Consider the following 72,089-nt stretch of genomic DNA (forward strand, 5'->3'; position numbering starts at 1 on the left):
TGGTAAAGAACCTGCCTGCCAATGCAGGATATGTAAGAGACAAAGGTTCAGTCTCTGGGTTGGGAAGATACCTTAGAGAAGGAAATGGCAACTCACTACAGTATACTTGCTAGAGAATCCCATGGAGAGAGGAGCCTAGCATGCTACAGTCCATAGACTTGCACAGTATTGGACATGACTGAAGTGATTAAGAGCCCATATGGACCAAATGAGAGATCATTTAAAAATATTTGTAAAGTGTTTGATCATACCAAAGTATGATCAAAAGATGAAAGCAGTGCTCATCAATGGATGAATGAATGAAAAAAATGTGATATACACACAGTGTGATATTTATTCAACCTAATAAAGAGTGGAAATTCTGAAACATGCTGAAACATGGATGGACCAGTCACAAAATGACAAATACTGTATGATTCCATTTATATAAGTTTCCTGGAGTAGTCAAATTGATAGAGACAGAAAGTAGAATGGTGGTCACCACTAGCTTGGGGTAGGGAAATGGGGAATTATTGTGTAATGAATATAGAGTTTCAGTTTTGGAAGAAAAAATTATAGATTGAATGGTGGTAGTGGTTGCTCAACAATGTGAATGTATTTAATGCCACAGAACTGTACACTTAAAAAATTCATTGTAATGTCACATTATGTGTATCTTACCATAGTTAAAAATAACTTAAAAATGCAAGGCATACTACCAGTGTCAATTTTTCTGTATTTTATTATTATTGTTTCACATTTCCACTGTATACTTTTTCTGGCAGTCTCTGCAGCTGTAACCTTGTCTGGGTGTGCATTTTATTTTCATCCATGATGTTGCTGTTACAACTTTTTCTCAGTAGTAAAAGCTACAAAGGGTAGGATGCATGCATGCATGCTAAGTTGCCTCAGTCGTGTCCACCAGGCTCCTCTGTCCATGGGATTCTCCAGGCAAGAATACTGGAGTGGGTTACCATGCCCTCCTCCACAGGATCTTCCTGATCCAGGGACTGAACCCATTTTTTTATGTCTCCTGCATTGGCAGGAGGGTTCTTTACCACTAGTTCCACCTGGGAAGCCCGAAGGGTAGGCTATTCCCCTTGAAATCATGACTACTTCTCCACTCCCCAACTCCAACTGTGCTCTGTCCTCCAAGGTGCCCTTTTGTCATCAAAGAGCAAAACAAAAGGGCACCTTGGAGGACAGAGCAAGGAAGTCTCTTCTCTTCTTCCAAATGTAGATTTCCACCTCAGGAATTTCTTTCACCCTTTGTGCACATAATTGTTAGAAACTGCACTATCTGACCAGGAATAACTTTAAAGAAAGGAATAATTTTGGATATGAGGTAGATGTGTAAGGTCAAGTCCACTTGAGATGTGCAAACCCTTGACACCTGAAGGAATTTTCTCTGAGGCTGCCCAGTGTTACCCACTCTTCAGGTATACCAGGCAGAGCCTGTGCTGAATCTCAGAAATACTTCCTACCTGAGCCAACTGGATTCAACCTTCTCCACTGTTAGCCACAGTTTTGATGTGTATGAGTTCAAGGAGGAAGAGAGCACCTCCTCTGTTTCTATTCTCAGGACATATAAGGCTAAAGCAAAGCTGTCCAATAGAAATAGGTGGGCCACACATGCAAGTGACATGTATAGGGTACATTTTTCTAGTTACCACATTAAAAAGAAATAGTAAATTTAATTTTAATAATCTATTAGCCTAAAACATCATTTCAACATGTAGTCAATATAAAATTACTAGCCAGATATCTTGCATTCATTTTTTTTCATCCTGCAAACTGGGGTGAATTTTATATATATTAACAGCATATTTCAGCTTGGATTCACATTTTGGGTGCTCAGTAGCCACATGTAGCTACATGTAGCTAGTGATTACCATATTAGACAGTGTAGCTCTTGGCTTCCTGTGTCCTCCTTTGTAATGAGAGTGGGTGGAAGTTTGGTAAATTAAGATTAGGAGATTAAGAGCTTTCATAAGTAACTTTAGAAAAATGACTTACTGTGTTTTCTTTACTCTCTCTTCCTCTTCCTCTGAAGGAAGGCTGAAATACAAAGCATAGCTTTTAGAGAAGAGAGAGGGATAAAAACCTTAAAGTGGCAAAAGAGATAAGGAGGGGTGCCAGTGAAGTCAGGTCAGGGCCACTTTGAGAAAAATAGCACAGTGGAATTGTATTGATGTTTCCCACACTGATGGTTGTAGAAAGGGGTTGGTAGGGAAGGGGAAGAGGGTAACTTATTAGGAGATGACAGAGTTTGCAGCCCCCTCTTTAGTCTTGCTGATGGTGGTATATAGACCAGAGGATATGGCTTTTTATACGAAGAACTACGAGGCCTGAAAGGGCTTCTTAAACTTTTAATTGTGTTCTAAGTAGTACATTTGACATTGATGATGCATAGGTGAATATGATAGAATCCTTGTTCTGGAGGAACTCATGACTTATGGGGCCACAGATGTGTTAACAATTCCAAAAAAAACACAAAAAAACAAAAAACAATTGCTGAGAGAGAGGAATGCATAAGGTGCCAGAGCACAGAGCAGTATTGGACTAAGAGTACAGGTTTGGGGTGTGTAGGTGGGAAGTGCCAGAGAAGTGTTCTCAGAGAAGCTGATATTTCAGGTGAGTTTTGAATGAGAAGTTGGAAGTAAGGGAATGATGGTGGTTGGTGATGTTACAAACAGTAAAAGGAGCATGTAGAACATTCCTAATATATGACTGAATGCACAGTGAGTGTGGAGCTCCTCAAAGGAGATGAACTTAAACATGCAGGAACTTAGATATGCTAAAGATGTTGAACTTGATCCCGTAGGTGAGAAGGAAATATATAGGGATGGAAAGCAAGGAAGAGATGACAAGATTTTCATTTTAGAAAATCTGGCATCTTTAAATTTAGGTGGTGTTCTGTTTAATGCCATAATACAGCTCCTTCTCTCACCAAGTATGTCGTAAGCTATCAGATTAGCTTTGAGGAGAAGATGAATTCAAATTAATTTCATTATACCAATCTTTTGAGAATTTCACAATTCCCCTTAAAAATACTGCTGATGTCTCAGAGTGTTACTGAGTCAAGTTAGTAACAGGTCCAGTGAGTTCTGAAGGATCATATATCTCTCATGTGTGCACATTGAAATAGCATGAGAACTGCCTTGGTTCTATAATGGCTTGTGAATAGTTAATACAGTTCCCCAGGTCTTTATTTGGTGGGATCACTAGCTCTGTGTTCTTGAGGATCTAGAATGTTTGAAAGGTAGCCATTGGGTCACCTTGGATGAAAAGATAGACAAGGGCATGTTCCTGTTCTCTCAGTTGATGCTGACATATATCATCACACTGGAGACATGAAATAGTGTTGCTGCTGCTGCTGCTGCTAAGTCGCTTCAGTCGTGTCCGACTCTGTGCGACCCCATAGACGGTAGCCCACCAGGCTTCCCTGTCCCTGGGATTCTCCAAGGAAGAACACTGAAGTGGGTTGCCATTCTACACTTTATATTTATAAAGTCTGGTTTGAAGAACTAGGTTAGCAGCACAGTACACAGCTTTGGTGCTAAGAACAGAGGGAAAGGTAACATTAATGAAGAAAGTTGTGGAACTTTTTGGAGGGAAATGTGACCAAAATTTAAAATATATTCACTGTATGACTCAAAATTTTTGTTTTTCAGGATTTGTCCTTCCTATACAGTTTCCTTAATTTCTCCCTGTTATTTTAAATTAGAAGGAATGCAAACTAGTACAGCCACTATGGAGAACAGTGTGGAGATTCCTTAAAAAACTGGAAATAGAACTGCCTTATGATCCAGCAATCCCACTGCTGGGCATACACACTGAGGAAACCAGAAGGGAAAGAGACACGTGTACCCCAATGTTCATCGCAGCACTGTTTATAATAGCCAGGACATGGAAGCAACCTAGATGTCCATCAGCAGATGAATGGATAAGAAAGCTGTGGTACATATACACAATGGAGTATTACTCAGCCATTAAAAAGAATTCATTTGAATCAGTTCTAATGAGGTGGATGAAACTGGAGCCTATTATACAGAGTGAAGTAAGCCAGAAGGAAAAACACCAATACAGTATACTAACGCATATATATGGAATTTAGAAAGATGATAACAATAACCCTGTGTTCGAGACAGCAAAAGAGACACTGATGTATGGAACAGTCTTATGGACTCTGTGGGAGAGGGAGAGGGTGGGAAGATTTGGGAGAATGGCATTGAAACATGTAAAATATCATGTATGAAACGAGTTGCCAGTCCAGGTTCAATGCACGATACTGGATGCTTGGGGCTAGTGCACTGGGATGACCCAGAGGGATGGTATGGGGAGGGAGGAGGGAGGAGGGTTCAGGATGGGGAGCACATGTATACCTGTGATGGATTCATTTTGATATTTGGCAAAACTAATACAATTATGTAAAGTTTAAAAATAAAATAAAATTAAAAAAAAGAAATTAAAGGAAAAAAAATAAACTTCATAACAATGTTGTGGAATGTCAAAAAAAAAAAGAAAATAAAAATGTAATTAAAAAAAAAAAAAGAAAGTTGAATGGAATTATTCTGTACATATATACACTATGATATAGTTGTTGACTTAAAAAATATAGCCAAAACCTGAAAGTAGAGAGTTATTTTATTTGGTGGGAACATTTAGGACTCAGGCTCAGGAGACAGGCAGGAGGGGAACAAAGGGAGCAGGCAGTTTGAAAGCATTCTATGTATGGGAAGATGCAAGCCCCTGGGCTCACTGAATTCATTCCTTTCACATGCACCTCACCTACGCCTTCCTTGTTCACCTTGCTTCTTGCATTTCCCCTGCCCCCCAACCCCCCTACCCCCACCTCAGCAATCATTGTAAGGGTGGCAGCATTTGATGGATTACAGTTTTGGGAGCCCTTATTCACAGGGAGGCCTGGCATGCTGCAGTCCATGGAGTCACAGAGTCAGACACGACTGAGTGACGGAACTGAACTGATTCACACTTTGAGGCCAGAAATTGCTGATGGCTGTGACATTTCTTGTTTATTAACAGGGAAGGAGATATTTTCATTTCACATAGTCAACCATGGATTGTTTTCTTTATATATTTATCAAAATATAAATATTTGATTTAGTCAGTCACATTTTTGTTCTCCAAACAAAGTTCTTTTGTAGTGGGTTGCTTGAAAGGTGTTTGTTTACTACTCATTTAAATCCCAAATGGGTATTCCTACTCCACAGGAGATTGTTCTTCATGTGATGATTCTGGAACTTAGGTTTTTCCATCTTGGGCTTTGTCATCTTCAAAACTCAGCTTCTTGGGTCAACATGCTCAATTACATCAGAGATCATCAAGGACTGTGCATGGGTAAGGCCTGAAGTATTGCACATCAGCTTTAAATACATCACAACAAGTAGAACTCAGTCATATGAGCACACCTAGGCTGCAAGGAAGGCTTAGAAAAAAAACTTGAGTTGAAGAAGAGGAAATGGATTTGTTGCAGTCATACAATTAATGTCTCAAATTCTTGGTTGACCAATACCTATCTTGTTTGATCTATATGTGGAAATAAGGAGTTTTGTAAGGAATAGAGACAGCTCTGTGGAATAGGTTTGTGTGTGTGTGTGTGTATGTATGTGTAATTTCCTCAGTTCTGTCTCATCACAACAAAAATTTGAAGCGATGGACCAGCATTACAACCCTCAGATAGACCAGCATTACAGCCCTCAGATAGACTGTGTCACAGCTCTTGGGCAGATCAGTGTTACAGCTCAGTTTTATTTAGAAAATAAAGGAAAATACATCCTCGAGGCATAAGCGTATGCCTACCCAAAAGACATGAAGAGAAGAGAGAGAGACCCCCAGTCCTTTGGCTCCTCTTTTTATATGTTTTTCTCCTCCCTCTGGGCCTGCCCTATGTAAATTGAGCTAGCCAGGAGTGCTGTTTTTTTACCTGAGGTCCTCACTCTGGTCCTTGGACCTTCCTTTGTTTGGGGGACTTTCCCTTCTTTGTCTTTTAGCCACCACCCTTCTGGACTCCTTTCTCCTATTTTAACTACCTAACAGGCTCATTTTGGATTTAATGGATGAGATCTTTAAATTGCATTTGGACCACAGGAATGGGAAACTCTAGGTCTCACAAAGCTTGAAGGTAAGGGTACATATCATGTCAAAAAAACTTTGTTAGCTAAGAAGTAATTTATAAAGTTAGGAGACACAACTCTTGAGGGAGCAATAATGTGCGAGCCTAGAATATTTGTGTGTATGTGTTTGCATGTGAGTCTATACATGAGTGTGTGCACGTGCATGTGGTTTTTGTCTCCAATCTGATCATCACTGAAGATGAAACATCCTTGAGTCTGTATGATGCATATTAATTGCTTCCATTGCTCCTGGGGTTGAGATCTCCAGAGACAGGTTTCAGAGTCTGGAAGGAATAAATAATGAGAAATGGAGAGATTTGTGGCATATTCTATTCCCTGAATAAAACCTGAAAGGAATCTTTGTGAAGAAAGGTACCTAAAGGTGTTTTACAAAGGAGTTGACACCTTAGACTCCTGGGAAGCATTAGGATAAATGTATATGGGCATATGGAACAGTCACTTATTTCCTATGTCTTGATGTCCATTTCATTTTATATGTTATTATGAAAAAGGAGCATAAATTTTCATGATTGCTTTCATTTACAAATACTGTTCCTATTACAAAAATCTTAATAGACACGGAATTAGCAACATTTTTTTTTGTCAAGTTGTCATTTTGTTTTTTACAAGTTGTCTTCAAAAGAACTGTATTTTTAGCAGACAGGAAAATGGAAACTTTTTTCTTGACGACTTGGGCAATAATTTAGATGAGTCTCTTGTTTTCTGTTCTCTTTCACACAGATGACAACATAGCAAATCAACACCCAGTTTGTGTGGCTGGTGAGAGAAGAAAACTTTGTAAGTAGAAGCTAATTTATTTACTGAAATATGCAGATTCAAAAGAGTCAAAAGAAAATGGGACAGGGGAATCAAGTAGGATTCTTTACAGTCTGAGCCACCAGGGAAGCCCTCTGAGACATACCCAAAGGGAAAAACAGGAGTGACTGTTCAGTGTGTTGATCTATGGGAACTGAAGGGCCTTTGCTGCTGCTGCTGCTACTAAGTCGCTTCAGTCGTGTCTGATTCTGTGCGACCCCATAGACGGCAGCCCCCCAGGCTTCTCCGTCCCTGGGATTCTCCAGGCAAGAACACTGGAGTGGGTTGCCATTTCCTTCTCCAATGCATGAAAGTGGAAAGTGAAAGTGAAGTGGCTCAGTTGTGTCTGACTCTTAGCGACCCCATGGACTGCAGCCCACCAGGCTCCTCCATCCATGGGATTTTCCGGGCAACAGTACTGGAGTGGGGTGCCAGAAGGGCGCTTAAAATGTGTCTATTGTGAGGGTGGCTGTTTGCTCTGAGGCATCCCAGGTGAGAGGACAATTGGAAGACAGCTAAAGAATATTACTGTGGAAAGTGAAAAGTAAGATATCTCTTTTCTGTCTTCCTCCTGTGCTCCTTGAGCAGTATTTAATTATCTCTGCTTATTTTAAAGACCAGGAGATTAGGTTTCTACCACTGCCCATCTCTTGAAACCAACCCTGGTATCTTTTTGCACATTCATTACCCAAGGTCAGGTTCTTCACGCTTTCTCCTTGGATTATCAAAACAGCTTTCTAATAATTTCTTGTTAATTTCATCAGCCTATAATTGTCTGGTGAATTGTCTTGCAAATGCAGCTTCCAGAAACTTCTACTAGCCCAGCTCCAGATTTCCACTGACTAGCAAATTAAGCCTGAACAAGTCAGATTGGCAGTGAGTCCTCTGCTATGAGGCCCTATCTTTGTACCTAATATCTGTCTATACCTTTACAGATATTCTAACTTCCACTCTCTTGGATTGTTCTGTAAACATAATTTCTTGTATTCAAATCTTTTCATATTATATGCTATTGATATTCTGCCTCCATCATTGCTCTTGGAAATGTGTGTTTTGCCAAGGTCCATCACCCTCTCAAAAGCCTTTCCTTATGTTTTTTTTTTTTTTCAACTGAATATAATTGTCATGTCTCACATGATGCAGAAACCAGTACTTGAGAAACTGAACGCCACACTTGGAGAGTTGGAGAACTCATGTTTATTATGCCGGTGGGCCCAGAGGAGTTAACACTCCAGGCTCTGAGCCCCAAAGGGGTTACAGAATTTTTATATACTGACAGGCCTGATTTTGTTGATTTACAGGCTTGCGGGGGCTCGATGATTGCAAAGAACAGGACAAGGGTGAGTGACATAAGCTCCAGTTCCTAGTATTGTGAGTCCCCACTTTCTGAGATTGAAGTGATCCAGACTTTGCAAGGAGCAAGCTGAGTTACAGAGGCAGAAGAAGCAGGAAGTCATATAAAATTTTAACTTTTCCCTTCTTTCCCCTCTCTTGATGCTTCTATCACTCATTGAAGAAATCATCATCTCATGTTTTGTAGGACATTCAGAGCTCCCTGTCATTTAGGGGTCTATATTGAGCTATTACCATTTGTAACCTTATGGATTAAATTTGAGAGGTTATGAACTAGGTAATAGCATTGAGAATACAAGGGCCAAACAAGAGCACCACAAACAGTATGAAGAGAGGACCTGTTAAAGCAAGAAGCCATGATGCCCAGCTCCAGATCTTATTCCAATTACTCCAGGAATTAGTTAGTTTCTCTCTCCTCTTTATGATTTGTTCCCTTAGCTGTTGGGCCATGTCCCTGACTATTTCTGATTGGTTTACATAAAAGCAGCATTCTTCATTCAAAAAGAGGAAGAGTCCTTCCTTTTCAACTGTCAGTAGGTCTCAGTTTAGTTCAGTTCAGTTCAGTTGCTCAGTCGTGTCCGACTCTCTGCAACCCCATGAATCGCAGCACGCCAGGCCTCCCTGTCCATCACCATCGCCCAGAGTTCACTCAAACTCAAGTCCATAGAGTTGGTGATGCCATCCAGCCATCTCATCCTCTGTCACCCCCTTCTCCTCCTGCTCCCAATCCCTCCAAGCATCAGAGTCTTTTCCAATAAGTCAACTCTTCACATGAGGTGGCCAAAGTATTGGAGTTTCAGCTTTAGCATCATTCCTTCCAAAGAACACCCAGGGCTGATCTCCTTTAGAATGGACTGGTTGGATCTCCTTGCAGTCCAAGGGACTCTCAAGAGTCTTCTCCAACACCACAGTTCAAAAGCATCAGTTCTTCGGTGTTCAGCTTTCTTCACAGTCCAACTCTCACATCCATACATGACCACTGGAAAAATGCTAGCCTTGACTAGACGGACCTTTGTTGGCAAAGTAATGTCTCTGCTTTTCAATATGCTATCTAGATTGGTTATAACTTTTCTTCCAAGGACTATCCCTCTCGTATTCTGTAAAACCACCTCAGCCAGGGAATCTAGTTGGTCCTGTCATGAAGAGTACAGCAATAATACCAATTAGGGATAGAGGCTAGGGTTTACAATGAAAATCTATTGATATTTTGATAGCTGGATCCTCAAGCTTCTTCCGTGTGTTGACTGGCCAGCTGCTGGAGTGTGGCTGGAGTAAGGCTGAAGAATCCTCAAGCTTCTACTGTGCATTGAGTCGTCAGCTTCCCGAGTCATCAGAGAAGGGCTCAGCATCCTTCGTGGGTGAGGGCCGTTGTCTTTGGAACCAGACCTTTAGAAGGCTTTTGGGGTGCTGAACTGCTTTCCAGGTGTCCTCATCACAGGAAGTAGCTGTCTTCTTAACTCTGGTGTGGTGGATTCAAGGGATGACACCTATAACTTTAACAGCAGTAGGGGTTACCAGGATGACCGTGTAAGGGCCTGTCCAAACTGGCTGAAGTGTTTTTTTTTTTTTTTTCCTAATCTTTCTCATACCTCATCTCCTGGCTGATAGGATGAACCCAACTGTGCAAAGGAATGCATGTCCTTTCTATGGTTTCTCGGGCGATATGGCAGAAGACTTTTCCAGGGCCTGGAGGTGTCAGGACACCTCAGTTCAGCTAGTTGCTGGTGGTCTCCCTTGAGCTTTTTATCACTGGAGGTGGTCTCCCATATAATATCTCAAAGTGAGAATAGCATGAGGACCTTGAGGTACATTTACAGAGGGAGATGAGAGTTCACAGGATGATAAGGCAGCTTGTTCTAGCATTGTCGGATGGCTTAAAGCTCAACATTCAGAAAATGAAGATCATGGCATCTGGTCCCACCACTTCATGGGAAATAGATGGGGAAACAGTGGAAACAGTGTCAGACTTTATTTTTTTGGGCTCCAAAATCACTGCAGATGGTGACTGCAGCCATGAAATTAAAAGATGCTTACTCCTTGGAAGGAAAGTTATGACCAATCTAGATAGCATGTTCAAAAGCAGAGACATTACTTTGCCAACAAAGGTTCGTCTAGTCAAGGCTATGGTTTTTCCTGTGGTCATGTATGGATGTGAGAGTTGGACTGTGAAGAAGGCTGAGCACCGAAGAATTGATGCTTTTGAACTGTGGTGTTGGAGAAGACTCCTGAGAGTCCCTTGGACCAAGGAGATCCAACCAGTCCATTCTAAAGGAGATCAGCCCTGGGTGTTCTTTGGAAGGAATGATGCTAAAGCTGAAACTCCAGTACTCTGGCCACCTGATGCGAAGAGTTGACTCATTGGAAAAGACTCTGATGCTGGGAGGGATTGGGGCCAAGAGGAGAAGGGGACAACAGAGGATGAGATGGCTGGACGGCATCACTGACCTGATGGACGTGAGTCTGAGTGAACTCCGGGAGTTGGTGATGGACTGGGAGGCCTGGCCTGCTGCGATTCATGGGGTCGCAAAGAGTCAGACACAACTGAGTGACTGATCTGATCTGATCTGATCCATTTTTAGTTTCCTGATTTAGGAGCAGACTACTGCCATGTTTTAAGGACATCAAGATAGCAAAATCTAATTGTGACGGTTTTTTTTTTTTTTTGTAGAAGCAGAATGAGCTTTGTCTACATGTACCATAATCTTAAATATGTTTATTTACTTTACCAAAGTAACAAAAAGATTTTGAAAACAAATATAAATCACTTAAAGGCACAGAAATTCATAATCTGTTATCAAAAGCTGCATTCTAAGAAAATTTTGTTCTCTAAACAGAGAGAAGACCAAATTCCAGTCTGGTACCAGCTTACTGTTAATAACAAAATTTGTTTATCTGCTTAATCTTAGAAAGTCTTTTCCATAAATTTTGAAGAACTAGCAGTATTCTTCTAAAAGCATGAGAGTAAAACCATAGAAGGCATGTTTAAAATCTGATTCTGTTGCAATTGACAAAGAAACCTGGTCATAACACTTCATATGATAACTAGAATTATAATTGACTATATTTTAGCAAGGCATATCATATCTATATGAATTTCACATAATTTTAGGATATCTATATTAGTAACGTCAACCATACAGTATAACCTGAAAAGATTTATCACCTCTTCAACAGTATTTCTCATGTAATTTAACATGTTCAGTGAACCCAGGTAGCTTAATAGCTCTTTGGGATGTCTCAGGGGCCCTCTGAAGTATCCCAAAGTTAGCTAGAAGTCAAGTTATTTAGGAAGTTTTGTTGATAAATATCAAAAGGATTTATAACACTCAGTCAGGTAGGATCCTATAAGTCACTGTGAAATAATATTTACTTAGCCAAAGGTAGCAAAAGATTTCAAAGGTAAATATAGAACAGATCAATTAAGAGGTAAAGAAACTTAAATCTAGTATTAAAAGCAGTTCAACATCTGAAGAAAGTATGTTCTCTTAACAGAGAGAAAGGCTGAATTCAAGTTTTGCACCACCTTAAACTCATTTAGGTAAACTTAATTAAATTTATTTTAAACTTAGTCCTAACCATGCACAAAACTTTTTTTCAGGGTCCACTTTCTACCACCTTTTTTATCACTTTCTGTAACAGCCACCTGTTAAGTCAGACATACTTTCTCTTCCCTTTACAAAATATAATTTTATTTTTATACCTTCTTTATTAAAAACATATATCCTACTTTCCGTATTATATTAGCAAACAGACATTAATACTAGATATTTAATACTGAATATTTCCCAGTTCACATGAATCTGAAATTTATTTAGATTAATTTTTCTTGTATTTAGAATTGCTTGATTTGTAAGTGCTTACTTTTCTTTAGGCCAATTAAATTAGAACTCATTTACAACTTCAACAATACTATCAGAAAAAAATACACTGAAATAAACATAAATTCAGACAGACAGAGATTTTATAGTTTTCTGTTTGAGATAGAACTATCTCTTTGACCCTTTTTTTTTTTCTTTGTTTGAAGTTCTAATTTGCTCAAGGCTGAGGTCTCAGGCAAAGTTGGCTGTATATTTCAAGGACATGGAAAGTGTTAACTTCAAGCTTTTTCCTAGGCAGGCCTTTTAACAAGCTAGTTGTTTTTAATTGCATATGCAAAAAGAATTGGTTTTGCAGTTTCCAAAAAGAAAAATTTCTCTCACTCTGTTCAATCAGCAATCACGCACTCATAATCATTCAGAGGTTATCACAGTGCCTTCCTTCTCCTGCTGCTGCTGCTGCTGCTAAGTCGCTTCAGTCGTATCCGACTCTGTGAGACCCCATAGACGGCAGCCCACCAGGCTCCCCGTCCCTGGGATTCTCCAGGCAAGAGCACTGGAGTAGGTTGCCATTTCCTTCTCCCATGCATGAAAGTGAAAGGTGAAAGTGAAGTCGCCTAGTCGTGTCCGACTCCTAGTGACCCAATGGACTGCAGCCTACCAGGCCCCTCCGTCCATGGGATTTTCCAGGCAAGAGTATTGGAGTGGGTTGCCATTGCCTTCTCCTCCTTCTCCTGAGTCCCCAGGTTTCCTTAACTGTTGCTCCCTTCCTGGGAGCTCCAAGGAGGTTATGTCACAATGCATCCCTTCTCCAGAGTCCCCAGTTCTCCCTATCTGATATTCCCTTCCTGGGAGCTCCAAGGATTTGATCAGTCTCCTCTTTTACCAGTTGAGGTAGGACCTGACTGGGGACTGGCCCCGGCGCCTTACCTAATCCTGTGGCCATTCCTGGTGAGTTGGTCCGTACCTCCAATGAGTCCAGTCAGGGCTTGGCCATCCGGAGAGTCGGAACATCGGTCCGAAAGAGAACCTGGAATACTGTCAGGTGGCACATCTCCTCGTTCGTCTTGGGGTTCCTTTGCTCCAGCCCGGCCAGACCACCAGTCCTGTGGCTCAAGGGGCCGTTGTGGTTGGAAACTTGCTGAGGTCTCCAGAAATGATGCAGAAACCCAGTACTCAAGAAACCAAGCACCACACTTGGAGAGTTGGAGAACTCAGGTTTATTATGCCGGTGGGCCCAGAGGAGTTAACGCTCCAAGCTCTGAGCCTTAAGCAAAAGGGTTATAGAGCTTTTACACATGGACAGACATGATTAAGCGGGTTTGTGGGTTTGTGGGGGCTGGATGATTGCAAATAGTAGGACAAGGGTGAGTGAGATAACCTCCAGTTCCTAGTATTGTGAGTCTCCACTTTCTGAGACCTATGTGATCCAGATTTTTCAAGGACCAAGCTGAGTTACAGAGGCAGAAAGAGCAGGAGGGTATGTAAAATTTTAACTTTTCCTCTTCAACATGACAACAAAAACTTTCTTATGTCACATCACACTGTTAACTGTGTCAGTGGCAGCACTACAACATAGGTGGAGGGCTGCTAACATCCAGTCCATATTCCATATTAGCTCCCCATGAAACTACCACAAATAAACACACAATCTAAGCAAAAACAGTTTCCTTGCTGTGCAGATGAAGTTCCAAGGTAAATTCCCTTGCTGTTGTAGTGCGTGCATGCCCAGTTGTGTGAGACTCTGTGACCTCATGGACTGTAGCCTGCCAGGCTCCTCTGACCATAGGATTTTTCAGGCAAGAATACTGGAATAGGTTGCCATTTCCTCCTGCAGGGGATCTTCCCCACCCAGGGATTGAACGTGCATCTCCTGTGTCTTCTGCATTGGCAGGAGGATTCTTTACCCACTAAGCCACCTGGAAATTCCCTTAGACCTCTTCTACTCAGATTCAAACTCCCTCTATATGGAAATTCTAGAGCCCCTAATGTATTGTTTGAAGTTGTTTTGAGCATAAGATGTTTGACATAATCCGAAGACCAGGGACTCTGCTTTTTTGTTCATTGTCTTTCCCTACCTCCCAGAACAGTGCCTGGCAATAGTATGTGTAAAATAAAAGCTTATTAAATAAACAAGGAGGAAAAGGAGAAAAAGAGGAAAGAAAAACTCACTTTTCCAGAGGGAAGACAGAAATTCAAAAAACCCAAATTATGGGAAAAAAACATATCTCTTCATCAGGAATTGGAAAAAATATAGATATTTCTGTGTTTCTCATTGTCTCTGTCACTTCCACAGTTCAGATGAATGAGGACCTTGGAGACTAATACCTCTGGGTCTGTGAGTGTGTTCATTCTCCTGGGCTTCCCCTGCCGCAGGGAGATCCAGATCCTCCTCTTTGTGCTCTTCTCCATCATCTATTTCCTGATCCTCATGGGGAACGCAGCCATCATCTGTGCTGTGTGGTCAAGCTGGAAGCTCCATACACCCATGTACATCCTCCTGGCCAACTTCTCCTTCCTGGAGATCTGCTATGTCAGTTCCGATGTGCCCAAAATGCTGGCCAACATCATCTCCCAGACCAAGAGCATCTCCTACGCTGGCTGCCTGCTCCAGTTCTACTTCTTCTTCTCCATGTGTGCGGCTGAGTCTTTATTTCTGTCAGTGATGTCTTTTGATCGATTTCTTGCCATTTGTAGACCTTTGCATTATCCTATCATTATGACCCATCGCCTGTGTGTGTTGTTAGTGGTCTTCTGCTGGGTAGGTGGCTTTCTCTGGTTATTGACCCCTTTGATTCTAATACCTCAAGTGCCCTTCTGTGGTCCAAACACTGTTGACCATTTTCTCTGTGATCTGGCACCTTTGCTGGCACTGTCCTGTGCTCCAGTATCTGGAATTAGGCTGATTTGTGGTATCGTGAGCTCTCTAATCATCTTCCTCACCTTACTGTACATTCTTGGCACTTACTTTTATATCCTCAGTGTGGTGCTACAGATGTCCTCAGGCTCAGGAAGGCAGAAAGCTTTCTCTACTTGTGCCTCCCACCTTGCTGTGATATCCCTCTTCTATGGCTCAGTCATGGTGATGTATGTTAGCCCAGGTTCTGGCGAATATCCAGGGATACAGAAATTTGTGACCTTGTTCTATGCTTTGGCAACCCCTTTCTTTAATCCCCTGATCTACAACTTCAGGAACAAAGATATGGAAGAAGCACTACAAAAAATTTTGAGTGTTTTACTGAAGGAAATCTTTAAAGGCTCCAAAAGTCGAATTTAACATAATGCATAATTCATGTTTAGGAGGATGCAAGATCATGAGATGAATGAGATTATGTTTTTTTTCCTTTAATTTTATTTTCATATATTGGGAAGATGACTGAAAAATCCATTAGATCCATGATTTGAGTCTTAGGAAGTTATTATTCATGGTCCAGATATGTTTGTACCTTAAATATAGTTGTTTTGAACAATTTAATAATATTTTCACATATTTCTCTTTTGGTATACATTACATTTTGCTGACTTATCTCAACGTCCTCAAATTCTGCCTTTATCAAACCAGTTCTTTTTTTCAGTTCAGTTCAGTTCAGTTCAGTCGCTCAGTCATGTCCGACTCTTTGTGACCCCATGAATCGCAGCATGCCAGGCCTCCCTGTCCATCACCAACTCCCGGAGTTCACTCAGACTCACGTCCATCGAGTCAGTGATGCCATTCAGCTATCTCATCCTCTGTTGTCCCCTTCTCCTCCTGCCCCCAATCCCTCCTAGCATCAGAGTCTTTTCCAATGAGTCAACTCTTCGCATGAGGTGGCCAAAGTACTGGAGTTTCAGCTTTAGCATCATTCCTTCCAAAGAAATCCCAGGGCTGATCTCCTTCAGAATGGACTGGTTGGATCTCCTTGCAGTCCAAGGGACTCTCAGGTCTTCTCCAACACCACAGTTCAAAAGCATCAATTCTTTGGCATTCAGCTTTCTTCACAGTCCAACTCTCACATCCATATGTGACCACTGGTAAAACCATAGCCTTGACTAGACAGACCTTTGTTGGCAAAGTAATGTCTCTGCTTTTTAATATGCAAACTGTTCTTTTTTTAGAGCATAGCAAATGCTAATATATTGCAATCATATGAATATTTAGCCAGTAATCCTTCAGATAACCAGATTACCAGATTTTTAAACAAAATCCTCAATATCAGAGAAAATTTACCACAATTTCTTTTGTATATCCCATTATCCTAAGTATTGTTTTGGGCACCAACAATGGTCCTCAGTAAGATTATGTTGTCTTGATTGACTCTCCACATTTTGCCAGTACTATCACTTTAGGAGGCAGGTCCTCGTCTTCTATATGCAGATATGCGAAGATTAGTTCATATTCAGTGTAAGCCAAAGAGTTGTAGACTTTGTGGGATCACTACAATCCAGCCCAAAGGTGCACTTATTTTCTTTTTTTAAAATTTATTTTAAGTGGAGGTTAATTACTTTACAATATTGTGGTGGTTTTTGCTATACATTGACATGAATCAGCCATGAGTGTAATGTGTTCCCCATCCTGAACCCCCTCCCACCTCCCTCCCCATCTTATCCCTCAGGGTCATCCCAGTGCACCAGCCCTGAGCACCCTGTCTCATGCATCAAACCTGGATTGGTGATCTATTTCACATATGATAAAATACGTGTTTCAATGCTATTCTCTCAAATCATCCCACCCTCGCCTTCTCCCAGAGTCTAAAAGACTGTTCCTTACATCTGTGTTTCTTTTGCTGTCTCGTACACAGGGTTATCATTACCATCTTTCTAAATTCCATATATATGCATTAGTATACTATATTGGTGTTTTTATTTCTGACTTCATTCTGTATAATAGGCTCCAGTTTCATCCACCTCATTAGAACTGATTCAAATGCATTCTTTTTAATAGCTGAGTAATATTCCATTATGTATATGTATCACAGCTTTCTTATCCATTCATCTGCTAATGGACATCTAGGTTGCTTCCATGTCCTGGCTATTGTAAACAGTGCTGCGATGAACACTGGGGTACATGAGTCTCTTTCAATTCTGGTTTCCTTGGTGTGTATGCCCAGCAGTGGGATTGCTGGGTCATATGGCAGTTCTATTTCCAGTTTTTTAAGGAATCTCCACACTATGCTCCATAGTGGCTGTACTAGTTTGCATTCCCATCAACAGTGTAAGAGGGTTCCTTTTTCTCCACACCCTCTCCAGCATTTATTGTTTGTAGACTTTTTGATAGCAGCCATTCTGACTGGCATGAAATGGTACCTCATTGAGGTTTTGATTTGCATTTCTCTGATAATGAGTGATGTTGAGCATCTTTTCATGTGTTTGTTAGCCATCTGTGTGTCTTCTTTGGAGAAATGTCTGTTTAGTTCTTTGGCCCGTTTTTTGATTGGGTCGCTTATTTTTCTGGAATTGAGCTGCAGGAGTTGCTTGTATATTTTTGAGTTTAATTCTTTGTCATTTGCTTCGTTTGATGTTATTTTCTCCCATTCTGAAGGCTGTCTTTTCATCTTGCTTATAGCTTCCTTTGTTGCACAAAAGCTTTTAAGTTTAATTAGGTCCCATTTGTTCATTTTTGCTTTTATTTCCATGACTCTGGGAGGTGGGTCATAGAGAATTCTGCTATGATTTGCATTAGAGAGTGTTTTGCCTATGTTTTCCTCTAGGAATTTTATAGTTTCTGGTCTTACATTTGGATCTTTAATCCATTTTGAGTTTATTTTTGTGTATGGTGTTAGAAAGTGTTCTAGTTTCATTCTTTTACAAGTGGTTGACCAGTTTTCCCAGCACCACTTGTTAAAGAGATTGTCTTTTCTCCATTGTATATTTTTGCCTCCTTTGTCAAAGATAAGGTGTCCATAGGCGCGTGGATTTATCTCTGGGCTTTCTATTTTGTTCCAGTGATCTATGTTTCTGTCTTTGAGGTGCACTTATTTTTATGTAGTTCTCTATAAAATTCTTGGAGTCCCTCAGAGGTAATTTCTAGTCTTCTAATTTCTTGTTTTCTAAAATAGGAACTTAATTTATGATATTGCACTTCATGAGGAAACCTTAGGCTAAAATTTTGTTATGGAATAGCTTCGGCACTAACTTTGATTTCAAGCTTAGTCAAACATCAGAAAACTCCTGCTGGATATTTTTGCATGAAGATGGATTTCAAATTTAGATGTCTAATCCTAAAATTTTAATCTTTTAAATTAGCTATAGTCATACTTATTTGTCAATGGCTCCTCAGAGCTATAGCTTGAACTTAAAGTCTTGACATTTATTTTTTTTGAAATTGAAGTATAATTTTGTTACAATGTTGTGTTAGTTTCTGCTGTATAGGAAAGTGCATCAGCTGAGTGTATACATATATCCCCTTCCTCTTGGATCTCACAAAATTAAATAGTGTGATATTTACCAAGAATAACTGTAGACCAGTAGAGTATAATATATGACTTAAATATGTCTGATTATTAAAGAGATTTTAATATAAAATATAAATGTTTCTCATTTTGGTGAGAAAGTTCTGAAAAAAACCTTACAATCAACTGGGAATCTAGTTCTAGTTTTCTGTGAGTGTTATTTTTCAAAAGGCACCTCTAATTTAACCATCTTAACCCTAGGAATATATAAATACAGTCAGCCCTCTGTATTTGTAGTTTCTGAATCTGTGGATTCAAGGAACTGGGGATCAAAAATACTAAAAAAAAAAAAAAAAAAGAGCCAGAAATTTCCAAAAAGAAAGACTTGAATTTGTTGTGTACAAGCAAGTATTTTCATAACATATACATTGTGTTTATAACTACTTACATAACATCTACATTGTATTAGGTATTATAAGTAAACTAGAGATGGGTCCAAGTATACAGGTTGTGCTTAGGTTACATGCAAATACTATGCCATTTTATATAAGGAAATTGAACATTCTCAGGTTTTAGTATCTGTTGGGGTTCCTGATAGTCTTCCTCTTTCCTAATTTTCTCACAAATACAAATAAGAGTAAAGACATCACCTTAGGAGAGGATGAGTGAGTGGAGTACTTTGAGAATGCAGGGAGATATATCCTTGGAACATAAATAATCTTTGCCAGTATTAAGAAGAAAGTAGAATTGACAAGCCTGACAACTTATCTCAAAAAAAAGAGCTGACAATTTCTGTCCACTGCCCTATTTAATAAGTAGAAATCTTGCTCATGATTTTTACATGTCTCATATTTAAATTGTTCTCGTACTCAAAAGTTGGGCTTTTCTGCTGGCTCAGCAGTAAAGAATCTGCCTGCAATGCAGAAGACACAAGAAACGTGGATTCAATCCCTGAGTTGGGAAGATTCCCTGCAGTAGGACATGACAACCAGCTTCAGTATTCATGCTGAGAAAAGCCCATGTACAGAGAAGCCTGGCAGGTTATAGTCCATGGGGGCATAAAGTCTCAGACACAACTGGAGTGACTGAGCACAGCACATACACAAAATTTAGATTTAATTAGCAGTATCCAAATTTTCAGTGAAGGTAATTGCTTCCATGGGAAAACCTGGAATTAAAAATGTAATGATTTATGCATGTATGTATATATACCAGAAGAATCTACTTTATTGTGTCATGACAGAATAAGACTAACCTATATAAGAATTACATACATTAGCCAGAATTTCTCATATTATGTCAAGATAATGACTAAAGTAGTTTCACTGAAATAAAATATAAAAATATGCACTTAAAAATGGATGAACAAATATCCAAGTGGAGATTTATAAGTAGACAATTTTATATGCAAGTCCATAAGTATGAGTTGAGGTTGCAAGTGGAGGTAAAAACCTAGGAAGTATCAACATATGAAAGGCATTTTAAGCTATTAGATTCTTTGAGATCTGTCTAAACCAATGCTGAGATACAATGTGAACCACAAACAATGCATATGTAGTTTTTAATATTCTAACAGCCACATAAACAATAAGTGAAATTAATTTCATAATATATTTTAACTCAATTTATCCCAAAGAGTATCATTTAAGTTTATAATCAACTTAAACATTATTAATGAAACATTTACATTCTTTTATTATACTAAGTCTTCAAAACTGGTGTGTGATTTTACAATTATTACATTCTTCATTAGGACTAGTCACATTTCAAGTGGTCCATAGCCACATGTGGGTCATGGCTGTTGTACTGGACAGTGTAGGTATACATAGAGAAATCTGAGGTCTAATTAAGGAGCTCAAAAAGTTGTTGAGGTTAAACAAGTAAGTGAATCGTCATTTTTCAGAATACAGTTTCTTTGCTTAGAAAGAATAATTATCCTCTTATTTCACTGGTGTTCCTATTTTAAATCCTGATTTTGGTGGCACAAAAACCCACTGAGTACACTGTATTTTGGAAGTAGTTCTCTCACACATCCATGTACCACCTCCTTGAACAAAGTCTTTCCTGAAGAACTGTATCTTCAGCTTCATTGCCCTAATTTGTTCCAAACTGACAGAAGACTCTGCAAGAGCTGGATGAAAGTCCTCTCTTAGACATTGCTTTTTAGGGGAAAATCGGAAGTGATAGGGGAGTCAGTCATTTGTAGAGCAATACTTAGGTATAATCCAATTTATTGTTCTTGCTGTTCAGTCTCTCAGTCATGCCCAACTCTTTGCGACCTCATAGACTGCAGCATGCCAGGCTTCCCTGTCCATCACCAACTCCCAGAGCTTGCTCAGAGTCATGTCCATTGAGTCAGTGATGCCATCCAACCATCTCATCCTCTGTCACCCCCTTTTCCTGCCTTCAATCTTTCCCAGCATCAGGGACTTTCCCAATGAGTTGGGAAAGAGCCAAAGAGTTGGCTCTTCGCATCAGGTGGGCAAAGTATTGGAGTTTCTACTTCAGCATCAGTCCTTCCAATGAATATTCCAATTTATATATTCATTCAAAACCCATATTTTATATGTAAATGCACAGAAAAAATCTGGATGTATACCCACTAAACCGAACATATTCCTGTGGAGAGAAGTAGGTGTGTAGAGGTGTGGAACTATGAGGATTTTCATTATTTTGTTCTGTTTTGTTTTTTATGATGAAAATTGTTAACTATAAAATATATCATTTGTATAAATTTTTAGAATATAGAGAAAGTGGAATATAATTCATTCCAATGTAGCTAAATAAGCCCTGGTTATTGAAAATTCTATGTATCTAACATTTAGGGCAAAACCAAAGATATTTAATTTCATATATGAATATCTTTTTCAGACACCATGAAAACCTAGATATAAGGGAATATCTTAACTATTTAGTTAATTGTGGCCCATTAACCTTCAGGTTAAAATTTTTTGAGTCAAAGTGAAAGAGTAAATGAAGAATCTTCTTTATCCATTCCTTGCCAGTTCTAAGAAAGGCTTGTGCACAGCCTTAAATCTCACTGCAGTTAATAGAGACTTTCTCAGATGATGGACAATTTCCTTCCCTTTAGTTGAACTCTGTCTCTCAGAACTCCAGAGTGTAGTAATAACTTATAAACTTCATATTAAGTTCTAACAGCACTCATTGTGAGATAGACAAGCCCTCAACTACCCACAGTGAAGTTTATTTCCTCTTACTCATCCTGCTGTGAGTTCCCTGCTGTTACATAGGTGGATTATTTAGCTAAGTCCTACCCTGTGGAACTTCTAAAGGGAACATAACCCAGGCATATCATAGGGGAGTTGAAATGAATGTGTTGTTATAGTTGGTATTTTTCTTTTGTTTTTGTTGCCTAGTATCTCAGTAGAGACTTGGAGCTCTTTGTATCTTTGTATGACTGGAGTTTTTATTTATAGGTATTAGCTCCCCCAGCTCCCAGCCTCTGTTGCAGCTATAGTAGAGAGATGTACTCTTGGTTCCACCAAGCAGGTACAACTACCCCAGATTTTGAGTCAGGATAGTGACGCAGGAAGGAGAAATGGGACGGTAGGGGATAGCAATGTTGAAATATTAGGGAGAAAATAGCACTGAAGCAGTTAGCACACTTATTGCAGGAAAGACAAATCCCTAGTGCAGAATTGGCAGGATCTTAGTGCACTAACTGCAGGAGGATTCTTTACCATCTGAGGCATACTCAGATGGCAGCGCTGTGACATCTGGTGGCCCATGGCAGTAGGAATGGCTGTAGTGATAGTGATTTTTCCTCAGACCAGTTCCACAGGATGGTTTGCACATTCATCTTTGATTCTGAGCTTCAGCTCTGATTCTTTCACTTTCACTGATTCTGTGACATTTCTGATATCCCATCAATAAATCTTCCCCATTGTCATGCTTAATCAGCCAAAGTCAGCTTCTGTTGTATGCAAGTAAGAAACCTGTTATAATTACATCATAGTAGACTTGTCGTAGGACGGTGCAGTCTCAGTAATCTGCAGAGAGCAAGAAGAAACTAACCCTTCTGGATTGGTTGGTTGCCTGGAATTCTCCTCTGATTTTACGGTGATCCAGCAGCCTCACTACTTAGCATATTCTATTACAGAAAATATTCCCCAAAGTCAGAATAACTTGGAAGAGGGCTTTAAAGCCCTCTTTACTTGTTGTGTGCAAGTAAGAACCCTGTTTTCTAAGTAAAAACAGAAAACATGAATTGAGGTCTGTACAAAAAAATCTGGTTTGGATTGCACATTGTCAGTCAAATCATAAGCTTTTTCTTCACTATATAGGAGAAAATTTACAAACTAACCCCTCCCCCAGAAAAAGAAATTTTGTGCTACAGTTTAAAATATGATACATATTGTTGAACACATGAAACTTGCATAATGTTATAAACCAATGTTGCCTCAATAAAGTTTTTAATTAAAAAAATAAAATATGAACGTTTCAGAGTACAGGCAGATGATCAGGTCAAGCCAAAAATTTTATATTAAGTGCTGACTGCCTTGAAGTAGCTTATATTTAATTGGCAGAATCTGTTTTATGGTTTCTCATGCTTGTTTTCTGTTAACAGTAAATGTTCCTCTTCTTAAAGCTTGGAAGGTGCAGAAACTCAGTTTTGAGTAAGGAATACTTAATGATTTGGCACATGTGTGCTTGTCTTTGTACTCTCTTCAAAGTTGGACCAAGAATTTTCCCTAAGAAGAAACCTTATAAATTCCTATTTTAATTTGCTACATACTGTGCATAGCTCATCAGTGCTCGGTATTAAGGAAAACACAAGTGAAAAACACTACTGTTTCAGTGACAGATATTGAGTCCTTGATCTTATAAATTAAGCAATTGGCTTTTTTCATGAGCATAGTAAGTTGGTGATATTTCTCATTATAGACAACCTTATAATTGGAAAAAAAATAGTTGATAAATTTAAAGTGCATAAAACAGTATTAGGATAAAAGCCAAGATACAAGTTGGAAACATGAGCCTTAGTTTTGTATATACCAACTTGATTACATTAGTTTTAGGACTACAAAAAAATCTTTAAAACATAGAAATTGTATTAATACACTGGTAAATAAAAACTCTATGAAATTTTGCTGCAATAGACCTTTGGAACTGTGGGTATTTTCTTTTGAGATAGGATGAGAGTTTTTTGGTGTGTGTAATGAATCATACTTTTATGAGATTAAGAAGTCAAATACTCAGACATGACCAGAAAATAGTTTTTTTAAATGAGAGAAATTCTGAATTCTTGAGAGAATAATGATGCAAAAATGTTTATCATTTCTCTGTATTTTTAGAAATTTCTGATGCACAGAGGACTTTCTTCAATGCATCTTTCATATCTTTGTTCCGGAGGCTGTAGATCAGAGGATTAAAGAATGGGGTTGCCATGCAGTAAAACAGGGTCACAAATTTCTGTGTCCCAGGATGGCTCCTGGAGCCTGGACTCACATACATCACCATAACTGAGCCATAGAACAAGGAAACCACCAAGAAATGGGAGGCACACGTAGAAAAAGCTTTGTTCCTGCCTGAGCCAGCTGGGACCCGAAGTACAGCTCGCAAAACTAAGGTATAGGACCCAAGAATGTAGAGGAAGGTGATGAAAATGATAAGCGAGCTTACAGTGGCACAAGTTAGAGTAGTTTTGGGCACAGGGGCACAGGACAGTGCCAGCAATGGTCCCAGATCACAGAAAAAATGGTCAATGACATTAGGGCCACAGAAAGGCACCCGAGACATAAGAACTGCAGGCATCAGTATTGATAAAAAGCCACCTGCCCAGCAGAAAACCACTAATCGGGCGCAGAGTTGATAAGTCATGATGGTGGGATAATGCAGAGGTCGACAGATGGCAAGGAACCGATCAAAGGACATCGCAGATAGAAAGTAGCCCTCAGCCGCACACATGGAGAAGAAGAAGTAGAACTGGAGCAGGCAGCCAGCGTAGGAGATGCTCTTGGTCTGGGAGATGATGTTGGCCAGCATTTTGGGCACATCAGAACTGACATAGCAGATCTCCAGGAAGGAGAAGTTGGCCAGGAGGATGTACATGGGTGTATGGAGCTTCCGGCTTGACCACACGGCACAAATGATGGCTGCGTTCCCAAGGAGGGTCAGCAGGTAGATGAGGGAGAACATGACACAGAGGAGGATCTGGATCTCCCTGCGGGAGGGGAAGCCCAGGAGAATGAACTCACTCACAGACCCAGAGCTATTACTGGCTTCTGAGATGTGCATTCTTCTGATCTATGAAGGGAATGATCATTATATTAGCCATTTCTTTCTCTTAAAAGGTCATTTTTTATCTTCTGACTTCTATTTACTCCTTTAATGCACTTTTGTGAAAGGGCTCCATATGGTTCTGAATTTGACTCATTTCCCAATGATCTAGCTTAGTCCAATGAGAGCAGAGTTCTGAGAACCCAAGTCAATATGTTACTATATGCTCCTACAGCCCTCACTGTAAGTCTCCATTTTTTTCAGAGTATAAATTTCATTGACATTGTGTAGCATAGAGTCCAGATTGTTTTCTATGTTTGCATTTACCTTAATTCTTCTTTGATGTAAAGTTTCATAAGATACACCCTCATGCTGCTGCTGCTGCTAAGTCACTTCAGTCGTGTCCGACTCTGTGTGACCCCATAGACGGCAGCCACCAGGCTCCCCCATCCCTGGGATTCTCCAGGCAAGAACACTGGAGTGGGTTGCCATTTCCTTCTCCAATGCATGAAAGTGAAAAGTGAAAGTGAAGTCACTCAGTCGTGTCCGACTCCTAGCAACCCTATGGACTGCAGCCTACCAGGCCCCTCCATCCATGGGATTTTCCAGGCAAGAGTACTGGAGTGGGTTGCCATTGCCTTCTCCGATACACCCTCATACATACATCTAATTTCTTTTCTCCTTGTTGGAAAGAAATTTTTATTTAGAATTTTGGAAAATTCTAAGAAAAATCAAAGTTCAAATTAATATTGTAACAGATGGTAACTAGAGTTATTGTGGTGATCATTTTGTAGTGTATAAAAATGCTGAATCATGATCCTGTACACGTAAAACATATAATATTGCAAGTCAATTTGACTTCAATTTAAAAAAAATGGCCTAGCAATATTCATAGCAGAAAAGTGGAATTCAAGCCTTGTCTTCAACAAAACAAAGAAAATCATTTTATATGAATAAGAGGTAAAAGATGAATGAAGAAATATTAAAGCTTGTCATGTTGTAGAACAATTATAAATTACTATGAAGTTGAACTAAGTCAGTACAAAAAGAGTACCTTACTGTGTTGTCAGTTAACAATTTTTTAGGATATCTGTCCTCGATGGCTCTGTTTACTGAAGCAGGGTGATGAAGACATTGCCACAAATCCCATTTTAGACAGTATCTATTAGTTTCTTAGAGCTGGTGTTTAACTTCTACTTGCTGAGCCAACAGCTAAAATGATACAGAGAAAAAAGGACTTTTGTTGGCTTCTTTCTTTTATTAGGAGATCCTGGCTCTCAAATAGAAAAATAGCAAGAGACAGATGGAGAAAACTTGTCTCTTAGCTCAGATGGCTGCAAAAGTATATTGTGCATGTACTACAGCTTTTCCTCCTTGACCCAAATTCCTATTTATGGTAAAGAAGAGTTTTAACAAGGCTACTAACTAAAGCTGGAAATCACCATCTTTGACCTGCCCTGTGTCCTAATTTTTGGCACTTTTTATGAAAGTGAAAGTCACTCAGTCATGTCCAACTCTTTGTGACCCCATGGACTATAACATCCATGGAATTCTCCAGGCCAGAATACTGTAATGGGTACCCTTTCCCTTCTCCAGGGGATTCTTCCCAACCCAGGGATTGAACCCAGGTTTCCAGCATTGCAGATGGATTCTTTACCAGCTGAGCCACAAGGAAAGCCCAAGAATACTGGAGGGGGTAGCCTATCCCTTCCTCAGCGGATCTTCCTGACCCAGTAATCGAACTGGGGTCTCCTGCATTGCAGGCGGATTCTTTACCAACTGAGCTATCAGGGAAGCTCTCTGACTTGAAGCAATTTCTGAACATTAAAAAAAAAATTGACTTCTAAGGCAGTAAGCATAACAGCAAATGCTGTTATGTATGAAGCATTTATTGTGACCATCACTTAACATTCATTATCTCAATAAATTCTACTCCGTCTCCTTTCCAGTTCTAGAGCCTTAAGAAAAAACACCTTCATATTTCTAAATGTAGCGTTGAATTTTATTGTCACTCTGAGCATGTTGATTCTAAAATCCAACTTTTTTCCCTACACAGAAGTCAGCTATATATATTAGCTGCGTTTCCTTAATGTATTTTACTCAATTTGTTCATCTGCCACTTGCCTATATCAAATTTCCACTTGTGCATGTGGAGGACTAGCCTCAGGAAAGCTGTGCTAGTGACTGAGGTTATATACTATAGAAAAAGATTATTTACATATTTCTCACAGTCTCTCTCTATAGTATACATCAGGTATATCATTAAGATGGTGAGGCAGGTATCTTCCAAACTAGCAGCTTCCATCAAATGCCAAAGGGAGATCAAGTATAAAAAGAGTTTTGTGTTCATTCAGAAAGACCAACAGATGGGTGAGTTGAAATGAACTATAAGCTATACATCCCAGGTGGTGGGCTCATTGGAGAAGACTTTGACTGGAAATTCAGTGATTGGAAGGGATGATATGATGCTTCAAATCAGAACTATGCTATGCTATGCTATGCTAAGTCACTTCAGTCGTGTCTGACTCTGTGTGACCCCATAGACGGCAGCCTACCAGGCTCCCCTGTCCCTGGGATTCTCCAGGCAAGAACACTGGAGTGGGTTGCCATTTCCTTCTCCAATGCATGAAAGTGAAAAGTGAAAGTGAAGTCACTCAGTGGTGTCTGAATCTTAGCGACCCCATGGACTGCAGCCTACCAGGCTCCTCCGTCCATGGGATTTTCCAGGCAAGAGTACTGGAGTGGGGTGCCATTGCCTTCTCCATCAAATCAGAACTAGACAACCTAAATTTTCAATATTTGATATTTAGCTAAAATATGTATAGTAACAGCCATCACACTTTTTATTGTGACCATAATTTTACTTATACAGTTGAACTGGCTATGGTGGGTAAATACAGTTGAACTGACTATGGTGGGTAAGATTGTGTGTAATCAGGGCAAAGAAACTTGATAAAGAAAGAAAAATAGTGGAAGGAAGGTGCATTGCAGGGGTGTTATATTTGAATGGGAATTCCCCCTTCACTTGTGGTCGGAATCAGTGTAAACCCACCTCAAAATTAAGGTAAGAATAAGAGTGTGTGAGGAGTCTTTGATGTTTTAACAGTGGCTCTTGAATGAGCAGACGTTAATCAGAATTCAAAGTAAGAAAAAGGAAAATGTCATCAAAGAAAAAGAGAAAGAAACAACAGATTTCCTTTCAAATTTTTATCTATAATACAACTTGGTAGTCTCATGAATGTCTTCCTTCCTTTCCTGATTAAAAACTCCTCTGTTCCTGCCTCACCGTTCTAAGTTCAATTCACCCAGGGCCCTTCTCTCCCTGCCTTGGGTCACTGTGGATTCTACCTGAGACTACATGCTGATTTTTCCTTTCACTGAAAATACAGGAATTCGTCAATCTTAATTACCCTTAATGAAAATAAATATCGATTACTTACAAAAGTTTTATCTCCTTTGAAGTGATATGAAGCTCATTAGCTTCTATCATTTCTTTATCTGAAAAATAATGCAAAGCAGAGAAGTGTCAGCTCAAAATTTCCTGATGGGATTTTTGAACAATTGTATGCTGGATAGATGTGATTCTACCAGGAAGAATGATTTTGTAAAAAATTATATATTATTTGATCTATTACCTTGTTTATAATATGAAATATATTTATAAATAAAAATCCAAAGGAACATTCACAGCCCTCCTTCTGTAGCAATAATACACACAGTGGACATTGCAGCAGGCAGTTGAGGGGCTACCACTTGTGCCCTCTTAAAGATCCTAGATGAAGAATTTGGGGGGTCCTGGCGACACTCTGCCACACTTTGAGCCTCACAAAGGATTCTCTTTAGCTGCAAAAAAAGAATAAAATGCCAAGAAACTCTCCGTTTTAATATGTATACCTTTCTGGTCACACACTGTCCCTAGAGGCCATCCCTCAGGAGCAGCAGGGACAATCAGAGCACATCATTCAATCCCCAAGTGTGTTTCACTTTCAGTGTTGAGCTCAGAGCTGAAAAGGCCTTCCTGAGTCCATCTGTGAGACTGTCACCTAGTAATGGCCCCTCTAGTTTACTGCTCTTCTGACACCCACAGACAGGCTCTGGATTTAAAGCCAGCTCCATATTGGATATCACCAGTTGCTTTAAGGCTCCTAGAGCTCCCTTGTTAGCATATGTGTTTCTTCAAACGATGTTGAAAGTTCACTTTAACAAATTCCCAAATCCTGAGTATCTTCTTGTGGGAGCATGTTCAGTCGCTCAGTGGTGTCTGACTCTTTGTGACCCTGTGGACTATAGCCTGCCAGTCTCCTCTGTCTGTGGGATTTTCCCAGCAAGAATACTGGAGTGGGTTGCTATATCCTCTTCCAAGGGATGTTTTCGACCCAGGGATGGAACCTGTGTCTTGCATCTCCTGCATTGGCAGGCAGATTCTTTACCGCTGAGCCACTGAGGAAGCCCAAGAATCTTCCCCATGACCCACTAAAGTAACCTCCCTGCCTATCTTTATCAGTCTATACAGCAGTGTTAAAAGTTGGTCTGCATTCCATGAGTAGACTCCCAGTGGCAGGGACTGATTCACACTGGAACTGTCCAGTAGCTTTCAATCCTCATGAGTATAAGAAAACTTAGGGTCTCACTTAACATTCAGAGCCTCCTATCATACCCTCAACCTCAAGGATTTTATGTTTTCTTAGGTTTAAATTGTCTTCTCCTGTCTCAATGGATATAAACACTCTACCTGGTTTTTTATTATGTTTAGGTGATAGTGTTTAGTACCTGCTATTTGCTGATTACTATGCCAGCAGATTTCATGTGCATTACCTAATATATATGCATGCATGCTCAGTCAATAAGTCATATCCGACTTTGTGACCCTCATGGACTGTACCTGGCCGGGTTCCTCTATCCATGGAATTCCCCAGGCAAGAATACTGGAGTGGATTGTCATTTCCTCCTCTGGGGTATCTTCCCAACCCAGGAATTGAACCTGGGTCTCCTGCATTGCAGGCGGATTCTTTACCACTGAGCTTGTAATGCTCATTAAACTCTTGAATACTGCCTCATCCTTTTAAAATGATTGAACAGAAGCCCACAGAGGGTAAGAGTTTATATTTGGCTCTAACTCAACTTGGTTTATCTTTTTCTACAAATAGGGTGCCTAGAGTGAAAAATTATATCTAATCCGCCCATGGCTTCTATCTGTTATTCTTTCCTGGTCATTGTTATGCCTTTCTATTCCTCTGGGAAAATTCTATTAATCTTGTTATTTTGGCTTCTTGTCTTCCTCAACTAGTTTTACTTCAAACACTATATTTGAGAAGGTTGTTCAGAATCTGGTTTATGGCTTAACATCTTATTTTATCTTGATACAACAAATTTCTCTGAAAAATGATTGCTAGTGTGAACAAAGATTTGTTTAAAATAGTTATTGCCCATAAGCAGCTTTCAAGGTAATGAGCTACTTTGGCAAAAGTTCCAGCAAAAATCCCATTCAAGGGCAGAACTTTAATTCTTTTTTATTCTTTGCTGTGTAAGTAGACACAGAGTAGTCTTGACAATGAGGTGCATTTGAGTTCTTGGTAATACTATTCTTGCCTGAAAACTCCCAAGGACAGAGAAGCCTAGCAGGCTATAATCCAAAGTGTCGCAAAGAGTTGAACACAACTGAGTATGAACACGCAATGCCTCCTAGCAAGGCAGGAGTCAGACCAGATTCAGATGTTCCTTCTGTTAGACTCTCTATTCCTTGTGCTAGACTTCATCTTTCTTCTCCAAGCTTTAGTTATTTTAGCACAGAGATATCAGGTGTCCAAAACCAGCCAGAAGGTCTCTAATCCAAGCTGACAAAGGCAGCAATATTGAAAGTAGCCCAACACTCTGATGTTCACTAGTTCCAGCAGAAAGCAACCTGGGGAAAAATAATTCTGAGTTAGTAGTAACCAGGTCCTTTTACTGTAGCCCTGCTTCCTGTTGCTTTTTCTAGTAATGACTTAAGGTCACTCTAATTTTCCATTTTGGAAGCACCAGTGATGTATCTGCAAGTCATAGACCCACTGATACTTTCACATTGTGTTTGCAGGCTCATCTTTAATCTCCCTCAATGACTTGCTTATAAAAACTTCTTTTCATTCTTTGTTGCTTTGATGGTGAGTCTAACCTTTTAAAATATTTTGTTATTGATAATGTTTATTGTTAGTAGTTCGTTAGCATGTAACCTTCCAAATCAGTTCTTTCCCTTTTTAACTTCAGAAATACCTCAGAAACCAGTCTTCTCGGATATGTCAATTGCCCCAAGAAAGAAAGCCATCCTGAAAAAAATTGAATTTTTCTAGATGTTTCAGTTTCAGACAAATCTCTCAAATGTGAGTTTGACGTCATATATTTTTCTTTCACTCTTCATGATTATTACATTTGCTCTCTTTTCTTTTCATCCTACGATTTGCTTTCTCTGTGTTTTCTTCCTAGAATTGGTGCCATGGCAACCGAGCCTCTGTGATGTTGACAATGAGTTCACTGCAGCTCTTGTTCTTCTTGATCTGTCCATGGGTAGCAGAGCTTATATGGTGAAGCTCTAGGGGTATGAAAACTGTGTCCAGTTTGGATAATCCAGGACATTCTAAACTTTAGTCAAATAGGACATTTTTCTGCTGAAGAGAAATTGTCCTTTGGGCCTGAAAATCATGGCTTAAGATAGGAATACCCAAGGAAAACGAGGTGCTGATTGTTTCTGGATTCAAACTCTGGGAAAAAAATCAGCACTGGGCTTGAATGTCATTGTCAGGAAGTGGTGTATCCTGGCAAATTGTACCGTCCCAGGCACTCTTTGTTCCAGGCAGGATATTGTGGAAGGTATGGCAGCTAAGCCCCAAGGGCTATGTTGAACCAGTTTCAGCTTTGGGCAATATAGCCCAGGATGCCAGGTCCCTCTCTTTGCACAGCCTTCCCCAGGCCATACATAAAGACTCTTAGTGTTGCTGTGTTCCTTGTGAATTTGGGCAGAAGAGGGAAGTGGCCAAATACATATACTTATCACTTTATACTTGACTTTAGATCGATGATATTCCAAACTGTTGGAAATGAGATAGGTAGTGCTTAATTTCACCATTCTGCTTCTTTTGTTCTCACTAAACATGCCCTGTACATTGAATAATGAATTTTCAAATGAAAGCGAATTTAACTAATTTAATTCTGAGAATTTTCTGGTCTTTTGAGAGTCTCCCAAGCAACTTTGATATGACTGTTAATCTCAGACAAGAGGTGGCATCCCTGACTCAGAAGAAGTTGGGCAGAAATAGAATTTTTTTTTTTACAATACATTTTTAAATATCAGCTTTATTTTTTCCTCATTGATACAGAACATAGCTTACTGTAACATCAAGTCTTAGTGGGGGAAAAAAAGAAAATCAGAAAGCAAAACCAGCCCCAAACAAAGATAACACACAACCATGACATAATTTGGCAACAGTCTAGGCTTAGAAATTTAAGAAGCTTGGAAGAGGAATAAAATATTCCTCTTTTGTTAGCTGTGTCCTTGGACTTAAAAGACTATTTGGTATAAAGACTTTTTGTTATAAGCTGATGGTTGTACTATTTAAGAGTACAGGGAGATACAAAGAGGAGCCTAGTTCATCAAGAGAGACACATTACTGATTAAGAGAGAAGAGCTCATGTACACTTGGCAAGACCAAGAAGTTTTTGTCTGTAAACTGTGTTTATATGATGGCTAATGACATATACTTATTCCTTTCATTCATAAATATAGAGGCAGAGCTATTATGGCCTCATCTACTCTTGTACAACTCATACATTGTGGACATTAGAATAAGTGTGCAGAATGATAAAGGTGCTCTGGTTGAGGAAGCCTCCTACTGAGCCATGGCTGTACCAGATCTGCAGCCTGCACCTGTGCCCAACAAAGCTTCCAGAAAGTTCTGTCGGTGCTTGAAAGGCACAAAGGAAAGAGAACCTTTCCTCACTGTTACCCTCCTCTTTAAGGAATGGAGTTCTTACAAAATACAAGGTGACAGGTAAAAAACAGATCTATGTTTCTATCCTGCTCTTTGTCGTATTGTTTCTAGAAGACTGGTAAACTCCTGCCTTTCTTAGAGAAATGAGCATCCTATAGGTATGCAACTTAAAAATTCAAGCGTTTACAAGTTTTCTGGCATGAGGTCTTTTGAAAGGTTATAAAATATATACTTAGATGCTTGACTCCAGGGGTTTTAAGACAGAAGGGTTTAATAAAAAAAAAAAAGTATACTATATTAATGATCTGAGTGTGAGCAATGGCAAGGCTACAATAGTTAGAAATTATCAAGAGAAACAAGAGGAACTAGATACTTTTGTGGAGGATAAAGAATCTCAATGTATGTGGAACATTAAGAAAAAGGAATTAATGAAGTAGTTACTTTTAAATCTTTCATTTTGAGGCATGTGGGTCCAATTTATTATTGTCTAGTTTCACAGTATGTATTTGCCAGTTTGTGACCTGTGTAAGGGCTTCCCATTTTGGCTTTAGAAATCTGAGGAAACGAAGGGAAAACATTCCTTTCTGCCTGTCCTTATTACTTCATCTTCTGCTAAGCCTTATCCGTTGTATATGACTACATCTACCAACATCTATCATCAAAATCTATGCCAGAGCTATGATTAATCCACCTATAACTGATGAGTGTTTTCCGGTTGTATTTCTCAAGGCAAATGTTTCTGATATATAATACCATATATTAAAAGCCATATAAATAGAAAGATGGGGAAACAAAAACACAGACTATGTAAGTGATAGAAGAGTTTGTGCAGCACTAGAAGCAAAACAAAAGTTCACCTCAGTCAGAGGTGTGGGGGTAATTTCTCTTGCTGAGGCTCAGGTTTCCCTTTGATGGGTCTCTAATGGTTCATCTAAGTTCAAGTGGAGGAGTATCTTTCTTCTTTTAACCAAACATGCCCAGGTAGAGCTGCTTCTCTTTCCCATGGTAGCTGCTGAGTTCCAACTGTGTCCGCTGAAGGTACCTCCGGACGTTGGCGTCTTTTGGCTTCCTATTGACAGCAGCCATGAGGTAGTGCCGGGCCTGGTCATAGTCCTGCAGGTGGAAAAAGGCCACTCCAGCCCGATACAAGGCCTTGGCATTATCAGGCTGCCGCTCCAGGACTTTCTGGCTGTATTCTTTCACCCGTTCATAGTTTACTGGTTCCATCTGAAGGAGACAGGCAGCCAGGTTGTTGTAGCAATCTGTCTGGGTGGTGTGAAGTAGGTTTTCTTGTTCAGGTGTGAGGGCCGAGCCCTGAGGTCCCAGATTAGGTATCGGGGAGGGCAGACTTGGATTCAGACCCCACAGCTGCAGCAGAGCTCGATGGTACCCACTTACAGCATCCCGGTACTTCCCTTCCCGGTAACACTGGTTCCCTTTCTCCTTGTACAGCTGAGCCTCCTGCAGGCGTTTCTCCATAACTCTGTCGCCCAGTGCTCTTGAGGAACTGGGACGTGAAAGAACAACCGAAGCTCTAGGAATAGGAGCGAAGCAACGAATTTTGGCAGCTGACTTAAAAAAGCCAGGAAATTCTCCTTCTCCAGGAGGCCTCTCAGGGAATGACTGCTTGATTCTACTACAGCCCCTTCCTTTCTTCTCTGCAGTTACTTTTTAATCTCTGGAAGTGCAAGCATCTGATCAGGAAGTAGATGTGGGAACAGCAAAGCCTGAGATTAATTGATTTCTCAAAGCGGCGACTCCCGGGTGAGAAAAAACCATGAAAACTATAACGCAGTAACTAAGGAATCGTGGCCGGCGTCTCGAAATAAAATTTTAATAGGCCTGGAAGCAGGCACCTGGCAGTGGCTCAAAGACACCCGATTACATGAAAAATGCCTGTTACACCCATAACTTTCCTCGCTCCCTCCACTGCTCCACACACATTCACACTGTCTTTAGAGCACTGTTCGATGATCTTTTTTTTTTTTTCTCCCTCTCCTCTTGGTTTCTCCCCAAATGCTGATTGATTTAATCACTACTAGGAACATAATCATTTTATGGTTACAGCGTAATATAAGTAGTTCTCTCCTGTTGGACATTTAGATTGCTTTGCAATTTTTTTCTATTACAAACTGTTCTGTGATGATGGTCTCTTACAGTGAATTAATATAAGTGGATTAGCTGATCAAAATGTATATATATAATTTTAAGGCTTTTATTTGCCATATTGCCAGATTGCTTTCTAAAAGTGTTGTCCTAACTCAGCAGATAGTGAGAATGCTCATTTTCCTCACATTTGAAACACATACACACATACAGCTTATTATAATTCTGTATAAAAATTACCATTATGAATATTTTAAAGTAATGTGTCATTATTCTAATGTGTTTTTATTTAATTAGTAATTCGGTTGAGTTTAAAAAATTTTTTTGGTCATTTTGCCTTTTTTTCCTTTTCATTTTTGTATATAACATTTTTCTAATCATGTGTTCATTTTTCTTGATTTAAAATAATTTCTTATAACTTATAAATATCTTTGTCGTTTTTGACATTTGCCTATTTAATACATGTGCATAGTAATTTTTTGAACCAAAGCTATTTTTTTATGTAGTCACATACACACTCTTTCTTTTAATGGTTTATACTTTGGTTTTATGCTTAGGAATATCTTCACACCTTGAGATTACATATTTATAACATATATGATGTAGAATTGAAAGATGTCTATTTTGTGAACAGAAAATGTGTGCAATTATCAAAAAGGAAACACAACCAGTCTCCAGAACTTGTGGCAATTTCAGAAAGGATACATTTCAGAAGAATAAACCCCTTCTCCCTAAAGGAAGGGGTTAGTGTAATCAACTTGCCACCAAGTGGCTGGCTCTAATGGCTTTTGAGAAACTCTGAGGCAGAAATTTGAAAGATATGTGGTGGTTTTCAAGTGGGACACTCTTAGTATGAGTTAAAATTCATGTAGAACTATTCAGTACCACTGCAGCTGAAAAAGAAGCTCACCAAAAGCATCCGCTACAGTAAATGTCTGGCTCCATTACCATTTACTAGTTGTGTGATATTGGGGAAATTCCTGAACCTCACTAAAACTGTTAGTTTTCTAATTTTTTAACATCATGTTGATAATAACTTGCTCCAGAAGGTTGTTATATGTATAAAATAAATGTATATTATATATAATAAATGAAGTGACTGTTCTCAAAATATTCAGTGTGATAACAGTTCCATAAGGTGATTTGGAAGAAAATAAAGTTATCCCATCAAAATTGGATAAAGCTCCATTTCAGTACATGTATTTTGGAGATTCATAATACTTATAGTGTTTTGAGGACTTCATGAATTTGCTTAATTTGGTGTAACCCTCTGCTTGCTTTATTTAAATATGTCACTTAAAAAAATTGAGCAGACATTTTTCCTCCTTTCCTATTAATTTCACATGAATTATTCCTAGAAAAGCATGTTGATAAATTTGGAGATAGTTTATAGAAGTGGTTTAGCTCAGTGATTAGCAACTGATAAATTCTTAGACATAGTAGTACATGTAATTGAAATAAAGGTAGTAGGCTGCAAGGCTGACCTCTGTATGAGAGGAGGTAAGAATTTATTTTACGGTTTGGAAAGAATGTCACTTTTTGATGGTGAGATTGAGGGAAGTATTTGAGGAAAGTAGTAAAACAAGAAATTATTTATTGAGTAGGATAGACTTTGCTTGTATCCTTGAAAATAATCTCCTAAAATAAATTAGACAAATTTGAAATTTAGATTTCACTATATCCTTAATTTATAAAGTCCTGAATTAAGCAAAAGTTACTAAAAAAGTTGAATTTCATTTCATTTTAATTAATAAATTAATTAATTCCATTTTAAGTATCAGCAGCCTGAATTACAAGCTAAGTGTTTCTGATATGTAAAGTGTGAGATGCAAAAAGCTTAGTTAATTATTATCCCAAAATCAGTTACAAATGCAGAAACCACAAACCTTTAGAAACAAGAGTACATTTTATTCACTACACATTTTAATCTCTTTTCCCTATCTGCTCTAAGAAAGCTGGACGACTGTAGAATGAACAAACCATAAGCACTCAGAAAGAAATAATAGTTAAAATAATTGGGGAAACGGCATCTTTATTTTGGATAATGTTCTTAATTAAGCATTTTTGCTTAGGTAGATAATTTGTCCAGGCAATTGTTCACCCATTCAGTCCACTTTGTGAAATAGGACAGAGAAAACTTGTTATTGAACCCCCAGAAATTCTGTCCCTCCATGTCCAGACACCCTTAAATTCTTGGTTCTTTCTTAAAGGAAGTCCAATTACAGCTGTACTTCACTTTGTGGAATAGATGATTTTCTGAAGGCTATAAAGGTGGCTCCCTTAAATTACACTTTATTTCTTTGTTATATTCTTAGAATCATATTTAAATAATATGTACTAGGGTTGAAAATAAAATGCATAATCAAACCAACATTTGTAATTATATATTTTAAAGAGAAGATCTTTAGACACATTTTGGATAATACTTAAATATGTCAAATGGCAAAAATATTGAAATAAAATATGGTCCTACAACCTATCAATTGACACTGGATTTGCAGCAAAGAGAGTTAAGTCCTGACTAATGCCCTTTACATTTAGCATATATCTTAATACTATTTGAATAAACCCTGGCCACTAAATTCCTAATTCTTATTTTGAGTACTTTCTGACTTACTATTTAATATCCATCTAAGGCTATTTGTTTCTTTATGATCCTTAGAGAGTAGAAACATGAATTATTCTTTGGAGCAGAGTGAAAATATCACACCTGTAAGGCTCTACTTATTTCATACAGTAATCCTTCCTTTTACTCAGTCACTACCAGTGGAGAATATTTTGCAGTGTAAATATCAAAATAAGTTTAGGAATCCTGTTGAATCCTTATATATTGTTTCAATTCTGAAATACAAAGCAGATTTATACTTCCTTTTAGAAGCTTGGTTATAATGAAAAGATCAATTTTCTTAAGACAATTTTATTTCTTAAAAAAGACTAATCTGTTATGTAGTGGGTGACTTTTATGATAATAGTAGGCTTTATTGTAACAGTTCCTTAACCAAAATTATTATTAAGTTTTCTAGAAAACCATCCTGTTTGTGTCTTATTCAGACAGATAGCTTGTGTTGCAACTAAGTTCATATGACTTCTGATTTATGTTTTAAGAACAGATATTTCAGCCCAAAAGACTTTCTTTAGAGCAGCCTTCATCTCATTGTTCCTGAGGCTATAAATTAGAGGATTGCAGAGGGGCGTTATTACAGAATAAAATAAGGTCACAATTTTTTGCACTTTCACTGGGTGTCCTGATCCAGGACTGACATACATCAGCATAACAGAGCCAAAAAACAGAATTACCACAGCCAGATGAGAAGCACAAGTGGAGAAAGCCTTGCGTTTGCTGGCTGCTGAGGGCATCCTTAACACAGCCAGAATCACTAGCGCATAGGAGCAAAGGATGAAGAGAAAGGTGCCAGTCATGAAAACAGCATTGAAAGCAGAGTAAATGAGTTGCGTGGTGGTGTCTTCAGAACAGGACAGCATCATCAATGGGACAGGATCACACATAAAATGGTCGATGATATTTGGGTTGCAAAAGGGCAACCGTGAAATGAGAACAACAGGGGTTAGGAAGAGAATGAACCCACAGGACCACCCAAAGGTGACAAGGCCAGTGTAGAGCTCTTTAGTCATGATGCGTGGGTAATGCAGAGGACGGCAGATGGCAAGATACCTGTCAAAGGCCATGATGCAAAGGTAGAAGCCCTCATCACACCCGAAAGAGAAGAAGAAGTAGAACTGTGCAAAACAACTCACGAAGGAGATGGACTTGCTTGAGGACAGAAAGTTGGCCAACATATTAGGGATGGTTGTGGTGACATAACATATTTCCAGGAAAGAGAAATTCCCCAAGAAGATGTACATGGGGGTGTGAAGGCGCTGATCCCACCGCACAGCACAGACAATGGCTGTGTTCCCCATCAGGGTCAGGATATAGGCGGCTGAGAAGAGTCCGAAGTAGAGGAGCTGCATTTCTGGGCTTGAGGGAAAGCCCAGGAGGATAAAGTGGGTAACAGAGTGGGTGGTTTCTCTGCTGGACACATTCATTAGTCTGGAAGACATGGGATGACAGAAGTTACTGAACTTTAACAGAGTATACTGATTGTTCCTGAAAAATCCTAACTTCATTACCATTTTGAGGGGTTTAAGTAATAAACAATGAGTTTTGTTTTGAAGCACCCAAACTGTGATCATCATAACCTATTGTCCAAGAGTATGATTTCATTTTGATGTTGTTTAGTCAGGTAGTCATGTCTGACTCCTTGGTGATCTCATGGACTATAGCTCATCAGGCTCCTCTGTCCATGGGATTTCCCAGGCAAGAATACTGGAATGGATTGTCATTTCCTTCTCCAGGATATCTTCCTGCATTGGCAGGTGAATTCTTTACCACTGAGTCACCAGGGAAGCCCTTCATTTTGATAAGATGCAAATAACAATATAAATAAGAACATGGTTTGGCACAAACATTAAACTAGATTGGGAATCTGGATAACACATAAGTGTAAAATTTGTAATTCTGAGTAAGTCACTTAACCTTCTATGTGTGTTTCCTCATCTATTTACCATAAAAAAGAAGAGTACATACATATCAGCATATGTGGAATTTCTAAAGTATTATGTAAAATTAGTTTTTTGTAATTAGTGATATTGATAATAATAGCAAATGAAATTTCAAAAGGTTCTGTCTCACTGAGAACAAAGAAAGGATACAGGGAATATTTCTTTTTGTGCTTGTTTAAGACATTGGATGCCAACATCCGCTGGGTCATGGAAAAAGCAAGAGAGTTCCAGAAAAACATCTATTTCTGCTTTATTGACTATGTCAAAGCCTTTGTGTGGATCACAATAAACTGTGGAAAATTCTTCAAGAGATGGGAATACCAGACCACCTGACCTGCCTCTTGAGAAATCTGTATGCAAGTCAGGAAGCAACAGTTAGAACTGGACATGGAACAACAGACTGGTTCCAAATAGGAAAAGAAGTACATCAAGGCTGTATATTGTCACCCTACTTATTTAACTTATATGCAGAGTACATCATGAGAAATGCTGGGCTGGAAGAAGCACAAGCTGAAATCAAGATTGCCGGGAGAAATATCAATAACCTCAGACATGCAGATGACACCACCCTTATGGCAGAAAGTGAAAAGGAACTAAAAAGCCTCTTGATGAAAGTGAAAGTGGAGAGTGAAAAAGTAGGCTTAAAGCTCAACATTCAGAAAACGAAGAGCATGGCATCTGGTCCCATCACTTCATGGGAAATAGATGGGGAAACAGTGGAAACAGTGTCAGACTTTATTTTTTTTGGGCTCCAAAATCACTGCAGATGGTGATTACAGCCATGAAATTAAAAGATGCTTACTCCTTGGAAGGAAAGTTATGACCAACCTAGATAGCATATTCAAAAGCAGAGATATTACTTTGCTAACAATGGTCCGTCAGGTCAAGGCTATGGTTTTTCCACTGGTCACATATGGATGTGAGAGTTGGACTGTGAAGAAGGCTGAGCACCAAAGAATTGATGCTTTTGAACTGTGGTGTTGGAGAAGACTCTTGAGAGTCCCTTGGACTGCAAGGAGATCCAACCAGTCCATTCTGAAGGAGATCAGCCCTGGGGTTTCTTTGGAAGGAATGACGCTAAAGCTGAAACTCCAGTACTTTGGCCACCTCATGTGAAGAGTTGACTCATTGAAAAAGACTCTGATGCTGGGAGGGATTGGGGGCAGGAGGAGAAGGGGACGACAGAGGATGAGATGGCTGAATGGCATCACTGACCCGATGGACGTGAGTCTGAGTGAACTCCGGGAGTTGGTGATGGACAGGGAGGCTTGGCGTGCTGCGATTCATGGGGTTGCAAAGAGTCGGACACGACTGAGCGACTGAACTGAACTGAAGACATTGTTAAGTAATGATGAAAAGAGGTTCTCTGGTACCAGCACAGGTGGTATATTATGTGACTGTACTAAACATGTTTGGTGTACAAGAATGTTTTTTCTCTGTCTGGCCTGTTGGATTCAGCTCCACAGCATAAGAGCCCTAACCTTTGACACCTAAATATCTCAGGTTGAAAATTTTGATACTCACTCTCTACTGAACATGCAAACTAGATATACCACTTGGGGCAACGGACCTTAAGGAGAGCAACTACTCGGAGTGATTGCCCTGTTAAATGTGACTAGACTTGGCCCATTTTGCTGCAAAAAAGTTGTGACATAGAGAAAAGATTTTGATTTGTGTGCATGGCATTTCCATTATTTTCATAGCTGCTTTCAATGTTTGGTCTCTTTTTCTCTTATTTACACATAACCTCTGAAACATTTTTATACTCATTCTAGGCGTCTTCTATTGAGACAATCTTGACATGGAATATCTTGCTTAATCATTCTTGCTCCCCTCTTCCCCCTAGTTTGCAATTATTGAATCAAAGCTTTATGTCTTGCTTTCTTAGAAGCCTCCTTTTGGCTATCACATTTGGCACCTAAAGTGAAAGGACTGCTATTTATGTATTCTCATTGTTCATGGGGATATATAGCTTTTATCAAGTCTGAATGCAAGCTGGTAGCTCAATCTGTTTGTTCTCATCAGATCAGATGAGATCAGTCGCTCAGTCGTGTCCGACTCTTTGCGACCCCATGAATCGCAGCACGCCAGGCCTCCCTGTCCATCACCAACTCCCGGAGTTCACCCAGACTCACGTCCATCGAGTCAGTGATGCCGTCCAGCCATCTCATCCTCTGTCGTCCCCTTCTCCTCCTGCTCCCAATCCCTCCCAGCATCAGAGTCTTTTCCAATGAGTCAACTCTTCGCGTGAGGTAGCCAAAGTACTGGAGTTTCAGCTTTAGCATCATTCTTTCCAAAGAAATTCCAGGGCAATCACATTATATCAGGTGGCACACAGGTGCTTCTGTGTGTGTGTGTGTGTGTGTGTGTGTGTATTTTGTCCTCAAAGACAGTCTCCTTTGATCTATTGCAGTTGTGAAGCAAGATTTTGTAAAAGAAGATTATTTCAGATTTTTTGTCATGAATAATTGTATGATTTTTCTCAACTGAAGCTTTTGTACAGTAGCTGAGAAAGAATAAATGTCATCTTGTCTAGAAACTGAAGCTATGGAGCTAGTGAATCTTGGCTAGTCACTGTAAATGAGAATATCTTTCACTTAAGAACATATAAATTGTACTTAAGCACATACAGGGAATACAAAATATGCAGAAACAAAGAGAAAAAGCATAACATTAAGAGGCAATTCATATGAATAAGCTTCAAAATTGCCCTTAGATATACACAAATTATTCTGCTGCTTTTATTGAAGAAAAAGCTCAGCTAACACACATATCTTAGTGGTAGCTTCATAACTCATTTGACTGAATTTTTAAAACTCATTTAATTTTTGTCTTTTATATGGCAGTGTGTGTCCTGATACCTTGAAACCCTGTTTGATTATATTGAAATTGCTCATTTTTACTGACAAGGACTTCCCGATGGCTCAGCAGTAAGGAATCTGCCTGCAATGCAGGAAACACAGGGGATGTGCATTCAGTCTCTGGGTTGAGAAGATCTCTAGCAGGAGGAAATGGCAACCCACTCCAGTATTCTTGCCTGGAAAAATCCCATGGACAGAGGAGCCTGGCGGGCTACGGTCTATTGTATTGCAAAGAGTCAGAGATGACTGAGTGACTGAGCATGCAATGCAATTGACAATGGCAGCCTAACAGTGGCAAGTCAAATCGATGTCAATACTCACCCTGTTTGGGTCTCCTGTTACAGTATTTCTTGGGAATACTAACTGTATAAAGTCACAATCCAAAGAATATCCTACAAATGCAAGAAACAGGAAACATACAGATGCTGAATGGTGTTTTATCACTTAAGGAAGACACAAAATTAGTGAGTCTGAGTGCAGTATGTGGGTTGGAGAGCTGTGATATCAGAGTGGAATCCGAGATTTGTCATATTATTTCTACTGAACAAAAAACAAAATATAATATTCATAATAAATCCACTTCCAGTAATTTACCATTATACATTTAAAAAATAAAATCCTCAGGTCTCTTTGTAAACAATACCCATTAGTATTTTAAAGGAGTCAGAAAATTAGGTGTATTTCCTAAAGCTCAGGAAAATAAGAGAAAATTAATATTTTAAAATTCTCTGAATTTTATTGTAATCAGATATTTACAATATTAGAACAAGAAGAAAACACTTGTCAGTAAATCCATGTATGCAAAAATCTCAGCATTTGAAATAGGGCATGCAAAAATTTAACTCACTCCTTGGATGTGTGCCAAGAAGAAAAGTCAGAGACGGGAAATAAAATATTCCCATAGCATGTGAGGGACTTCTGATAAGATGGCCAATCCAGTTTGTAACCTGCCATGAGAAACAAAGAGTGAATTTTAAAAGAATTTTTTCTCCCCAGCTTCAGGGGTCATATTTATAGTCAAGATGCAAGTCCAGATGAAGATGTTGTCTATATTCATTTCCTTGCATCATGGCCTTTTGAGATTTGGGAGCCACACCCTGATATTTTGAAAGTATTTGTTCAGCATGTGAGATGGGTTTTGAATTGTCTTTATTTACAATGAAATTCCAAGCCCTGCTATTCCTTGAGGAATAGCGCACTTGTGGAGTAAGTTCTGATCTTCTCTTGAGCTTTCACGAACAAGGTTTTGCAAAAATTTCCTGGGGAATAATTAAAAAATAGTAGCGGTCGTTGTAATAGTTAAAATGAAAAGATATACCATTTGACTCTTTCTATTTTGAAGAAAGAGAAAAACAAATTTTCCTCACTAATATTCTCAAATTTTTTGTTTAGAGACATTTCAGCTGTTATTTTATGATAGTCATTGGAAAGTTGCATTTTTAGGGCTAAGACTGGTATGCTGCTAAGTCATTTCAGTCGTGTCTGACTCTGTGCAACCCCATAGACGGCAGCCCACCAGGCTCCGCCGTCCCTGCGATTCTCCAGGCAAGAACACTGGAGTGGGTTGCCATTTCCTTCTCCAGTGCATGAAAGTGAAAAGTGAAAGTGAAGTCGCTCAGTCGTGTCCAACTCTTGGCGACCCCACAGACTGCAGCCTACCAGGCTCCTCCGTCCATGGGATTTTCCAGGCAAGAGTACTGGAGTGGGGTGCCATTGCCTTCTCCATGCCATTACCTAGGGTTATTCAAATAAGCAATTGTTTATTAAGTGCTGAACAGACAGTAAGGATACAGCCTGTTTTTAAAAACAGAAAAAATTTCCTGCCTACCTAGAACAATTCAATTGAGGTTGGGGAGCAACAGAAAATAAACAAAATTAGTAAGTGAATAACTTAAATAATAACTTTTTCTTTTCATTCGAGAAAAATGGAACATGGAAGTGGGATGGATTATAAATGGCGTAGTGCTGCAGCCAGCCCAGCAGGTAGGGATTGAAAGTGGCTGATGCACAGTCTGGGAAAAAGAAACTTAGAGACAGAATTAAAGCTTTAAAGATGGGACTAGGGGACTCTTTGGAGCCTCATCACTTTTATTTAGTGTCTTGGCAAGCAGAAAGTATCTGTTGTGTTACAATGATGTCAGCCTTCTGTGTCCCCAGTCATGTCTCCAATTTTATTGATTACTTTAAACTATCTTTGTTATTTTCTTGTACAAGGGTTATCACCTAGCTAGAGGTCATAGACCCTCATATGCCTTAGGAAAACATCTTAGTGTTTGCACAAGCAGTGTTCTGAACTTGTGCTGACCCAGTGTTCCAAGTGCCACACTATGTTTTTCCTTAGCGTAGCGGGGTATGACAACTCCAACTAATCAACCCAATAATGTACTTTTATTTGGGTTATGTTGTATTGCTATATTTAGCTTTTATTCTTTTCCCATGGTGATTTTCTAATGGCTTAACCAGAGTAACAGGTGGCTGACTGCCAGGGTCCAGCCCCAGCAGGATCCTAGGGTACCCTCAGGAAAGATGGTGTCAGCAAGAGAGAGATGACATGGATCTTACAATGGGTTGAAACCTGATAGTCCAGGGTCGAATGATAAGAGAATAAAGGAGAAAGAATAAAGAGAAGAGAAAGAGGCTTGATCTTCCTTGATTAACACAGAAAGTCAATAAAGCTCTTGTTCTAAGGAGTCATCCTGAAAGAAGAACAGAGAGAGAAAAGGAGGGAAAAAGAAAAAAAGAATGACACGGGGAGACCAAGCTTCAGTGAGCAAGGCCCCTAACTTTATTTTCAAAAGGAACTTTTATACTTTGACTTGTACATAGAGGGAAATAAAAGACGCAAAGTCATACAGAGTCAGCCCAAATATTACATCTGTTTTGTCTTTATCAAAACCAGGATTTTTTCTGCATACCTTTCCCATAAACAATGTTGTGTACAATATCTTCTGGCCTTGGAGGCCTGTGGACATTTTATGACCCTTTTTTGACAAAGGCTGTTCAACCAGAAAACTTATTTTCCCTTGAAGTGTTTTTTCTTTATATTTCTAATCCATGTCAGCCTCAGAAAGTGCTAAACAGAGTTACATTCTCATAGAGCAAGGGTGCAGTGGGTCACAACAAAGAAAGAACCAATTAGCTCAAAGGTCTGATGTGGTTAATTCCAAGGCTTCTGCTTGTTTTTCTTACATTCCAACTATGTTAACCAATGCACTCCCAGGTGCACATGGATAAGGGATATGAGCACTTGGCAGCAAGCGTTGGCCCAATAATGAAGCCCTTTACCAGTACTATCTATTCTAATAATTTTTCATCCCTTAAAGGACTCTATGCTCATTAGGACTTTTAGAATGTTTTGGCTTCCCATGCCTTTCAAGGTTGGGGAGTTGTGAACAATCATGTGTGTTGATTGCAAGAGTATGGATAAACCTGTCAGGCAAGCTAGAAAGCCATCAGAGGGGTTTGAATTGAAACACTCCTATCATGCCCAGGAGACTTATTAATTAGAGCCCTAAGTTGACTTTTTCCAGAGAAAGGTGGTCGGGGACAGCCCGCTGTTAATGTCAGAAGAGTTGGTGAAAGGCACAAAATAGTAAGGCAGACAGATTCTGGTTTGGGGTAGATGCTCGAGCAGATTCAGGGGGTCCCTTGAGGCCTGATCTGCCTTTGCCTGTCAGGTTCTTTCTGCATGACCTTTGTCATGGGTGGGATCTCCCGTGGTGGCTCCCAGCAGCTGACTATTAACCCTTGTGGGGTAGGGCTTGTAATTTTATTTATTTATTTATTTTTTGGGGGGCTTGTAATTTTAAATAGGATTTAAAGGAAAGTCTATCAGAGAACTTAACATTTGAGCAGAAGCTTGAAAAAAATGTGGTAAAAAACCAAGAGATTGAGAGAGTTTTCAGACAGAAGAAACAGCTAATGCCAGGAAGAAGAGTAGGAGTACATTTAGCATGTCAGAGGAAGAGCAGCGAGGGCAGTGTGCTGGAGTAGCATAAACTGGAGAGATGACCACTTTCTAGCACCTGGTTCTATTTTCTCTATTTCATCTTTATGTAGCTTCTGTACTTCACTGTACTCTTTAAGTACAAAAACCATAGCCTTGACTAGATGGACTTTTGTTGGCAAAGTAATATCTCTGCTTTTTAATATACAATGTATTAATTTGATACACTTATATAGTCAAGGCTATGGTTTTTCCAGTGGTCATGTATGGATGTGAGAGTTGGACTGTGAAGAAAGCTGAGCGCCAAAGAATTGATGCTTTTGAACTGTGGTGCTGGAGAAGACTCTTGAGAGTCCCTTGGACTGTAAGGAGATCCAACCAGTCCATCCTAAAGGATACCAGTCCTGGGTGTTCATTGGAAGGACTGATGCTGAGGCTGAAACTCCAATACTTTGGCCACCTCATGCGAAGAGTTGACTCATTGGAAAAGACTCTGATGCTGGGAGGGATTGGAGGCAAGAGGAGAAGTGGACGACAGAGGATAAGAGGGCTGGATGGCATCACCGACTCGATGCATATGAATTTGGGTAAATTCTGGGAGTTGGCAATGGACAGGGATGCCTGGTGTGCTGTGATTCATGGGGTTCAAAGAGTAGGACATGACTGAGCGACTGAACTGAATTGAACTGATATATTACAAAATGATTGCCTCCATAACATTAGCTAACACCTGCATTCACTCACATAATTACTGTTTCTCTTTGGTGGCCAGAATATTGAAGATCTTCTCTGTTAGCAAATTTAAGTATATAATGCAGAATTGTTGACAATAATCACTATGATATACATTAGATTCCTGAGTTCAACTTTTTAAGATTTTACATAGATGTGATTTAATGCAGTATTTGTCTTTCTCTGACTTATTTCACTAAGCACAATAACCTCAGGGTCCATCTTTGTTGTTACAAATGGCTATACTTCTTTCTTTCTCATCGCTGAATGATATTATACCATATATATATGGTATATATATATATATATATATATATATACATACACACATCATATCTTCTTGATCTGGTCATCTATAGATGGACAATTAGATTGTTTCCATTCTTGGCTATTGTCAAAATTGCTGCAATGAACATGGAGGTTCAGATATCTCTTGGAGATAATGATTTCATTTTCTTTGAATATATATGCAGAAGTGGAGCTGCTGGATCATATGATAGCTGTATTTTTAATTTTTTGAGGAACCTCCACACTGTTTTCCATAGTGGCTGTACCAGTTTGCATTCCACTAACAGTGCACAAGGATTCCTTTTTCTCCACATCCTCACAAACACTTATTATCCTTTGTCTTTTTGATGGTAGCGGTTCTAATAGGTGTGAGATGGTATCTCTTGGTTTTGATTTGTGTTTTCCTGATTATTAGTGATGTCGAGCACCTTTTTATGTATCAGTTGACCATTTTTATACCTTTCTTGGAAATACATCCATAAGTATCTATTTAAAAATTGTTATTTTTTTTCTTGAGTCATGTGAGTTCCTTATATATTTTAGATATTATCAGGTATATAGTTGGCAAATGTTTTCTTCTATCACATAGGTTGTCTTCTCACTTCGTTAAGTTTTCATCACAGTACAGAAGCTTTTATTTTAGATATAGCCCCACTTATTTATTTTTGCTTTTGCTGCCTTGTACTTTATGTGTCAGATCCAAAAAAATCATTGGCAGACCAACGCCAAGGAACTTATTTCCCATGTTGTCGTCTATGTTTTACAGTTTCAGGATATATATATGTGTGTGTGTGTGTATATATATAGATGGAGAAGCCTGGTAGGCTACAGTCCACGGGGTCGCAAAGAGTTCGATGCGATTGAGTAATTTCACTATAGCGACTCATGGGGTCGCCAAGAGTCTGACACGACTGAGCGACTGAACTGAATGGAACTGAACTGAGCGATTTCACTATACTATATATATATATAACACCAACCTAGACAGCATATTAAAAAGCAGAGACATTACTTTGTCAACAAAGGTCCATCTGGTTAACGCTATGGTTTTTCCATTAGTCAGGTATGGATGTGAGAGTTGGACTATAAAGAAAGCTGAGCACCAAAGAATTGATGCTTTTGAACTGTGGTGTTGGAGAAGACTCTTGAGAGTCCCTTGGGCTGCAAGGAGACCCAACCAGTCCATCCTAAAAGAAATCAGTCCTGAAGGACTGAGCTGAAGCGCTGATGCTGTGACCACCTGATACAAAGAGCCAAATCATTTGGAAAAGACCCTGATGCTAGGAAAGATTGAAGGCAGGAGGAGAAGGGGCAGCAGAGAATGAGAGATGGTTAGATAGCATCACCAACTCAATGGACATGAATTTGAGCAAGCTCTGGGAGAGAGTGGAGGACAGAGTGGTTTGCTACAGTCCATGGAATCAAGATTGCTGGGAGAAATATCAATAACCTCAGATATGCAGATGACACCACCCTTATGGCAGAAAGTGAAGAGGAACTACAAAGCCTCTTGATGAAAGTGAAAGAGGAGAGTGAAAAAGTTGGCTTAAAGCTCAACATTCAGAAAACAAAGATCATGGCATCTGGTCCCACCACTTCATGGGAAATAGATGGGGAAACAGTGGAAACAGTATCAGACTTTATTTTTTTGGGCTTCAAAATCACTGCAGATGGTGATTAAAGCCATGAAATTAAAAGACGCTTACTCCTTGAAGGAAAGTTATGACCAACCTAGATAGCATATTCAAAAGCATAGACAGTACTTTGCCAACAAACGTCCATCTAGTCAAGGCTATGGTTTTTCCAGTGGTCATGTATGGATGTGAGAGTTGGACTGTGAAGAAGGCTGAGCACCAAAGAATTGATGCTTTTGAACTGTGGTGTTGGAGAAGACTCTTGAGAGTCCCTTGGACTGCAAGGAGATCCAACCATTCCATTCTAAAGGAGATCAGCCCTGGGATTTCTTTGGAAGGAATGATGCTAAAGCTGAAGCTCCAGTACTTTGGCCACCTCATGCGAAGAGTTGATTCATTGGAAAAGACTCTGATGCTGGGAGGGATTGGGGGCAGGAGGAGAAGGGGACAACAGAGGATGAGATGGCTGGATGGCATCACTGACTCGATGGACGTGAGTCTCAGTGAACTCCGGGAGTTGGTGATGGACAGGGAGGCCTGGCATGCTGCGATTCATGGGATCGCAAAGAGTTGGACACGACTGAGTGACTGAACTGAACTGAACTGATGGGGTCACAGTCAGACATGAGTTTGTGACTGAACAACAACAATAACCAAAACAGATTGGGGTAGTGAAGCTTGGTGTAGGGACCTCTGAGTGGACTTGGATGAAATGAAAATCGTCTATTTCTGGCATCCAGCCTCCTTCCTATGGAATTAAACATGATCCCATGTCTGAGGATATTATCTTTCCTTCAAATCCTATTAAAGAGCAGACTCCTTTTTCTTTGAGAACCAGTTTGCTCACTTGTTTTAAGTTTATCATATTGAGGTTTTTGTTGTTCAGTCACTCAGTTGTGTTTGTTTGCGACCATGGACTGTATCATGCCAGGCTTTCCTGTCCTTCAGTGTCTCCTGGAATTTGCTCAAACTCATATGCACTGAGTTGATGATGCCCTCCAACTATCTCATCCTCTGTTGTCCCCTTGTCCTCATGCCCTCAATGCTGAAATCATTCTGTTTCTGCCTTGTTGTGCATTTCACCTGGTAATACAATTTCAGTTTTCCTCTTTAGGTATAGGGAATTTAAAATCCTAATTTGTTGTTATTGTTGTTCAGTTGTTAATTTATTCTCTGATTCAGTCCAAACTTACTAAATTTTGTCATGTTATCTGAAAAATAATAGGAAACAAAGAGGAGTTAAAATGACTCTGGCAAGACTTTCAAGCAAGTATTTCCAATATTCTCTTGGAAGGCCAAGCAAACTGTTTGTGGATTTGTAAAAGAATGTAATGTTATTACTTATATTTCTTTTTATATAAATGGATATATGTATATGTATCACAGATCCACTTCACTATGCAGCAAAAACTAATACAATATTGTATATCGACTATACTCCAATAAAAATTAATTAAAAAAGCAACTCACATTTATAATGGGATTAAAAGTGAATAAACAACAAAATTATTTTTAATTAAAAATGTTTATAGATAATAACATTCATGGTCTCTTGTTAGCAACATTACAACAAAGTGAACAGTGAATCAGGATAGTCAAAGGGCTCTCACATATACTTAAACTTTCTAAATAGTCTTAGATATCCAAGATTTTGGATTCCTAGTACAGCATTGATACAGGTTGGTCTTTACAGAAGGTCCTCTTTAGCTGTTATACAAAAATGGAATAGAGGGTTTCCCTGGTGGCTCAGTGGTAAAGAATCCACCTGCCAGTGACATGGGTTTGATCCCTGATTCAGGAAGATCTCACATGCTTTGGAGCAACTCAGTCCATGTGCCACAACTATTCAGCTGGTGCTCTCGAAGCTGGGAGCTGCAACAAGAGGAGCCAGTACAATGAGAAGCCAACACTAGAGAGCCCTGCTGGCGGCAACTAGAGAAAAGTCCATGCAGCAATCAAGACCCAGCACAGCCAAAACTATCTAAATAAATAAATATAATTTTAAAAAATGGAGTAGAGTCCAGAAACTCTCCCTTCCTTTTATTTTGCATTGCTTTCTGGCCCAATATTGTCCCTGGAGGTCACCTCTCAGGAGGAGCAGGGGCAATCACAGTACATCATTCAATCCCCAAATGTGTTTTACTTTCTGTGTTGAGCTTAAAGCTGAAAAGGCCTTCCTGAATCCACTGGTGAGACTGTCGCCTAGTAATGGCCCTTCTAGTTTGCTGCTCACCCGGCATCTCCTGACTCTATACATGGACATCACCAGATGGTCAATACTGAAATCAGACTGATTATATTCTTTGCAGCCAAAGATTGAGAAGTTCTATACTGTCAGCAAAAACAAGACCAGGAGCTGACTGTCGCTCAGACCATGAACTCCTTATTGCCAAATTCAGACTTAAATTGAAGAAAGTAGGGAAAACCACTAGACCATTCATGTATGACCTAAATCAAATCCCTTATGGTTATACAGTGGAAGTGACAAACAGATTCAAGGGATTAGATCTGATAGACAGAGTGCCTGAAGAACTATGGATGGGGGTTTGTGATATTGTACAGGAGGCAGGGATCAAGACCATCCCCAAGGAAAAGAAATGCAAAAAGGCAAAATGGTTGTCTGAGGAGACCTTACAAATAGCTGTGGATAGAAGAGATGTGAAAGGCAAAGGAGAAAAGGAAAGATATACCCATTTGAATGCAGAGTTCCAAAGAATAGCAAGGAGAGATATGAAAGCCTTCCTCAGTGACCAATGCAAAGAAATAGAGGAAAACAATAGAATGGGAAAGACTAGAGATATCATCAAGAAAATTAGAGATACCAAAGGAACATTTCATGCAGAGATGGGCACAATAAAGGACAGAAATGGTATGGACCTAACAGAAGCAGAAGATATTAAGAGATAGTAATAATACACAGAATAACTGTACAAAAACGATCTTCATGACCCAGATAACCATGATGGTGTGATCACTCACCTGGAGCCAGACATCCTAGAATGTGAAGTCAAGTGGGCCTTAGGAAGCATCACTACGAACAAAGCTAGTGGAGGTGATGGAATTCCAGGTGAGCTATTTCAAATCCTGGAAGATGATGCTGTGAAAGTGCTGCACTCAATATGCTAGCAAATTTGGAAAACTCAGCAGTGGCCACAGGACTGGAAAAAGCCAGTTTTCATTCCAATCCCAAAGAAAGGCAGTAGTACCAAAGAATGTTCAAACTACTGCACAATTGCACTCATCTCACACACTGGTAAAGTAATGCTCAAAATTCTCCAAGCCAGGCTTCAACAGTACATGAAGCATGAACTTCCAGATGTTCAAGCAGAGGAACCAGAGATCAAATTGCCAACATCCTCTGGATCATCGAAAAAGCAAGAGAGTTCCAGAAAAACACCTACTACTGCTTTATTGACTGTGCTAAAGCCTTTGACTGTGTGAACCACAACAAACTGTGGAAAATTCTTCAAGAGATGGGAATACCAGACCACCTGACCTGCCTTCTTGAGAAATCTGTATGCAGGTCAGGAAGCAACAGTTAGAACTGGACATGGAACAACAGACTGGTTCCAAATCGGGAAAGGAGTACATCAAGGCTGTATATTGTCACCCTGCTTATTTAACTTATATGCAGAGTACATCATGAGGAATGTTGGGCTGGGGGAAGAACAAGCTGGAATCAAGATTGCCGGGAAAAATATCAATAACCTCAGATATGCAGATGACACCACGCTTATGGCAGAAAGCAAAGAAGAACTAAAGAGTCTCTTGATGAAAGTGAAAGAGGAGAGTGAAAAAGTTGGTTTAAAACTCAACATGCTGAAAACTAAGATCATGACATCTGGTCCCATCTCTTCGTGGCAAATAGATGGGGAAACAGTGGTAACAGTGACACACTATTTTTTGGGGCTCCAAAATCACTGCAGATGGTAACTGCAGCCATGAAATTAAAAGACACTTGTTCCTTGGAAGAAAAGCTATGACCAACCTTGATAGCATATAAAAATGCAGAGACATTACTTTGCCAACAAGGGTCTGTCTAGTCAAAGCTATGTTTTTTCCAGTAGTCACGTATGGATGTGAGAGTTGGACTATAAAGCTGAGTGCCAAAGAATTGATGCTTTTGAACTGTGATGTTGGAGAAGACTCTTGAGAGTCCCTTGGACTGCAAGGAGATCCTTTAGGAGTCCATCCTAAAGGAAAATCAGTCCTGAATATTTGTTGAAAGGACTGATGCTGAAGCTGAAACTCCAATCCTTTGGCGACCTGATGCAAAGAGCTGAGTCATTTGAAAAGACCCTGATGATAGGAAAGATTGAAGGCGGGAGAAGGGGATGACAGAGGATAAGATGGTTGGATGGCATCTCCGACTCAATGGGCATGAGTTTGAGTAAACTCCAGGAGTTGGTGATAGACAGGAAGGCCTGTCATGCTGCAGTCCATGGGGTTGCAAACAGTTGGACATGACTGAGTGACTGAAGTGGACTGAACTGACGTCTTCAGACAGGTTCTGGATTTGAAAACCAGCTCAATATTGGATGTCACCAGTTGCTTCAAGGCTCCTGAAGTGCCCCTTGCCTCATATGTGCTTCTTCAAGTGATAGCTAACATTCACTTTAATAAATCCCAAATACCTTCCTAATCACCCACTAGGAGTAAACTGCTGGTCCATTTTTCTCTCCCAGTACTGAGGTATTAAAATTTCATCTCCTCTTCCATCTATGGGTCATTTAGTAGAGGAATTGATGCTCACTGGAGTGGTCCATAGCCTTCACACTTCAATGTGTATAAGAATTACCTGGATTTTAACGTAATCTTCAAGTTCCTGAGCCCTCCTCACAAGTCTATCCCAGGCCCGGCACTGTGCCAGCAGATTTTACATGCAAAATGTGAGGGAGACATTATTCTTTTCAAGTGATAAAACAGAAACTTACAGACGTGAAGAGAATAAATTTTGACATAATTCAGCTAGGTGTTTTATCTTTCAAGAGATTAGGATAGCCCCAGTGAAAATTACACCTAATCTGAGTATGGCTTCTAGCTGATGTTTAACTGTAATGTTTTCCCTCTTTGCTCTGGTCAACATTATGACATCATTATTTTGTTTTGTTTTGTTTCTTAGCTGATTTCTTAAATAATGTCACCTAAAGCACTATACTTGATCAACAGCTCGATTTAATAAAGAAGCACTTAATGTTAGCTCCAGAGGGACAAGATTAATTAATCTTTGCCCTCAAGGATCTCACAGTCTAGCCAGCCACCCTGATCAGACCATAGTCCTAGGGGCAAAAATCCACTCAAGGGCAGAATTTCAGACTGATTCATTTTTAGCTAATGCAGTAATTATGTTGTCATCTGGCACTGATATTGATGTACAGTCTTGGCCAAAGTGATTTCTATAGGGAGGGGAGAGGAGGATGTGTTCTGAACTTCTGTTAGACACTTTAATCCCTTCAGCACTGGCCTCTCTTCTCCAAGCTGTCTGCACATTGGCCCAGAGCCACAAGGTGGCAGGATAAGCCTCATCATTTCTCATCCAAACCAAATGAAGCCATAGGCTTTTAAGTGCATGCTCACTCTGCCCATACCTCTCAAACTCATGCTAGGAGATGTTTAGAGCAAATATTATCCAGATTAGTTTTACCTTGAGTAACTTGTTTCCTTCTACCACCCACCCATCAGTTCTACTCTCCTTTCAGTGCTAACTCAAGGACATTCCAAGGTTATACTTTGGAGTACCCCTGGAGCATCTGGGATTTCATCCTGCATTTCAAAACCTTTTCATGTCCTACTCAATGATCTGTTTACATAAAACATCTGTTAATTTTGCCATTTTAATGGCTATCTAGCTTCTTTAATATGAATGTCTTGGTATTACAATAGCTTGTATTGTAATCAGTCCGAGATTCTTTTTCTTTTAGTCTAAAATGAGCTGTAGCTCAAAATCTGTTCTTCCTTGAAGCCATATCTCTCCAGGACTTCCCTGTAGCTTAAACGGTAAAGAATCTGTCCGCAATGCAGGAAACCAGGGTTCAATACCTGGGTTGGGAAGATCCTCTGGAGAAGGGAATGGCAATCCACTCCAGTATTCTTGCCTGGAGAATCTCATGGACACTCAAGGAGCTAGGTGGGCTACAGTCCATGGGGTTGCAAAGAGTTGGACATGACTGAGCGACTAACACACATGTGTACACACACACACACACACACACACACACGCACACATCTCTCCAAGTCATGGGAAAGTCAGCCTTTCTGAGAAAGTTTTTGTTTTCCTCAGAAGTTTCAACACATTTCTCAACTCCAAGGTTAGAAACTATGTTTTTCTATTATTCTTCAAGTGTTCTTGCATTTTTCTCTTTCCTCTCACTTCTACCCTTCTCTGTGTTAACTTCTAAAAACTGCTGGCATGGAAAGAGGCTCTGTGACATCTCTGGTGAGCTCATTGTCTTCTATTATGCTTAATTTTATAGATATCTGGCCCCAGACAGTAAAACTCCAAGAGTACTATAACCATGTAAACTTAGTGTACCAGAATAATTCTGAGCTCATCCATTGCCAAGTAAGACAAATTATTTTAGTGCAATGGCAAAACAAAACAAAAATAAAGAAGCAAAAAAACCTCCCTGAACATTCTTTCAGGACTCAGGAGGCATTAATTATAATAACTGCTGCTGCTGCTGCTAAGTCTCTTCAGTCGTGTCCGACTCTGTGCGACCCCATAGACGGCAGCCCACCAGGCTCCCCCGTCCCTGGGATTCTCCAGGCAAGAACACTGGAGTGGGTTGCCATTTCCTTCTCCAATGCATGAAAGTGAAAAGTGAAAGTAAAGTCATTGAGTCATGTCCAACTCTCAGCGACCCCATGTACTGCAGCCTTCCAGGCTCCTCCAGCCATGGGATTTTCCAGGCAAGAGTACTGGAGTGGGTTGCCATTGCCTTCTCCATTTTTTTTTTTTAAATGTTTCGGAAATTATTTTAATTTTCACAAAATATATTGGTCATTTCAATTTTAAATTTCATTATTTAAGCATAATTGAATGGATTACCTTATATTTTCACAAAATAGGCATTTGAAAATACAATTATGTAAAGTTTAAAAATAAAATAAAATTAATTAAAAACAAAACAAAATTAAAAAAAAATTATGGACAGGATAGCTATTAGGCAAATCTTAGAGCCAAGGATATGCAGCTAATGCAATTTGAAAGGAGCTTTATTATTTATAAAAAAAATTTTTGATTTATGTTTTTACCTTTTTATAGTAAAACAGGTAATTTCCTTTATTTGGCCTATATTTGGAGTTTATCTTATACTTTGGTTCATGTCATGACCACCTGGATTTGTGCTATTACAGTGAATTAAACTAAAATATGATAACTATTGTGAAGTTACACTATTAAAATCAATAACAGTAACAAAATGGCAACAACATTTCATTCTTAATGGCTTTACTAGTATGTGAAAGGAAACATATTTGTAAAAAATTTTTTTTTTTCATGTTGAGAATAACATTTTAGGACTATCAGTGAAATTTAAAGTCAATCACTAGATAAAAGCTCCCTTTTATGTACATTAAAATTTTCCATTTCTGAATTAAAAAAAAATAAATAAAAAGCATCAAAAAAAAAAAAACAAAAACAAAAAAAAAGAAAATGCCTTATTAAATGACCATCACTTAAACATTAGAAACTCTTACAGATATTCACATTTAGGAAAAAGACATTACTAATCAAAGCTTCATAGGACCATTTTTTTTTTTTTTGGCCTCTCAAGGTTTTATTTGTTTATAATAGCCAGGACATGGAAGCAACCCAGATGCCCATCAGCAGATGAATGGATAAGAAAGCTGTGGTAGCAATCAGAGCAGAAAAAGAAATCAAAGGAATCCAAATTGGAAAAGAAGAAGTAAAACTCTCACTATTTGCAGATGACATGATCCTCTACATAGAAAACCCTAAAGAGTCCACCAGAAAATTACTAGAAATAATCAATGACTACAGTAAAGTTGCAGGATATAAAATCAACACACAGAAATCCCTTGCATTCCTATACACTAATAATGAGAAAACAGAAAGAGAAATTAAGGAAACAATTCCATTCACCATTGCAACGGAAAGAATAAAATACTTAGGAATATATCTACCTAAAGAAACTAAAGACCTATATATAGAAAACTATAAAACACTGGTGAAAGAAATCAAAGAGGACACTAATAGATGGAGAAATATACCATGTTCATGGATTGGAAGAATCAATATAGTGAAAATGAGTATACTACCCAAAGCAATTTATAGATTCAACGCAATCCCTATCAAGCTACCAACAGTATTCTTCACACAGCTGGAACAAATAATTTCACAATTTGTATGGAAATACAAAAAACCTCGAATAGCCAAAGCGATCTTGAGAAAGAAGAATGGAACTGGAGGAATCAACCTACCTGACTTCAGGCTCTACTACAAAGCCACAGTTATCAAGACAGTATGGTACTGGCACAAAGACAGAAATATTGATCAATGGAATAAAATAGAAAGCCCAGAGATAAATCCACGCACATATGGACACCTTATCTTCGACAAAGGAGGCAAGAATATACAATGGATTAAAGACAATCTCTTTAACAAGTGGTGCTGGGAAATCTGGTCAACCACTTGTAAAAGAATGAAACTGGACCACTTTCTAACACCATACACAAAAATAAACTCAAAATGGATTAAAGATCTAAACGTAAGACCAGAAACTATAAAACTCCTAGAGGAGAACATAGGCAAAACACTCTCTGACATACATCACAGCAGGATCCTCTATGACCCACCTCCCAGAATATTGGAAATAAAAACAAAAATAAACAAATGGGACCTAATTAACCTTAAAAGCTTCTGCACATCAAAGGAAACTATTAGCAAGGTGAAAAGACAGCCTTCAGAATGGGAGAAAATAATAGCAAATGAAGCAACCGACAAACAACTAATCTCAAAAATATACAAGCAACTCCTACAGCTCAACTCCAGAAAAATAAACGACCCAATCAAAAAATGGGCCAAAGAACTAAATAGACATTTCTCCAAAAAAGACATACAGATGGCTAACAAACACATGAAAAGATGCTCAACATCACTCATTATCAGAGAAATGCAAATCAAAACCACTATGAGGTACCATTTCACACCAGTCAGAATGGCTGCGATCCAAAAGTCTACAAATAATAAATGTTGGAGAGGGTGTGGAGAAAAGGGAACCCTCTTACACTGTTGGTGGGAATGCAAACTAGTACAGCCACTATGGAGAACAGTGTGGAGATTCCTTAAAAAACTGGAAATAGAACTGCCTTATGATCCAGCAACCCCACTGCTGGGCATACACACTGAGGAAACCAGAAGGGAAAGAGACACGTGTACCCCAATGTTCATCGCAGCACTGTTTATAATAGCCAAGACATGGAAGCAACCTAGATGTCCATCAGCAGATGAATGGATAAGAAAGCTGTGGTACATATACACAATGGAGTATTACTCAGCCATTAAAAAGAATACATTTGAATCAGTTCTAATGAGGTGGATGAAACTGGAGCCTATTATACAGAGCGAAGTAAGCCAGAAGGAAAAACATAAATACAGTATTCTAACTCATATATATGGAATTTAGAAAGATGGTAACAATAACCCTGTGTACGAGACAGCAAAAGAGACACTGATGTATAGAACAGTCTTATGGACTCTGTGGGAGAGGGAGAGGGTGGGAAGATTTGGGAGAATGACATTGTAACATGTAAAATATCATGTAAGAAACAAGTTGCCAGTCCAGGTTCGATGCACGATACGGGATGCTTGGGGCTAGTGCACTGGGACGACCCAGAGGGATGGTATGGGGAGGGAGGAGGGAGGAGGGTTCAGGATGGGGAACACATGTATACCTGTGGTGGATTCATTTTGATATTTGTCAAAACTAATACAATTATGTAAAGTTTAAAAAAAAAAATAAATGGAAAGGGATTTGAAAAAAAAAAAAGAAAGCTGTGGTACATATACACAATGGAGTATTACTCAGCCATTAAAAAGAATACATTTGAATCAGTTCTAATGAGGTGGATGAAACTGGAGCCTATTATACAGAGTGAAGTAAGCCAGAAGGAAAAACACCAATACAGTATACTAACGCATATATATGGAATTTAGAAAGATGGTAACGATAACCCTGTATACGAGACAGCAAAAGAGACACTGATGTATAGAACAGTCTTATGGACTCTGTGGGAGAAGGAGAGGGTGGGAAGATTTGGGAGAATGGCATTGAAACATGTAAAATATCATGTATGAAACGAGTTGCCAGTCCAGGTTCAATGCACGATACTGGATGCTTGGGGCTGGTGCACTGGGACGACCCAGAGGGATGGTATGGGGAGGGAGGAGGGAGGAGGGTTCAGGATGGGGAACACATGTATACCTGTAGTGGATTCATTTTGATATTTGGCAAAACTAATACAATTATGTAAAGTTTAGAGATAGAATAGAATTAATTAAAAATAAATAAAGAAAAAAAAAGAAAAAAAAATAAAGCCTTCTCCAATTATAATAACTAAGAACTCCTAAATAAAATTAGATCCTGACTGGGTTTCTGAATTTGACTGCTGAGTAGAAACTAGGACCTAAAACCAATTAGAATGAAATGGCACACCTGAAGTGAAGCCAACTTTCCCAGATACTCTATTTAGGTAAGAATAGTTTTGGAAGCATCACAGGCTTGATTACGGGTCAGGTCTCTTTAAGCGGTACTGGTCAAGACCCTTGGAGCCTCCCCTTTCACCCTGTCTTTTCTGGGGTAATGTATGAGGCTCTGAAATCTTTTATGTTCCCTTCTGTAATCTAGAAGGAGGGAGAGAATATGCTTACCGCATATCCTGTGTCATTTAGTAACTGGTCTTACAGCAATAATTTATCATCTTTTGAAATTAGATTTGGTTTTTACCACTCTATTATCCTTCCCTGATCCCTCCAAATACGTTGTAACAAACTGTGTGTGTGTACTTTCCTTTTCAGAGTATCAATTGCACCTACCATTGAGGTAACTCTTTGTATTTTAGGTTTTCTTAAATTGGAGGGATGAATCCCTAAGTCAGAATAAGTTGGACACACAAAGTTTGATTGTGGTAATTACTCAGGCATAGTGAATGAAGGCAGACATCTTTTATTTTTTTAAGATTTATTTTTTTACCAGCAGTTTTAGGTTAAAATTAAGATGATATACAGAGATTTCCCATATAGCCCCTGCTCCCACATGTGTACAGATTACTCTGTTAACAACTTTTCCCACTAGAGTGGTACATTTGTTACAATTGATGAACCCATAGTAACACGTAACCACCCAAAGTCCATAGTTATCAAGGGTTCATTCTTGGTGTTGTACTTCTATATGTTTAGATATGTACAATGCCATATATACGCTTTCCAGGTGGTGCTAGAGGTACACAACCCACCTGCCAATGCAGGAAACTTGACGTGAGTTCGATCTCTGGGTTGGGAAGATCCCCTGGAGGCGGGCATGGAAACCCACTCCAGTATTGTTGCCTGGAGAATTCCGGTGGACAGAGGAGCCTGGAGGGCTATAGTCCATAGGGTTACACAGAATTGGACATGACTGAAGCAACTTAGCATGCACACACAATGACATATATCCATCACTATGGTATTGTACTATTTCACTGGCCAAATGCCCTCTGTGTTCCACCTACTCATCCCTTCAACTACCATCCCCACTCCCTACCCCCAAAACTCCTGGCAACCACTGATGTTTTACTGTATACATTGTAGACTTTTCAGTTTGGCTTATTTCATTTAGTAACACACATTTAACTTTCCTTCCTATCTTTTCATGGCTTGATGGCTCCTTTCTTTTTAATGCCATATAATATACCATTATCTGGATGTACAATGGTTTATTTTGTGATTTCAAGGACATTTTGGTTGCTTTCAAGCTTTGTCAATTTTGAATAAAAATGCTAAAAACATCTGTGTGCAGGTTTTTGTGGGCAAAAGTTTCAGCTCTTTTGTGTAATTACTGAGGAGCACACTTGCTGGGTTGTATGTTAAGAGTGTGTTTAGTTTTGTAACAAGATTCCAATTCTTTCCAAAGTGGCTGAACCATGTTTCATTCATACTTGCAACGAATTAGAGTTCTTGTTGTTCCACATTCTTGTCAGCATTTGGTGTTGTCAGTGTTCCAAATTTTGGACATTCTATTAGGTGTGTAGTGGTATCTCATAGTTCTTTTAATTTGCAGTTCCCTGATGACATATCATGTAGAGCATCTCTTTTTATACAATTCTTACATTTTAAATTAAAGTATAATTGATTTTTAATATTAGTTTCATGTGTTAGCCTAGTGATTAAGTTTTTTGAATCACTACATTTCAAAAATATTTAATATTATAAATGAAATTGATTTATAAGGCAAATTTATTTATAATATTATATTAGTTTCATGTGTTAACATAAAGATACAATTTTTACAGATTGTGCTTTATTAAAAATTATCAGCTAATGGCTATAGTTCCCTGTGCTATATATACAGTATATCCTTGTTCTTATCTATTTTATACATATTAGTTTGTATCTCTTAATCCCATATCCCAAACCTGACCTTCTGCCTTCCCTTTCCTTACTGTTAACCACTGGATCTGTGAATATGTTTCTGTTTTGCCATATACAGTTTTATTATTTTTCAGTTTCACCTATAATTGATGTCATGTAGTATTTGTTTTTCTCTAACTTATTTCATTAAGCATGATATTCTTTGGGTCCATCCATTTTGCTATAAATGACAGAATTTCATTCTTTTTTTATGGCTGAGTAAATTCCATTGTGTTTAATATATCTTCTTTTTCCATTCACCTGTTGATAGTCTCAACAGACTCATTAAAAACATTTGACAGAATTCAATATCCATTTATGGTAAAAATTCTCAACCAAGTGGTATAAAGGAAGCATACCTCAACATAATAATCCATATATGTCAAACCCACAGCTAACATCATACTCAACAGTGAAAAGCTGAAAGATTTTCCTCTCTGATGAGAAATAAAACAAGGATACCTACTCTCACCACTAATTCAATATAGCACAGGAAATCCTAGCCAGAGTGACTGAGCAAGGAAAAAAATAGTCACCCAAATCAGAAAGAAAGAAGGAAACTATCACTATTTGCAGATGATATGATGCTATAAGAAAATAACCCTGAAGACTTCACCAAAAAACAGTTAGAACTAACAAAGGAATTCAGTAAGTCACGGGATAAAAGATCATTATACAGAAATCTGTGGTATTTCCCTATACTAATAGCGAAGTATCTGAAAGAGAAATTAAGAAAATAATCCTGTTTACCATTGCATCAAAAAGCACTAATATTTAACTAAAGTTATTTGTCTGTTTCCTTGAAGTGAAGACAAATGCTACACTCTGGCAAGGTGAACTCCTTCGAACTCAGATCTTTTGTATCTCAGTGGAATATCACCAGCTTACAGTATTAATTCCCTAGTCAATCTATGATCTCTATTACGTGTGTATTATTAGTTGCTTCAACATAGTAATGCAAAGTAGACTTCTATCTTCTTTTTAGAAACCAAGTTATGTATAGAGGGACTGATAGGTTTAGATATAACAAATTGTACTTACTTGATAGCAACTTTGGGGGCTTCCCAGGTGGAGCAGTAGTAAAGAATCCACCTGCCAAATGCAGGAGACACCAGAGACATGGGTTCGATCCCTGGGTCAGGAGGAAATGACAACCCACTCTAATATTCTTGCCTGAAAAATTCCATGAACAGAGGAGGCTGGTGAGCTATAGTTCATGAAGTCACGAAGAGTGGACACAACTGAGTGAGCACACAACTTCAAAGTTGAATTCACTTGTTAAAACATATTTTTTCTTAAATAAGACTACTGTATTTTGTGGTGAGTGGTAGTAAGGTGATAATTGGCCCTCATTACAGTAGCTTCTTAATAAAACAATGAATTTGGAGACAAATACATCACTTGTCTTTTTTTTTAGGCTTACTATTTATTTGTTTTTTAATTGGAGTACAGTTGCTTACAATGTTGTATTAGTTTCTGCTGTATAGTGAAGTGAATCAGCCACATGTATACATATATTCCCTACCTCCTGGACCTCTCTCCTACCTCACCCCTCATCCTTCCCATCTAGATCAACACAGAACACTGAGCCGAGCTTCCCGCACTATACAGTGGGTTCTCCCCACCCATCTATTTTACACATGACTTATTAAGGTGAGTTACATTTGAGGGATAAAATTTAGCTCTCATTTGTATTTTATTAACATGTTGTCCAGTCCCAAGACTTTCATTAGGGCAGCCTTCATCTTCTTGTTCCTGAGGCTATATATTAGAGGATTGCATAAAGGTGTGATCACAGAGTAAAATAAGGTAATGAATTTTTGCATTTTCACTGGGTGTCCTGATCCAGGACTAACATACATCACCATAACAGAGCCAAAAAACAGAATTACCACAGCCAGATGAGAAGCACAAGTGGAGAAAGCCTTGCGTTTGCTGGCTGCTGAGGGCATCCTTAACACAGCCAGAATCACCAGTGCATAGGAGCAAAGGATGAAGAGAAATGTACCGATCATGAAAATAACATTAAAAGTAGAGTAAATGAGTTGCGTGGTGGTGTCTTCAGAACAGGACAGCATCATCAATGGGACAGGATCACATATAAAATGGTCGATGATATTTGGGTTGCAAAAGGGCAACCGTGAAATGAGAACAACAGGGGTTAGGAAGAGAATGAACCCACCAGACCACCCAAAGATGACAAGGCCAGTGTAGAGCTCTTTAGTCATGATGCGTGGGTAATGCAGAGGACGGCAGATGGCAAGATACCTGTCAAAGGCCATGATACAAAGGTAGAAGCCCTCATCACACCCGAAAGAGAAGAAGAAGTAGAACTGTGCAAAACAACTCACGAAGGAGATGGACTTGCTTGAGGACAGGAAGTCGGCCAGCATATTAGGGACGGTTGTGGTGACATAACATATTTCCAGGAAAGAAAAATTCCCCAGGAAGATGTACATGGGGGTGTGAAGGCGCTGATCCCACCGCACAGCACAGACAATGGCTGTGTTCCCCATTAGGGTCAGGATATAGGCGGCTGAGAAGAGTCCGAAGTAGAGGAGCTGCATTTCTGGGCTTGAGGGAAAGCCCAGGAGGATAAAGTGGGTAACAGAGTGGGTGGTTTCTCTGCTGGACACATTCATTAGTCTGGAAGATATGGAGATGACAGTGGTCTGTGCTTTAATGGAGTGTGCTGATTCTTCCTGAAAAAAAAAAAAAAAAACAAATTCTTTACCTTTCATTTCATAAAATTGTAAACAAATTTTTAGCAACAAAACTGTGGCTTTCATGGCTCAGTACTGAACATATATTACTTTAAAAATTCACAATAAGAGGGAAAACATGAAATGGATAAAAATTTTTACTTTTCTAAGAAAGTTTAACTAGATACTGGGAATGTATGTAATTCTGATAAATTACCTATGTTAATGTGTTCTTTCATCTATTTACCTATACTAATGATATTACATTTCTGTGCATAAGAAGTTTTTCTAATGTGCCTGTGTTTGGTATCCATGGTCAACTTAGATTCTATATATAAGTGATATCACATAGCGTTTGTATTTCTCTGACTGATTTCACTAAGCAGAATGTTCTCTAGGTCCATTCACATTGTTGCAAATGGCAGATATGGAAGCAAGTGTTCATCAACAGAACAATGGATAAAGAAGATGTAGTATACACACATATGTATATATATACCACATACATTATTGTATCAGTAATATTCCATTGTAATAGAATATTACTCAGCCACAAAAATATCTATTAGCATGTTCATTATATCAGGTAGGCTTTTAAGTGCTGGAGAAACAGCTGTGGACATGACAGATCTTGAGCTCATGGAGCTTATAATCAAGAGATTACCATAAACTTTAAATACATTTTTTGCAAAATTTTGACGTGTTTCCCACTATTGGAAATATTTTTGCATTTTACAAAAAATACTTAATAAATCAAGGAATCTTTTTCAAGGTGGGAATCCAAGACTTTGAGTCAGGGAGATCCTTGATATATTTCTGTGTAGAAAGGTATTATCTGGATTCCTAAGTCAGACCACATAGATGACTGACTCTTATTTGATGATTGAGATGGCACCTAAATTAGAAGGACTGTTTATAGATCCTCATTGCCCTTTGGATTGTATAAATATGTATGTATAAATGTATATACAATTACACATATAATTGTATAAATATGAAATTAAACCAGCTAAATATGTGACGGTGCTATCTAAAATAGTCTGTTAATACTTTTAAAGAAAGAACTCACTATTTACACAAGGCTTTTAGGAAACACATCTTCTAATAACTTGTTTGAAAGATATTCATGTATTTGAATGGATTATCTCTCTTTTAGAAATTTCTGCATCCTTTTTACTCAGGATCCTAGTATCAGCCTCCTCTATCAATTTATTTCACGTAGAGGAAAGTCATTGACATAGGATTAATTTTACCTGTGGCAGATTCATTTTGATATATGGCAAAACCAATACAATATTGTAAAGTTAAATAAAATAAAATTAAAAAAATAAATCATTACTGATACTTACCCTTTTGTTTTGGAATATTTCCTGAGGATAATAATTGTCCAGTGACAGATTTAGAATAAATCTTGTATGTACAGCAAAAACTCATACATGCGAAAAATTGTTACTTCAAAAAGAATTAATCCATATTAAACCAGGGCTCATTAATCTAATGGAAGTGAGAAACAATATATGAGCTTGGAAAAGAATATATCTCTGAGATGAAATATTTGCCTTATTTCCTCTACCACCAACAACAGAAATCATCCAAATAAATTCTTCTCCAGCAATTTATGAGTTAATATGAAAACAACAACTGCATCTTCATTTGAAATCTTAAGCTTCTTTGCTTATATCTCTTATTCACCCTTTAGAGAGAGAAAGAAGTGAGATTTAGAACTTAAGCTTCTAGGATTTAAGGAAACAAGAAGGAACATATACTATTTAGTTTTTTTTTTTTCCTTTTGTGTGTGTGTGGGGGGTGGTTAGCATTTTGTCCTAATGAAATATTTAGTTTTCTCAAAGAAGAAAATGCTTCCCAGTAAATTATTTTTGCAAACTATGGAGCACATGTGGCTCACATGATATGGTTTCCACTCACTTCTTGGCTGAATGCTGAGAAGAGGTTCAGGGATGGAAGATTAAATATTACTCCATGGAGCAAAAGGCATGTGAGGGACTTCCAAGAAACTGGATGATCCAGTTTGTAGTCTTTTAAGGGTTGCAAAGGGTGAATCCTATAAGATATTTCTTCTTGAGTTTCAAGGCACATGTTTGTGGTTAAGACAAATGCATGGATGAAGGAAATATATATGCATACTTCCTTGCATCATAATATTTGGGGATTTGGGGTTTTCTCTCTCAATGATCTATTAGATTTGTTATAAAGAGGAGATAATTTTGAATTTTCACTTGTATATAATCAAACATCAAGTCCTAGTATTCTCCAAAGAATAGTGAAGATGTGGAAATAGATTTTATTTATTTATTTTTATTCTCTAGTATCCATGTATAGTTGAAGTTTCCTGGGGAATAATTAAGTAATAATTGGAATTGTCATAATAGCTACAATAGGAAGCTTTACCACTGGGTTCCTGATACCAACTTTGAAGAAGAAGAAACCATTCTTCTTGTCCATCAAATATCTGTTTTTGCATAGCTTGTTAGAGACATTTAAGCTGCATTTTTTTAGAGTAAAAAGAGTTGACAACTCAAACTCATAGAAATATTGGATTGGCCAAAATTTTTTTTCAGGTTTTTCTGTAAGGTGTTATGGAAAAATTCGATGAACTTCTTGGCCAAAGTGAGAGAATGTTGATTGCTGGGAACTCTGGAGGATGAAGGAAATGGGTAAAGGTTGGTCAAAGGGTGCAAACTTCCAGCTATAACATGAATAAATTCAAGTGTATAGCATGGTGGCTATAGTTAAACTATATTACATACTTGAAAGTTGCTAAGGAAGTAGATCTTACATCTACTAATGTAGTATATTAATTAATTTTCATAAGTTGAACTCTCCTTGCATTCATGGGATAAATTCTGCTTACTCATGTGTATAAGCCTTTTAATATGCTACTGAATTCAGTTTTCCAGTATTTGTTGAGAATTTTGTGTCTATATTCATGAGGATATTGGTCTATAGTTTTCTTATCTTGTCATATCTTTTACTGGCTTTGGTATTTGGATATGACTAGACTTTTGAATGAATTAAAAAAATGTTTATTCCAATGTCAGCATTAAAAGTTTGGCAATTCTGTTGATATTTTCTATGTTTTTTCTTTATAAATCACTTATGATTCTTAACACTTTTTTCTCCTTTTTCTTTAAAGCCAAATGAAATGCTCTAAACAATTTATAATTATTAATTCATATTAATCCTATAAACTATTGTTAGTAGTTTCAGAATCAATAATATCATTTATTTGAATCTGTTAAAGACAATCTCAGGCACATTGTGGTATGGCTTGAAATTCAAGAGGAAAATTAGGAAAAATTCCTGGATATAGATAGAGAGGCCTGGAAGAATATGGGAAAAGCCAGACACAACTATTAAGGAAGCTAAGCTTGTTGAAATACACAAATCCTGCCACTTCCCCATACACAGGGCTGATACAACTCTGAGAAAATTGCCTTAGGAAGACAGTTTCAAAAGCCTGAGACTCACGGGACTAAATCTCTCTGAAAATACCTCTTATAGTGCACTCTCATCCCAGAAATAATATCATTGGCATTTTTTGCACATAAAAATTTTAATTATTTTACTTTTCATACCAATTGTAGGTATTTGCTCTTTGACTTGTTACTAGACATTTACACTATGTCAGAAAATTATGTGACTAATTTATAAAATAAAAGTAAGAAAAATAGTCTAATGTGAAAATATAAAGCAGAGCGACTGAACTAAACTGAATACTGGTAAAATATTCTATCACATATACATACTAGGAACTTCCCAAGTGATGCTAGCGGTAAAGAACCTGACTGCCAAAGCAGGAGACATAAGAGATTTGTGTTTGATCCCTTGGTGGGGAAGGTCCCCTTGAGGAGGACGTGACAATCCACTCCAGTATTCTGGCCTGGAGAATCCCCATGGACAGAGGAACTTGGCAGGCTATAGTCCACAGGGTCACAAAGAGTAGGACATGACTGAAGCAACTCAGCATGCATGTGTACATACTATAGTGGTCTTAATTTATTTATTGGTGCATATGTAATTTATTGACAGTTTCAGATATTCTCCAGGGATGACTTCGTATGAGAAAGCTTGAGGAACTGAGATACATAAGAGAAAATGTAGATGATAGAAAAGAGAACTGGTTTGAGGAAAGAGCACAAAACCAAGAAGAGGAAATTTTGGTAATAGTTGGGGTACTTATGTGATTAGTCTATAACACTGATGTTATTAAGGGGACACCGATGATGTCCCCAAGACTACACATGCAGCAATTGTGTCTTAAGTGAGCTCTAGGTAGCAAGTAAAATTTCTAAGAACAGTTATAGGAAATATAAGACATAACAAGTTGTGTATTTGTGTGTTTTACATACGTTTTATTTTGTTCTTGAAGTATCAGGTATGCATTTAGCACACTGGTTTTGAACCAGTTTTAGTTTTGGAGATAGAGTCTATTACAGAAATTCTTTCCAGATTTTGCTGCAAAAGGTTTATCAGTGGCTACTTCAGCCAGCAATGTATAAACTCTGGATCAAAGCCCTAGTTTGTTGGCTCGGCTTCAGTTCCAGAAATTTCCCCCATTTCATTCTGAGGGAAGAATTCAGTTCAGTTCAGTCACTCAGTCATGCCTGACTCTTTGTGACCTCTTAGATTGCAGAATGCCAGGCTTTCCTGTTCATCACAAACTCTTGGAGCTTGCTTAAACTCATATCCACTGATTCAGTGATGCCATCCAACCATCTCATCCTCTGTCGTCCCTTCTCCTCCTGCCTTCAATCTTTCCCAGCATCAGGGTCTTTTCCAATGAGTTGACTCTTCATACCAGGTAGCCAAAGTACTGGAGCTTCAGCTTCAACATCAATCCTTCCAATGAATATTCAGGACTGATTTCCTTTAGAATGGACTTGTTTGATCTCCTTGCAGTCCAAGGGATTCTCAAGAATCTTCTCCAACACCACAGTTCAAAAGCATCAATTCTTCTGCACTCAGCTTTCTTTATAGTCCAACTCTCACATCCATACATGACTGCTGGAAAAACCGTAGCTTAGACTAGACAGGCCTTTGTTAGCAAAGTAATGTCTTTGCTTTTTAATATGTTGTCTAGGACTGCAAGGAGATCCAACCAGTCCATTCTAAAGGAGATCAGCCCTGGGTGTTCTTTGGAAGGAATGATGCTAAAGCTGAAACTCCAGTACTTTGGCCACCTCATGTGAAGAGTTGACTCACTGGAAAAGACTCTGATGCTGGGAGGGATTGGGAGCAGGAGGAGAAGGGGACGACAGAGGATGAGATGGATGGATGGCATCACTGACTCGATGGATGTGAGTCTGAGTGAACTCCGGGAGTTGGTGTGGACAGGGAGGCCTGGCGTGCTGCGTTTCATGGGGTCGCAAAGAGTTGGACACGATTGAGTGACTGAACTGAACTGAACTGAGGTTTGTCATAGTTTTTCTTCCAAGGAGCAAGCGTCTTTTGATTTCATGGCTACAGTTACCTTCTGCAGTGATTTTGGAGCCCAAGAAAACAAAGTCTGTCACTGTTTCCATTGTTTCTCTATTTATTTGCCGTGAAGTGATGGGACTGGATGCCATGATCTTAGTTTTTTGAATGTTGAATTTCAAGCCAGCCTTTTTCACTCTCCTCTTTCACTTTCATGAAGAGGCTCTTTAGTTCCTCTTCACTTTCTGCCAGAAGAGTGGTGTCATCTGCATATCTGAGGTTATTGATATTTCTTCAGGCAATCTCGATTTCAACTTATGCTTCATCCAGCCCAATATTTCATATGATGTACTCTGGTTATACATTAAATAAGCAGGGTGAGAATATACAATCTTGACATACTCCTTTCCCAATTTTGAATCAGTCCTTTGTTCCATGTTCGGTTCTAATTGTTGCTTCTTGACCTGCATACAGGTTTCTCAGGAGGCAGGTAAGGTGGTCTGGTATTTCTATCTCTTGAAGAATTTTCCATAGTTTGCTGTGATCCACACAGTCAAAGGCTTTTGAGTAGTCAGTGAAGCAGAAGTAGACATTGTTCTGGAATTCTCTTGCTTTTTCTATGATCCAATGGATGTTGTCAATTTAGACATAAAGAATAAGCCTTTTTGTAACATTGTCAAGTTGAGATTTTTGAATTAACTTTAAAAAGACTTTGGTAAGAAAATTAACAGCAAGCTTATCATAATAAATTTGTAAAACACTTCCAGGAAGCAGAACAAAATCTCTATAATTTTGTTAAAAGATGGCAGCTATAAAATTTTCTATAAAATTCCTTCATTTAATTTCTTAATTAAAAAATATGTTTGGAAACAATTATGTAAGTCCACTCTATTTTGGAATAAAAGTTTAGATTTAGCATTATATTGTTAACATATTTAAATGATATCCTATAATTTAACTGTGTTATAATTCACTTTTTCTCCAATTACTAAACATTTGGATATGTATGACTTTGATGTTATTATCATTATTTTATTTTCATTAAACTAATAAAATTATTTGGAATGAAACAACAGATTTACAACATTTACTTGTTACATCCAGAAAAATGGTAGATATCTCTACCTATTCATTGTTTTTCCTGTTTAGAGCCAAGTATTTGCAGTTTTCTTTTTATACACTTTACTGATTTTTGATGTATTTATTTAGAGTTGTACTGCATTTTTGTTGATATTATCAATGACATTTTCTTTTATTGTATTTTCCTCCTGATTATTATCTTTTCTATACTTACTTTGCAGGAGGCCACCATTTAAAGTTTTTTTTTTTCTGATTTTAATCATTTTTGAAATTATTTTTATGAAAATTCACATCGAATATCTGCTAGTGTTTGATAAAGAAAAATAGGCAGAAAAATAAGTTTTTGGATGAGAGTAAATTTCTGAGTTTTAATTCAAGAGCTAATTGATGAGTATGATGTGCTATATTTTAATCCCTATCTTCTCCCTCTTTCTTTTGGGAGAATTGGAGGGTTAAATGCTTGCCTTCCCTTTTTCCAGTACTTTTAATGAGAGAAGGTGGGAGACTCCATGTGGCTTACTTCTTCCCTCCACTACCAAGGGATATTGTAAGGCTCTGCAGGTTGTTCCTGACATAAGGGAGCCTGTCTGAGAGAGGGAGTGGGGGCTGTCACTCAGCCTGTGCCCAGGGAGTAGAAGTGTGCACCCTGATGTGCATGGGAGTCCCCCCTGAGGAAGGGGTGCATTAAACCACCTCTGGTCAAGACTTGTAGCTAAGGGGCTGCTGCTTTGTGATTTGATAATTTATGCAAAGGGCTTCAGAGACTAACCTGAGGCCCTGCACCCAAACTTTAAATTAAGTCATACTATCACCTCACTTAGATCCTGATTTTACCTCCTTTGCATAGCTAAAATGAAGATATATTAGTGAATCTGGTCTTTTTGTGCTTCTATGGAACTGGCTACAATTTCACTAGTAGACAAGATTGTGTCACTCAGAATGAAATTTATTTACTAAGATGCAATATGCTGATTCCAGGCTTCTTTGAAAATTAACTGCAGAGTAATGTATCTCATTTCAAACATTGGCTAAACTATCTTATTTCTGTCTTCAGAGTTTTACACACTGTCCTTGCTGCATGATTAATCTCCATTATTATGTACACAGGGGGAAAAGCACTTTAAAAAATCTTAAAGTACTTAAAATATGAATTATAGTGGCCTTAGTAATTTTTTCCAGGGAATCTTGTTTCCAGGTATCACTTGTATTCTGTTTAAGTACATTTATTCTTTTGTATTGCATGCTCCCAGGTGGTACTAAAATAAAGATGTAATATATCAAGTTATATGATTTTAAAACAATCCCCAAACTAAGGAGTTGGAGAAAACTATTTTCACCAGCAAAAATTGACTTTGCTAAGAAGAAGTTTTTTGACAAACTTATCTGGGGAAGAAGCTCAAACTCCAAAGAGCCTACATATAGACAAAATTATTCTGAATATTAA

General features: G+C 38.7%; 6 protein-coding genes and 1 long non-coding RNA gene across 7 annotated transcripts in view; 2 read left to right on the plus strand and 5 right to left on the minus strand.

Moving 5' to 3' along the window:
- The window catches only part of OR11J13 (olfactory receptor family 11 subfamily J member 13), a 6,046-nt gene extending 3,152 nt beyond the window's left edge, over nt 1-2,894 (plus strand). The window contains exon 2 of the mRNA XM_059890686.1: nt 2,535-2,894. Coding sequence (XP_059746669.1) covers nt 2,535-2,568 — 34 coding nt within the window. The 3' untranslated portion in view covers nt 2,569-2,894. The remainder of the gene's footprint in view (nt 1-2,534) is intronic.
- Nucleotides 2,895-14,377: 11,483 nt separating this feature from the next.
- Nucleotides 14,378-15,377, plus strand: OR11J12 (olfactory receptor family 11 subfamily J member 12). The gene has a single exon (XM_002690670.3). It carries the CDS (start codon nt 14,406-14,408, stop codon nt 15,375-15,377), a length of 972 nt encoding a protein of 323 aa, XP_002690716.2. The 5' UTR covers nt 14,378-14,405.
- An 8,386-nt stretch (nt 15,378-23,763) lies between these two features.
- Nucleotides 23,764-25,350, minus strand: OR11J6 (olfactory receptor family 11 subfamily J member 6). Its single transcript, XM_010809152.3, has one exon. The coding sequence runs from the start codon at nt 24,724-24,726 to the stop codon at nt 23,764-23,766; it is 963 nt and encodes a 320-aa protein (XP_010807454.1). The 5' UTR covers nt 24,727-25,350.
- A 355-nt stretch (nt 25,351-25,705) lies between these two features.
- On the minus strand, nt 25,706-31,169 carry LOC132346355 (uncharacterized). Its single transcript, XR_009496162.1, has 3 exons — nt 30,958-31,169; nt 28,149-28,206; nt 25,706-25,920 (listed from the first exon to the last, which is right to left on the minus strand). It is a non-coding gene; the product is annotated as an uncharacterized lncRNA (long non-coding RNA).
- A 1,993-nt stretch (nt 31,170-33,162) lies between these two features.
- Nucleotides 33,163-34,567, minus strand: LOC101907138 (tetratricopeptide repeat protein 9C-like). The gene has a single exon (XM_010809139.4). It carries the CDS (start codon nt 34,146-34,148, stop codon nt 33,633-33,635), a length of 516 nt encoding a protein of 171 aa, XP_010807441.1. The 5' UTR covers nt 34,149-34,567; the 3' UTR covers nt 33,163-33,632.
- Nucleotides 34,568-37,595: 3,028 nt separating this feature from the next.
- Nucleotides 37,596-38,822, minus strand: OR11K2 (olfactory receptor family 11 subfamily K member 2). Its single transcript, XM_002690672.3, has one exon. It carries the CDS (start codon nt 38,820-38,822, stop codon nt 37,869-37,871), a length of 954 nt encoding a protein of 317 aa, XP_002690718.2. The 3' UTR covers nt 37,596-37,868.
- Nucleotides 38,823-63,112: 24,290 nt separating this feature from the next.
- Nucleotides 63,113-64,114, minus strand: OR11K5 (olfactory receptor family 11 subfamily K member 5). The gene has a single exon (XM_024998215.2). It carries the CDS (start codon nt 64,067-64,069, stop codon nt 63,113-63,115), a length of 957 nt encoding a protein of 318 aa, XP_024853983.1. The 5' UTR covers nt 64,070-64,114.
- Between the last annotated feature and the right edge of the window lie 7,975 nt (nt 64,115-72,089).

Source organism: Bos taurus, chromosome 10 (genome assembly GCF_002263795.3).
Source record: "Bos taurus isolate L1 Dominette 01449 registration number 42190680 breed Hereford chromosome 10, ARS-UCD2.0, whole genome shotgun sequence".
NCBI lineage: Eukaryota > Metazoa > Chordata > Mammalia > Artiodactyla > Bovidae > Bos > Bos taurus.

What these genes read in the sequence shown, in the direction of transcription:
- OR11J12 (XM_002690670.3), top strand. Translation starts at nt 14,406, where the DNA reads ATGAGGACCTTGGAGACTAATACCTCTGGGTCTGTGAGTGTGTTCATT.
- OR11K5 (XM_024998215.2), bottom strand. Translation starts at nt 64,069, where the DNA reads ATGAATGTGTCCAGCAGAGAAACCACCCACTCTGTTACCCACTTTATC.
- OR11K2 (XM_002690672.3), bottom strand. Translation starts at nt 38,822, where the DNA reads ATGAATGTGTCCAGCAGAGAAACCACCCACTCTGTTACCCACTTTATC.
- LOC101907138 (XM_010809139.4), bottom strand. Translation starts at nt 34,148, where the DNA reads ATGGAGAAACGCCTGCAGGAGGCTCAGCTGTACAAGGAGAAAGGGAAC.
- OR11J6 (XM_010809152.3), bottom strand. Translation starts at nt 24,726, where the DNA reads ATGCACATCTCAGAAGCCAGTAATAGCTCTGGGTCTGTGAGTGAGTTC.